Source organism: Python bivittatus, unplaced genomic scaffold (assembly GCF_059951505.1).
Source record: "Python bivittatus isolate LINGU-HERP-01145 unplaced genomic scaffold, Pbiv_v1 ctg000220_np1212, whole genome shotgun sequence".
Lineage (NCBI taxonomy): Eukaryota > Metazoa > Chordata > Lepidosauria > Squamata > Pythonidae > Python > Python bivittatus.
In genome coordinates, this window is record NW_028277048.1 from 11082132 (window position 1) to 11153891 (window position 71760).

The 71760-nt window shown below is 42.0% G+C and overlaps 2 protein-coding genes and 2 pseudogenes across 2 annotated transcripts; 3 read left to right on the top strand and 1 right to left on the bottom strand.

The window, feature by feature from the left end:
- Positions 1 to 1522: 1522 nt before the first annotated feature.
- On the bottom strand, positions 1523 to 6394 carry LOC148216263 (lysozyme C-1-like). The gene is made up of 3 exons (XM_088138510.1): positions 6185 to 6394; positions 5260 to 5421; positions 1523 to 2987 (listed from the first exon to the last, which is right to left on the bottom strand). The coding sequence occupies exons 1-3, from the start codon at positions 6318 to 6320 to the stop codon at positions 2884 to 2886; spliced, it is 402 nt and encodes a 133-aa protein (XP_087994636.1). The 5' UTR covers positions 6321 to 6394; the 3' UTR covers positions 1523 to 2883.
- Positions 6395 to 34934: 28540 nt separating this feature from the next.
- Positions 34935 to 35872, top strand: LOC112543092 (olfactory receptor 13H1-like; annotated as a pseudogene).
- Positions 35873 to 47216: 11344 nt separating this feature from the next.
- LOC148216264 (olfactory receptor 13H1-like) lies at positions 47217 to 48156 on the top strand (annotated as a pseudogene).
- A 6311-nt stretch (positions 48157 to 54467) lies between these two features.
- Positions 54468 to 58008, top strand: LOC103051319 (lysozyme C, milk isozyme-like). The gene is made up of 4 exons (XM_007444660.3): positions 54468 to 54660; positions 55362 to 55523; positions 56807 to 56885; positions 57942 to 58008. The coding sequence occupies exons 1-4, from the start codon at positions 54525 to 54527 to the stop codon at positions 58006 to 58008; spliced, it is 444 nt and encodes a 147-aa protein (XP_007444722.2). The 5' UTR covers positions 54468 to 54524.
- The last annotated feature ends 13752 nt before the right edge of the window (positions 58009 to 71760 follow it).

The window sequence follows — 71760 nt, forward strand, 5'->3', positions numbered from 1 at the left end:
CACATACTGGCTTCATCCCTCATCCTCCCTCCTTACCATATTTTATAGTTATCTCAAGACTGGGAAATAATTACAGGTGTCTGGTTGGCTGGCTGGCTGCATCATTTATTAATTTTGGCATTGGGAAACCTTCTCAAAGGAAACACATCAGAATGATAACAGCTCAGAGGAGAAAAAATAGTGCAAAACCCCATCGCATGCCCTTCACCCTAGGCATCGCCCCAGCTGGCAAGCCAGTCATGCAATACATATGAAAGATTGAACTGCATATTCTTTGTCATAAGGGAAACTGCTTGTGGTTACTAAAAGAGGACGACTACCTGTACTCCGTACTGGACCACTGTGTGTGCTTTTCACATTCAAATAAGCCTGTATTTGGCTTCCTAATCATGTAAGTAAATAAGGGCTAGAGGTGGGTTTACTTTTTTTCTTCTTGACTGACCCAGGGGAGGCAAGTCCCCTTAGGGCCCCTCCTTTTTGGCAGAGGTAGGCTGGATAACAATACATAAATTACATATTAATTTTGGCATTGGGAAACCTTCTCAAAGGAAACACATCAGAATGATAACAGCTCAGAGGAGAAAAAAATAGTGCAAAACCCCATCGCATGCCCTTCACCCTAGGCATCGCCCCAGCTGGCAAGCCAGTCATGCAATACATATGAAAGATTGAACTGCATATTCTTTGTCATAAGGGAAACTGCTTGTGGTTACTAAAAGAGGACGACTACCTGTACTCCGTACTGGACCACTGTGTGTGCTTTTCACATTCAAATAAGCCTGTATTTGGCTTCCTAATCATGTAAGTAAATAAGGGCTAGAGGTGGGTTTACTTTTTTTCTTCTTGACTGACCCAGGGGAGGCAAGTCCCCTTAGGGCCCCTCCTTTTTGGCAGAGGTAGGCTGGATAACAATACATAAATTACATATTAATTTTGGCATTGGGAAACCTTCTCAAAGGAAACACATCAGAATGATAACAGCTCAGAGGAGAAAAAAATAGTGCAAAACCCCATCGCATGCCCTTCACACTAGGCATTGCCCCAGTTGGCAAGCCAGTCACGTAATACATATGAAAGATTGAACTGTTTATTCTTTTACCTTTGTCATAAGAGAAACTGCTTGTGGTCACTAAATGAGGACTACCTGTACTCCCTACTGGACCAGTGTGTGTGCTTTTCACATTTAAATAAGCAGAAGTTGGTTTGGAGTTGCTGGATCTAAAGTCCTGACATTACCTTGCAAGGTCTCAGAAGTGAGCTCATATCTATAGCAATTGTGACTGAGTTGCTCGTATCTGCAAGCTCTCTGTACAAGGACACTTCCTTCATAAATTTATTTTGGCGTTTGATCTTCATTCATTGTCTCTGTATGACCAAATCACCCCCACACACTTTGTACTGGTCATTCTCTCACTCACTAAATCCACATTCCTTCTTTCACCCATGCATTGTTGATGTTATCACGCTGTTGTAGAATTTTTGCCGAAGACAGGATCACAACGCTGAGGAAAAGAACCAGGTTTATTGCAATGATCATTGGGTGCCTGCTTTCAAGAACTCTGAACAATAGAAAAGCATAGAATTTATACACTTTTGAGGTTGAGAGGCAGGAAATCTGAGGGATCTGATTTGAGGATAGGTTTGGATAGGTGTTAAATGGGGGATAAATGGTTTTTTCTATTGTGAGATAAGAACCAGCAGACAGGTGATGGCCCTCCCATTGTTTCAGTGTTAAGCGGGCTATTTTTGGCAGCAGAACATGGTCACTCAACGGACCACATCCTACTGACTATCTTTCTATCAGCTAAAATTTCTCCATCTGATTTCTCATCTTTGGTAAATATTCTTCCAAAGTACATGGATTTGTTCTAGTTTTTCACCGTGTATATATCGCTTGCATTATTTCTGTACACCTCCTGCCCCTGAAGCCATAGGTTGCCTCTCTGATTTCCCAATCCCTGCGAAGAGCTACCAGTGCTCCTGAATTTCTGTGGCGTGGTCTTGGAGGTCTTTGGGAACAAAATGGGGCTGCACGGGGCTATGGGCACACACCTGCCTTTTGGAAATTAAGAGATATCTAGTTCCTGCCCAGATTAAAAATGGAATCATCCTTAACTGGATCCTTGAAATACAGAATAGCTCAGCCCTCAGTTCACACTAGGGATCCAGTGCTGCAAATCCCGCTGAGTGAGATCACAAAGAGGAGTGTGCATTCTTTCTGGTTGACATTATTGCAGACTGGGAGATTTAGCAGGTTGAACCTTGCTTATTATTCCTCAAGTTAGCCAGGAGCTGCCACAACCTATTGCTGCCATCCGCTGCCTGCTGTTTTATGCATAAACTTACTAGAAGAGAATATACTGCAATCCTCTCAAACTTCTACATATCAAGGGATCACAGGATGGACCATGACTTGTTGACTACAACCTAGAACTGAGGGTGTACAGAATAGACTGGATTTAACAGAGCAGCATATCCAGATGTTAAGAGGAGATGAGATGAGGAGTTTGCAATGGCAGAAATCACAATAATTTGGCCTGTATCATTAATCTGCTGATGTTGCCCTCTTGTTTGGACACTCTGTTATTTGCCAGCTAAATGGATGGGAGTAAGACGGCCACCAAATTCTAAATTCAAGCATCAGTTTTTCTTATAGTGTAGAGCAAAAGCCAAGTCTTCATATAATTGGAGGTTAACCTAGAAATTGTCTGGCCAAGCATTTTTTGAAGACGTTTCAAACCAAAAAACGCTTTTGTTCTTTACTATCCAGAACTCTTTATAAAAGCATCATTTGTATGCAGAGAAACTCATTCTTGTACATGGGGTACAAGCATAGAATCAAGTTATTAAATGTTGATAATACAAGGAATAGTATCATTTTCATCACAGGAAGATGAAGAGAAATGCAGGATCATGAACCTCAGAGACTGCAGTCCCAAGTCCATTCTGACAGATTTCTCCCTTTGCAGTTGTTTCTCCAGGCAACCCTAAAAGTAAGAATAAGAATATTGACTGTCTTCAGATGTTTCTTGTAGGTCTACTTCAAGAGATTCAGGAAGTTCTCAGGTGAGCTAGTGCCAACGATCATTCATTTTTTGTTTTCATTGACTGATAAAGTTTCTTTGCTACTTTTTCAATTCCAGATTAAACCCAAAGGAAAAATAATTGTTTTAGCTAAGATAGTCCTGACTTTCTATTTCTCACACGGAAGCCCACATGCAACTGAGGCCCAATAGATGCTTTGGACTCCCATATAACCTTGCCAGAGTCCATGGTGGCCAGAGCTAAAGGGAGTTAAAGTGAGAACTATTTGGTGAGCACCAGAGGGCTCCCAAAATCCTACACAAAATCTTAGAATGCATCAGAAGGGCACACAGCAGAGGAAGTTTTAAATCATTCTGAGTGTTGACCACATAAGATCTGTATTGTTTCCTTTTGGATGCTCATTGCCAGCTTAAGGGTTTCCCATCTAATGATCTGTCGCTGCAGCCCCCTTTCCTTTTCATCCCAGGATTGGAGGCTTGAGAGTTGTCTCTCCCTGCTTCTCTCACCACCGTGTTCTTTCCCTACCAGATCTCTGATCCTGTGGAGCTCATCCACGGGATCAGAGTCCTGCTGTTTAAAAGATCATCTGCCAAATTCTTCTGCTACTTGTCCCAACTCTGTGCTAAACCCCAACGCTGAACCTGTGTCCAAAAAGATCTTAAAACAGCTAACAAGCACAGAAGTGGATAATGGATTTGAAATGAAACTCAAGGAATTATCCAGCTACAATGAGCATCAAACTCTGCCCCCCCCCGCCGCATAAGGTGTGTGTCAGTCTAGTTTTAAACCTGGGCTTAAAAGACTGTTAAACCTTATTCTAAAGCAACCAGAATGCAAGTGGAGCAATTAAAAGACAACTTTCCATATTCAGAAATTGCATTTTACCACCAATGCTCAAAGTTGTACAATAATCAAAAGAAAGTTAATTAACTTAGATGACCACAACAATAATTTCAGTTGCTACTGAATGTTACAAGTGGAAAGATGTTAATGAGAGATTGACTCACCAGGCACCCATCCTAAAGGGACCCTGCACAATTCTCTTAGCACACTCAGCATCATCTGTGATGTTGTCATTGGTGAAAGCCGCCGAAAGAGGCAAATTAGAATTAGATATCTGGCATAGAGCTTAGAAGAAATATGTAGCAGACTTATTGGGCGATAATTGGCAGGTTCCTGCTGGTTGCCCTTTTTAAAGATTGGGTATATTATACTTTCTTTTCAGTGGGTAGGTACAACACATGTTTGATCTATTTCTGAGAAGAGTCAATCAGGATGGGGACCCATTAGGAATCACTCATCTTATATACCTCTGGAGGAATCATATCTTCTCCAGGAGCTTTTCCAAGAGCCAAGGTTGAAATAAGCTGCTTGCATTCAGATTTTGAGACAGCTGGCACTCTACGCTTAGTTCAGTAGAGACTGTTGTTGGCTCAGTATATGGGCAGTTATAAATGGAGGAAAAATATCAGATCCAACTTTGTGCTGAGATACATGCATGGGACATAGCGCTGTATGTGTAGATACCATTCGTTACCAATTCCCAAAATTTGGGAATGCAGGAGTAATCTATGACACTGGCTCCAAATGGGCTTAGAAAACTATAATGCCCATTAGAACTGACAAAATTGGAGCCATGGAGACTATACAGCCTATACTTAAAGGCCAGATTCAGTAAGGAAACTCCTTGCTTGCTTAGTAATTTGTCTTTGGAGGACCAGGGCAAAGAGTTGGGACAAGTTGGGAAATTCTGACAGAGAGTGCTGGTGAATCAAGGTCCATCAAGTCATGCAGAGTTGGATGCAAGTGAACAACCAGGAGAAGAAGGACTAGAACCTCCCTTCAAAAGTATCATCTGACTTATTTGGGACATTTCACTTTTTTCTTTCCTTTTCTAATGAAATAGATGTCAGTCCTTGGAAGTAGGTCAGGTCAGGAATCAGACACTGCAAGGATTACAGGAATGTTACTTAGCTGTCGTAGAACATAATAATAACAAAAGAACTTGGAAAGCTTGTCAAAGCTTCTCTCTCCCACCTCTTATACCAAACAGAATCAAGGTGGCCTTACGGTATTTTCAGTCTCTTTCTGATGCCTCCTTCTTTCCCAGGACTGAGTTCTCATGACTTTCTCATCACTTTTATCTTAAGAGTTCTCCTAAGAACTCTTGATTCCTTTATCAAGGTTATCTCTCCTCTATGCCATGTGACTTACCGCTGCAAGGCGTATTGCAGCCATTAGCTGTAATTCCCTGGTAATTGTTGCACCACCAGCGGCTGTTTATCTGGAAAATCCCGTAGTTGCGACTGCCATCCAAGTTTGGTGGCCCCACAACTTGGGTGCTGTACCCGCTCTCATGATAAGACATACAGAGCCCTGGAAGAAAGCAAAGAGGGAAAGGACTGGAAAAGGCCTCTGCTGTAAATGAAAGTGCTACCCTGAGTTTTTTAATACAAACATTTAGAACAGAACATTTAACCATCTTCTCATTCATCCCCCAACCAAGGAAGGACAAGACGTCCCATACATTTTGGAAACTTCAGGGGAATTTGGAATAAATCTGATTCTTGTCTCAAAAGTATTCTTGGGGTTCTTAGTGGCACATGATGCCACCTCTCCTTTCTTCTCCTTCCATAATCCTGGCATTCCAGGGAAGAGGTACTTTTCCATTGTGGGTCTTTCGCACTGCTGCATATACGGAAAATCTTCTGGGATGCCTCCTTGAGCAAACTGAATCAATTTGGGGGGATTTGAAGGAACTTCCCTCTCAGAGGATGCTTATCCTGGCAGGGATAACCCCCTTTTCTTAAAAAAACCCAAATAAACTATTAGCTAAGCCAGTGACAATAAAAAGACAATAAAGAGGCAAAAGAGGCCTAATTGTACTGCAGTTCTGCTCTTGCCCCAGACAGGCAACAAACTGGATATTGACCACCCTCACTAAAATAAGAGTGTTAATGCAAGGGGAATCGTGAGTTCTCCCCGGTGCTTTGGGATGGGAAGAAAGCAGATCTTCTCATTCTAAGAAAACTGAAAAGAGCTTTTTATTCATTGTCGGGCTGGCTGAACTGCCCCATTTTGCATCCCCCTTGCAAACCTGGACATTGCTCAGGTGGAGAGAAAGAGAGACTGAACTCACAGTTGTCCAAGTCATAGCCGCGATATCCAGCCAGTCCAAGCTGTTTCAGAACTGAAGCCAGTTCCCATCTGTTAAATACTTTGGCCTCGCTGGCTGGAAGGAGGAGGAAGAGTAGGGTGAGCACTAATGCCTTCATCGCTGCAGCTCCCTGGAGGATGATGGCTTCCCTACGATGGCTAGTGGATTTTATAGTCACGGCTTGTGAAACTGGCTCCTGTGGTGAAAAAACGAAGTATGTAGCAATAATTCCCCAACCTGAGGTAATTATGGATTGACCAAGCAGAGACTGCTGAGGGGGGGAAAAAAGGAAAAAACAGAGGAAGAAAAATAAAGTGAATGAATGCGGAACGAGGGGGTGGGGGCTGAACCAGTGAAACACAAACAGAAAAGCAAAGTTTTAACTGTTATTTTGAAATTCGCAGGAAGCAAAACACAACCAAAATGGGGGAGAAGGGCCTTTTTAGGCCCCTAAGAGATCCTGAGGGCAAGAGAATCTGCCTGAGAGGTCAAAAACGTAAAAGTGGGGGCTGCACCTGGGTGACTGGAGACCCAACCCTTTTTCTGTGCGTCTCGCATGCAGTGCATGTGAAAAAGGAACAGGGCTTTCCTTGTGTGCTTGCTGCCACCATCTTGACTTTTCGGACCCCCGTCCCATAGGCGTTACTCTCTGGGGGGGCCCAAACATTTATTTGAGTTTTCTGGTTTCTGAAATTACCTTTACTGGTCCCTGCACAAGAAGCGTTTTATAGAAAAGAAACAGCAGGCAAAGAGGAATGGTGAACCTTTCAAGCTCTAGTAATACAGAAAGGTGGAGAACTTAAGATGAAGTCCAGAGAACAATTGACTGCAGAGGGGTTTAGTGTTCAATGGTTTCATGTGCACAATTAAGAGAGAGATTTAATATGGATAAAAAGAGAGTGGGAATGGAACAACGTAAGACAGGATTGGAACATGCGCTATGTACAAAAGATGAACATGTGATTGCGAAAATATGTATTAACCTTTGTTGAGATTTGAAACGGAAGAGGAACAAGTTAAGGATTGCATGATAAAATGGGCTATGAATTGGTTCAGTGGGAGAAAATGTGGTTAAATGGGAAGAAATTCACGTTATGTTATAATTTATTTAGTTATTTATACATGACATTTATATAGCTGCCCATCTCACAAGGCGACTCTGGGGGGTATTTAGTTTAGAAAATGTATTGTTATCCAGCCTACCTCTGCCAAAAAGGAGGGGCCCTAAGGGGACTTGCCTCCCCTGGGTCAGTCAAGAAGAAAAAAAGTAAACCCACCTCTAGCCCTTATTTACTTACATGATTAGGAAGCCAAATACAGGCTTATTTGAATGTGAAAAGCACACACAGTGGTCCAGTACGGAGTACAGGTAGTCGTCCTCTTTTAGTAACCACAAGCAGTTTCCCTTATGACAAAGAATATGCAGTTCAATCTTTCATATGTATTGCATGACTGGCTTGCCAGCTGGGGCGATGCCTAGGGTGAAGGGCATGCGATGGGGTTTTGCACTATTTTTTTCTCCTCTGAGCTGTTATCATTCTGATGTGTTTCCTTTGAGAAGGTTTCCCAATGCCAAAATTAATAAATGATGCAGCCAGCCAGCCAACCAGACACCTGTAATTATTTCCCAGTCTTGAGATAACTATAAAATATGGTAAGGAGGGAGGATGAGGGATGAAGCCAGTATGTGGTAGATTTAAGGGAACTTCCTAGAAATGAGGAAAGGGAAAGAACACTCTGGTAGTTCGCAAACTTTTCATCTGCCCTCTGTGGAAGCCGTCCGATTCCTCCTCACTATACGCCTGCTAATGGTGTCTTTGTTTCCTTTCTCTTTCCTTTATGAAATTTGCGCTTGAATGTATTGAATCGAAAACAACCCAGGTCCAGCTTTAGAGGCTAATGGAAGTTCACAGAAACATCATGGCATCGCTGCTATTCCAGATCGTGGGCATGTCAAAGTGAGCTCTGGCATTCGCTCAGGGACAATCCCTGATTGGCTTATCTGTGCTTAACTCACGGAGTTCATTACCCTTACAGTAACCTCCATCAGAAGGAGTTATTAATCGATGCCTATATTGAACAAGTAACGTCATGTGACCTTGACAAAATATTTAGAAAAGTCATGAGGAAAACGTTTTGTTTTTACCAAGCGTTGCCTTGTATCGTTATGTCTCATTCTTTTATTCTGTGGTCTCATTTGCTGAGAGAGGCTGAAAAACTTGAGGAAGAGGACATTTTAAGCTCATGTGGAATGGCTTATAGTCAGGTGTTTTATAAACAATTGAAACATCAAAACATCTTTGAAGACTTTTTTGTTCCAATAGAAGAGAATATGTGTAGCTCAGGGTTGAACTGTGGAGTCCTTGGGGTTCTCTGAGCTTGGTTGTTTCCTTGCAAACGTTTCGTTACCCGGCTAGGTAACATCTTCAGTGCTAGAATGGAGTGGAGTTTGCTCTCTGTTCATATACCGTGGCATGCCCTGCCAGTGTTGGTGTGGGTGTGGGTTTGGTTTTGTTTTATTTGTTTTTTCCTGTGGTAGTTCCTTGATGAGGGTATTGTTTACTCCTTGACTGTATGTCTGGTGGCCATCTTGGTGTTAATCTCTGCTTATCTGGGTGATGATTGCCGGTGAGGAGATGTTCTGACCTTTTGTTTTCCTTTCTATTGTCTCTTTTGAATAATCTGTAGATGTTGTTTATCTCTGTCTGCCTGTTGATGGCTGCCTTGTTTGAATAACAAGCTTCTAAGAATTCCCTCGCATTTTTGGATTTAGCTTGGTCTACGATGCTGACAGTTTCCCAGTTGAAACTATGGTTAAGTCTGTCCATGTGTTGTGAGATTAAGGAGTCTTCATCATGTCTTCTGACTGCCAGTTGGTGGTCATGGATGCGCTCTGCTAGTCTTCTGCCTGTCTGTCCTACATCGTGGTTGTTACAGTCCTTACACTGTATGTTGTAGATGACTCAGGGTTTTTGTTCAAGGGCTCCTGGGTCTTTTGGTTTGCTTAAGGTGTTTTGGAGGGCTTTAGTTGGTTTGTGTGCTACAGAGATGCCATGTGGGTGTAATAGTCTGTTGAGAGTTTCTGAGATGTTTCTGATGTACTGTACGGCAGTGTTATCCTTTTCATAGCTTGTGTTGGTTGAGTTGTAGTAGGTTGAGTGTTCAGGCACTTTTTGATAAAGTTGCATGGATATCCATTTTGTTGGAAGATGTTGCATAGGTGGTCTGTTTCCTTTTTCTGCTGTTCTGGGTTGCTGCAATGCGTTTGTGCTACACAAGAGGAGATGTGTAAGAACATTATTCAAACGGGCACAAGTGCATCTCAGCAACTTTAGATCCAGTAACTCCAAACCCACTTCCGCTTACCAGCTGCACATGAAAAACATTCTGAGAGGTGTACTGGCCGAAAGAAAAAAGAGTTTTGTGGTGGTATTTTATTGATTTATTTGGCTTTGAGTCAGCGTTGACTCCTGGCGACTGCCTGGACAATCCCTGCAGTTTTCTTGGCAAGATTCGGGAAGTGGTTTCCTCTTGCCTGCTTCCTGCGGTTGAGATAGAGAGACTGGCCCAAGGTCACCAGCTGGCTTTGTGCCTAAGGCAGGACTTGAACTCATAGTCTTCCACTTCCTAGCCTGATGCCCTAAGCACTGCACTACAGTGGCACTCTTTGGTTCTGCTTACATCATAATAAAATAGAACGATTAGTTGGTTTGGGGGACAACACCGAGAGTCACAGTCTCCTAAAGCACCCCTATCTGCCACCACACTGTTTCTGCAGTGGTCGATTGCACCAGGGAGATGTCACGTGCTTGCTTTCCATGTTCCTGCTATAGCATGTCTCCAGAGCATGCCAAGAAAGGAAGAGGATGACTTCAAAAGGCCCGATGTTGAGCACAGCCTGCCTGTGGTCCTTTTCTCCCAGTGCTGCCTGGTAAGCTGTAGTCCCCAGGGCCACAGACCTGTGGCAGGCAGCCCGAAACAGCATCTCCTATTGCATTCAAAGGCTCTGGAACCGCTCCCAGCCTTTGGAGGGGAGGCAATGCTATCCCCCCAACTCCCTCTCTGACGGCATGAGAATCACACTGTCAGAGGAGGGAGGCAGCTGACTGCCCTGAGCTGTGGGCTGTGAAATTCCCGAGCTCTGGGTGTGTCGCTCTGCAGAGGCAGATGGCGATGAAGGAACTTGCCTTATTCTGCTTCGTCGTCTTTGCAGTTGAGGCAAGGAAGCTTTCTAAATGTCTGACCAATTGAAGCACCTTGAAACGGACAGCTCCAAAAGGCATCAGTGTAAGTTTTGTTTGAGGTTGATGCGGAGTATCCTTTCCACTCCGACATTTAACTTAGGGCCACTCTGAGCATGTGTGTGCAGGGGGTGGGAGAGTGGAGCGACTGAGTTCTTTCAGGTTCTCACTTTTGGATGTAAGGAGTGCTAGTTGACAGTGGGAGGGTTTCCTTTTGCTAAGTCGGGTTCCTGATGTTCGGAAGTAACTTTTTTCAAAGAAAGTGAGAAATTCTGGAAACAGAGACGAATGCCCCAAAGACCAACAACAAGTAGAAAGTTCAAAAGATGAGAGGGGAAGCCTGAGAGATGGAGGAATGGCATTCCTTTCTATGGGAGATTCTGGCTGAGTGGCTTGGAGTGGTGCAAAACTGGGAGGTCTCCTTTAGAGAAAAATTGCATCAACAGCTGTAACGGTGAGTGCGTTTGTCTTCCTGCCATGGCTTTGGTAAGCAGTGCTTCAATTCTAAAATGAAAGGTGTTTTCAGAGAAAGAAGCAGGCAAGCAGGCCTGTGAGTAAATAAATTAATCTGGTCCTATGTTCCGGTCAGCCTAACCTGAATGTTTGGAACAGACACACAAGTTCTCAAAGGGGTTCTGATGTCTTAATAGTTTATAAAGCACATGGCTATCAGCCATTCCCCATGATTACTCCCAAGCGAAAGGACGCAGGATATACAAGTCCGAGTATATTTAGTGGAACACGGCTAACAATTTGAACAATTGCTTATTGTTGTGCGGTTCGGTCTCCTGCAAAAGATAGTGAAATATACTAATAGGAGAAGCTGCTTGACTCTTTCTGTTGTCTTCCTAAACCGGGTATTTTACGTGATGTCTCTGAGGAAGCTCATCACCGTGATTTTGAAGACGCGCTCATTTCCTTCCCCGGTTCTAGAAAACTAGGTAGGGGGGTCATTTTGCGAGAGAGACAACCCAAAGAAGAAGAAGAAGATCTCGCTGAGAAGGGCGGGGACAGCAGTGCTGTGGCAAGAGGCTTCCCTTCGCACATGCGTGTGCCGCACCAAGACCATTGTGGCCAATACACTAGACCTCAGTGGCTTCTGCCAAACCCAGGATCTTCATCAACGTGTTTCTTCAGCTGATGAGGGGGGCCGGGATAACGATGAAGAAGGAAAAGGAGAAATCCTCCTTCATCGAACGGGATGACCGTTACAAATGTCACAGGGACCCCTGAATGATACCACACAGCAATTATAATAGCCCAGGGTAACACACCAAGCCCTGACACATAATGTAGCAAACCCACGGTGGGATATCCCACCGCACAGACACACGAGCGCACACACAGGGTACTTTCTGAAATTGTGAATTGCTTAAGGAATGGGACTAATGCGGACGGCACTGCTGTCTAAGCAGACCATCTGCCATCTATCAGACCAAGATACCATTCTCACTTCAATCGATTGCTGTAACTATAGCAATCTGCTCTATAAGGAGTACAAAAGACGTACGCTCCATGACACAATCCTCCTATATCAGAATAGTAGTAGCTTAGTTCCTGAGAGGAAGGATCTACGTGTATTGCTATAAATCACACGCCAGGCACTAGAGAGCTCTTGGGCTGCATTCCTTGATTCCTAGGTAAGGATGATGGAATGGCCTGTATATCCTTATCACATATAGTTCCTAATAAAGTAAAAAATACCAAGAAACCTCTATGGAATATCTTCACACTCAGGATTTAGGGACTCATCAAACATTTGTTAGCTCTACTTTGTTACCAAGCAACGGCTTATGTCATTCTGTAGGTCTTATCTACTGTATGCATGTAACCTATATATGCATATATTAACCCTACACTGGGACTCTTTGCGCCCAAAACCTAGAGTCCGATGACTCACTGTGTTCGATAAAATAACCTCAGACTCCTCTCAAATGGTTGTCCCCCCAAAATTAGTTGGTTGATGGCCTCAACAAAAGCCACAGAGTGGTGGAGGAAAATCAAAGTGGTCTACCTGGTCTAGGATATTCTTCAGCTTGACCAAAGTAAGACCAGTTTCAAAATTAAGATACTGTAGAAAAATGAAAATCAAAATGGATTCAAAGAATTGGTTTGATCCAAGAATCTCTCACAGGTCTTCCAAACAGCAATCTCATTTATGGGAAGTGGTTAGTAAAATTTTCTAATCAGTTATAAATGGAAGAGTCCCTACCAGAAAGCAACTTGAGTTGAGAGATGCCTTCTTCAGATCTGTATACGGCATCCAGTTTCATAAACAAAGAGAAGTTCTTACACAATACATCCAGAAGTCAAATATTTACTTCATTTCTCTACTTCAGCAAGAGCCCTATCATAGGACTTTTGCTTGGTCAGTTCATGCTATCGCTCTCCTTCACATATTTACCCAAAGAATCACAACATTGCAAAACAACCATTTCTTTCAGCTCATTTGATCTCCTAATATATGTGAGTACCCTATACTTCATTCTGCATCCAGTAAGAAATAACAAATCACTTCCTTCCTGTATGCCTTCTAAGAGCTTTATTTTGTTTATTTTTCCGTAGCAGTATGTCAAGGGTGCCTGTTCTCCTCTCCCACGTAAGTGCATACACAGATTTAATTCCTGAGCAAGGTGTGTGGGAAACAAGCTCCAAGTTAAAAACATTTCGAACCTTTTCCTCCACGAAGGGCCATTGACTAACGGAAGCATTCAGCTGGGGTAAAATTTGGGCCATGTTTGCAGTAGCACGGGATTGCTGAATGTTTTGTCTCTTTATGAGCCACTCTGTTCTAACTCTCTTCGGTCACATCCAGATGACTAGTCTCTCCGTCCCTCAATTCTTTTGATTCCCATGTAAACCACATTCAAGGTCGATGCAGGCTGCTTTGGTTGCTCGCTGACTATTCCCTGTCTTCCCTTCCTGACAGATCATCCCATTCGGTCTCTAGCCTGGCAAAGCAAACGGAAATGAAATTAACCAGAGTGGATCAACGATACTTCAGCTACAGCTTCTCTATTGCTTCTTTAATCTGCCTCCCCTTCTCTATGGCTTGTCAATTTCAGAGAGAGCAATTCCCGTGAAATAGCCATTCCCCACCCACAGCAGCAGTGCAGCTACACTGAGATTCTGCACAATTGCAAGGCCCTTGTTGCAATGTCGTGCAATCCACTGGAGGATTATCTTGTACCAAAACGGTGGCTGCGCCTTCATCTAGCAATTGGCCTCGGGAACCTGAAGTAAACAATAGCGGGCTGAGCCAACTGATCAACTGGAACTCAGGTAGCCTTCAACAATGGCACTTCTCCCAGTTCTGCAATGCGTTTCAGAAGATTACCTTCAAAAAGAAGGTGCACAAATGCATTGGAGAAAATCATTTACACATTTGGCAAAGCAGAAAACAAAAATATATTTATGCTTGGAGAAATATTTTTTTTTTTAAAAAAAAGAAATTCCTCAAACTAATATGGAAATGAGCTGAACTGATCTTATGCATAGAAAAATGAGAAACTAAGACAAAATTATGCATTTGCAAGTATGAGAAACTGAGGAACTGTCTTGATTTTAAAAGTGCTTTGGAACTGACTTTAGGACACAAACCTGATTTTCATGCCATGCTTTCCTACCAGCTGTCTGTGCAGCGATGTCTGCAAGTCACCTGAAAACAAAGCTCTACGAGAGCATTCTTGGGGATCCAAACTACAGACTGTTCCCGCTGAATGGCTGGAAATGGGGCATCAATGGCAGGAATGGCTCTCTGAACAAATGCGAAATGAAATGTGACCGTGAGTGACATCTCCGAGTCCGTAAGAGAAGAAAAGACATTTGTTTGTAAAAGGAGAAATCCCGGGGCTTAAGCTTATCTGGGAACCTTACTCTGGGAAAAGATCGGTGAAAGCTGCCAAAAGAGGCAAATTAGAATATGTCCAACCCCAGATGTTTCAAATGTATTTCCAAAGAATTGAATAATATTATTTTTTTCAGACAGATTCCTACCTAATAGGAGTTTTAGTCATAGGACTTCATTAGTTTTATATGGAACACATTCACGTCACTTCTTGTACAGCTGGTGCACACCATAAAATGCCTTTACTATTCTGATATATGAGGATCGTATCATGGAGTATACGTCTTATGTCCTCCTTATAGAACTGATTACTATAGCTACATCAACTGATTGAACTGAGAATGGTATCTTGGTTTGATAGATGGCAGATGGTCTGCTTAAACAGCAGTGCCGTCCGCATTAGTCCCATTCCTTAAGCAATTCACAATTATAGAAACTACTCTGTGTGTGCGCTCATGTATCTGTGCGGTGGGATATCCCACCGTGGGTTTACTACATTATGTGTCAGGGCTTGGGTTGTTACCCTGGGCTATTATAATTGCTGTGTGGTATCATTCAGGGATCCCTGTGACATTTGTAATGGTCATCCCGTTCGATGAAGGAGGATTTCTCCTTTTCCTTCTTCATCGTTATCCCGGCTCCCCTCATCAGCTGAAGAAACATGTTGATGAAGATTCTGGGTTTGGCAGAAGCCACTGAGGTCTAGTGTATTGCCACAATGGTCTTGGTGCGGCACATGCATATGCGAAGGGAAGCCTCTTGCCACAGCACTGCTGTCCCCGCCCTTCTCAGTGAGATCTTCTTCTTCTTTGTGTTGTCTCTCTCACAAAATGACCCCCCTACCTAGTTTTCTAGAACCGGGGAAGGAAATGAGCGCGTCTTCAAAATCATGGTGATGAGCTTCCTCAGAAACATCATGTGAAGCTTTAGGGAGCGAGTGAAAGGCATTACTTTCCAAAGTGAAATTCTGCTACTGGAAACTATAAACAAGGTAGGGAAAGCATGGTTTATGGAGTCCTTCACAAGTCTTTAAAAGCAGTAGCGACATAGAAAGTGAAGAAAAAGGAAACAGGTCAGCTGCCTTGTCACGAGGGCTGATGAGCTGAGCTGGCTGTTAGCCAGGGCTGTTGTGCTGAGATGTTGAGACAGCAGTCCCTTTATTTATTTATTCATGCTATTTATTTTATGGATTATTAAATTTATATGCCACCCATCTCCCCCTTAGTCCAGCTTGGTCTATAGGGGTTGGGGACTAGAGCCCTGGGTAGACACCCACCTCCTCAGTTGCTGGGGGACATTGCTGCCAGTCTAGCCTAAAAACTGGAGAGAGAGAGAGAAGGAGAGGAGAAAAAGTCCGTGCTCAGAATGAACAAAATGCCTGGAGAGAAAAGTCGATGGGAGATTACATTGAAATCTCAGTATAAGATTTTTGACTGGTGGAGGGGCAGCCTTTGAATCTTCATGTTTTTTTTATGTCCTTGCACAAGGGGATGGTAATAATGGTAAATGTCTCTACCATTATTCCAGGAAGGAATCTCTGAACAATTGTATATCAGCTGTGATGTACCAAATAATATTTGTCACCCCCCACTCATTTTAGCATAGCTATAGTAAACCGTATTTGCAAACCTTTATTGCATTATTCCAAAATAATGTTACTGATTCACTAAGTTTAGGAAAATAGTCTGAAACAGTCCTGGATCAGGTGACAAGCACCGTCTCTGATATTTTTCTTTTTCCTTTGTGGAACAGATATAGAGATCACAATAAGTAAGTATGTCCGGGTCCAGGGTGTGATTCCCCAGTACGTTACCTGTCTTTTCTGGGAGGAGAAGGGCAGAGGGACAGACTGAGACTCTTTGACAGGGAGAGTTGCTGATCCTCCTTTATTTTTTTTTCTCTCTCTCTCTCTCTTGTGTTTCTCTTTTCCGGCCTGAATTAATCAAAGGGGGTCCTCCAGAGCATCCCCTTACCTACAGTCACTTCATCCACGGTCAGCTCCCGCCTTCCCCTCTTCCCTCACATGTTCCACGACTGTAGGAGGGTCCCCTTGAATGTCTCTAATCCAGAGAGGGGACTCTAAATTGAAGGATTAGACTTGGGATATTTTGCAGGATAAAAGGCTGCTGCCCTAAAATTGTAATGAAAATGCAACACAACTTTCTTTTCAATAGCAGTATTGACTTGCCTTGAATCAGCTGATTGCTTGAAGTGGTCCTGGATGTAAGTGACAGCCAGGCCCTCTGACATTTCTCTTTTCCTTCCTTGGACCAGCCGATGTTCCACAAGCCATTCCCAACAGCAAGTGACTTAATCTATGAGGCATTTTTACCAGAACAGTGTCTAATTTCTCCTGAAGCAGAAGGACAAAGGGAGGGACTTAATTCAAGGGCTAACTTTACATATGTAGCACAAGTTCCTTGGAAGGTTTTCCTATTGAAAACAAAACAAAACAAAACAAAACCAAAACCCTCTCTCTGTGCTCTTTACTTTGGCAGACTTTCAGTCCTATCTAGTATTCTAAAAAAGCCAGAGGGGCAACCTGAACTCCCAATGGTGCCTTTGACCCAGGATACTTTTCTCCATCACTCGCAAGCTTTTTAAAACTTCAACAGGTTGATTGTGGAAAATTACTATATGTTTCCCACTCTTTTGAACTGGTAGATATTGTGAGAGGAAAATTATTAGTAGCCTTCTATATGTTTTAATGTTAGTTTTGATTGCATTTAATAAAGCCAAGTTAGCTAAAATGTGACCTGTAGGGCAATAACAGGAAATAAGTAAACTTGCAAGACTAAGCAAACTTGCTGATGGGAAAAGACGTGGCAAGGGAAGTATGGTAAAGTCTGGTAAAATTAGCACCAAGGTAGTTATGATTCAGTTGCAAATCCTGGGAGTCATGTCTGTGGTTTGTGGTTTTTGAGGATAAAAGGGATTGCAACTAAGGGGACGGTACCATTTTGGTCAAGCTGTCTACCTGACAGCTTGGTCAAGATGGTCGGCATTGCAATGTGTATCTAAGTAAGTACCTTGTATGTTATTGATTGCACTTTACTTTCTTGCTGAACTAACTTTTAATAACGCTCTTGAAGAACTTAGAACTTTGAGGTGACTTGTTTTATGGTGTGTCTGTCTCCTGTGTTTAATGAGGTTTTTTCCCTGACAATATAAACATACGATACCAAACCAACAAAACACTCTTTGTCTCATTTAAAAACATAAATGCAATGGTAAACTCTGAAAACCTTGGAAGATGGAAGGAAACTCAAGAATCTTCCACCGGGCAGGATGCGGCTGTACCCATTGGCCTGATTATCCTACCTATGGGATCCTTTCCTCCAGCAAATCTTGGATGACTAAAAACGTTATCAAACCCAAATAAAGTAATAACAGACCTAAACATAATCCTTTATGGCTCAGGCTTCACACTGGCTCTGCCTGTTCTTTTGATTGATGTTTCATCCTTTATATAAGAAAAGGGAATCTGGAGAAGTTCTCTGTGACGCTTTGTGACTTCCCTCCAAGTGTCCTGAGCATTTCATGGTCTGCAGATATGCCACATCTTCACAGATCGTGAAGGCCTGGGTCCTCTTTACAGGGACAGCCTGAAGTTCCAATGGTGCCTTCAACGAAGGAGAATGAGCCCTCATTTGAGCCACCGGAAGCTCCGTTTCCTCTGCATGGTGAAATCTGTCCCAGATGCACTTGCCCATGACCTGGCTAGAGGAAGAGGAGGGGTGGTGGTGGTGGTCTGGGTGAGGCAACAGGAGACTCAGGAGCAGCCAGGGACTGGGCTGGAAAGCAGCAGCAGAGGTGGAGACTTCTCCATCACTGGCTCCCTCTGTCCCTTCACGATCCTCTTCTGTTACAGCTCTTCTGGGGGATTGTTTTGTAAACACCGAAGCAGTGAGTAAAAGGCAGCAGAGACACCTTGTGTGAAGTAAATTTGTTTACTCAGATTGATTCCTGCAACTTCCAGCAGCCCCCGAAACTCCAGGGAAGAGTGAGGAATGCTGGGAGTTCAGCAGCCAAAGACCCCCTCCCATTAAAAAGAAACATATTCCTGCTTCACCATGAGCTATGCTGGCTGGGGCTGCTGCAGTTCTGGAATGCACATCTGGAATATTGTCAGCTAAGAAAATGACCCCTCCCTCCCTCCCTCCCTTCTCATTCCTGGTCCAACGCTAAGAAGACTGCCAAGACTGGTCAAGACTGAGCAGAAATCCAGCAATGGCAGTGAGAACTTGGGACAGCTACTCAGTTGCAGATAACTCTTAGCCGCCGGGATATTTGGAGAAGAGTTCATCCAACTTCATGGTGCGATATGATGTGAGAGCAGGTCAGCAATAATCCTCAGTGCCAATACCAAGAAAGGAAAGATTAGCTGCAATAAAAGTGCTGGCAGGAGTGCGAATTTTCATCGTCTTTGTATGGTGGAAGCGGGGAATCACCCCCAGATCATGACCTTTCTTTGGAAGAGTGATGCTTTTAGCACTCCAGGAAGTCTTGCTCTGCTGCCTTCGCAATTTGATACTCTGCGACAGACATAATCAAAGAGTATAATTGCAGAAAGAATGCTCGAATCTCAAGAATTTCAAAGTATGCAAACATATGTCCTTAAGGAAATTTGTGGACAGGGCAAAGGCAAAGGCATTTTATTTTGCATTCCAGAATGGGGGAAGCATAGGCATTTCTCATTACCTTGCTATGCCTTCCTCCCGATAGCATATGGATAGAGGTTTTTATTCATTTCTTTATGTAGGTACATTTCAATTCGAGTTCAATTTATATAATTTTGATACTGCGCAACTCCAGCCCTAAACCTGGGGGATCACAGAATAAAGAACAGCATAAGAACAATGTGATACAATAAATTAAACCAGAACAAATTACACATAACTACACAATAATGGCAGAATAATGATAAGATGGCAATCCAGACAACACATCGAAAGAGATAAAAACTTCACAAATAGGGGAGTTCCGTTCACCCCATCCCAGGGCCCAGGAGATCGCCCCAGAGTGGGAGCCATACAGATCTCGGGGGGGCTTCATTCCAGAGGGCCGGTGCTGCTACTTAGAAGGTGTGCTTCCTGGGCCCCAAAATGTTCATTTATTGGATTGTTGTCTGGAGTAGAATCTGCCACTTGGGCAACAGAGGTATTGAATGCTTCCAGGAGGAGAGGATGCATGGGAGAAGGGAAGCTGTGACACTTCCTTTAAAAAAAGTTATATGACTGCAAATCATTGGAGTCCAAAGGAGAACGAACTGCCTTAACTGAATCAGGAAAGCAGCCATGTCCTAGAGAATGCTTATGCAGCAGCTTTGAAGACTGTCCTTGGTTGTAAGTCTGCATGATAGACAACATTTGTGCTGGACTGATAAAAAAGCAAAAGCAAAATGCTGGGCAGGCACACTCATTACATATCCCTGTGTCCAAACTTGCACTAGTTAGGAGTGGTAATTTTGTTTAGATTTTAGTTGGGTTATTGTGATGGAATGGAATTATGAAGGCCAGGCTCAGGGAGAAAAACATTTTCTTTCATCTCCTGAGGCACGAGGGAGAGATAAGAGGATGAGGCTGGCACCTCCCTGAGGAATTCCCAGTGTTGTGGCTGGCATTACTTGGAAGCTGGGGTTTCAGTCTGGGAAGATTCTTGCTAGAGGTTGTAGCTAATAAACATTGCTGGACTGAATTTACATGGTGTCTTGGAGTTCCTTGGGCTAGGCCTGACAGTTATGCTCCAACCCTCATGCCAATACTTCCCATAAAAGATTGTATTTACCCAACTGAATTGTATCCCTTGCTTCATCTGTCATCTCTCTATATGCTTCTTCCCTGATCTGTTCCAGGAAAATTTCCTTTGCAATTTCTTTTTAAAATCCTCTGACATGCACAGAAGTAGGCTGGTTACTGTTAAAAAGGTAACAATGCAACAGATAGAGTTCTCTGACTTCTCATCCCTTCAATTCATCTACTGTCTGTGCATTAAACTAGTTTCAGAACCAGTTAGTGATATCGTTTTCTGCTTTTTCAGCTTTTAAAAAATTATTTCAGCCCTGGTTAAGGGCATATTTGTATCTTAACTATCATTAGATATCTTCCCACAACAAAGATGCAAAGGAGTTTTCCATAAGTCCTGCATCCTATAACCCTCTTTCATTTCTCCATTCTACAGAGAACCTGGCCATGAGTATTTGGAAGGAAACTCTTCTTACATAAAGATATATGTTGGAATGATAGCTTTTTCATCAGCTAGATCCACTTTTATTAGGGGCATATCACTGCGGTACTAGCCATACCAATTAACATTTTTTCTGACTAACTTTCACCATTAATGTTAAGAAATCATTAATTTATTCAACTCTGGTGATGAGAAACCACAGCTTTGAACATCACTCTCCTTCGGTTGAGTTGATATATTTTTTGACATTTCTGGTTTGTTTGCATAGGAGTTGTCCCGTAAATAATAGTCAGATCTGACATAACCTTTTCTCCATAATACAAGGATTTTATACCTTCTACTTTAACCCCTTCTTTAGCCTTTCCTCCTTTCCAGCAGGGTTACATGTTTTCTCAGGGTTTACTGATTTCTCTGAGCAATCCACATAATTAGATATTTTCCTCACTTCTGATTTGTTCACTCAGTATGGGGATTCTTTTGTATTTCAGATTAATTGATCTACTATTTCTACCACTTTTAAAATAGTGTTCTGAACCAGATTTTTAACTTTCACCCTCAGCTCATGAGGTAACCATTAATAAAACTGGTGTAACCTTACCAATTTTATCATCGTCTTTAGGAAATTCACCCTAACCCTTTCTACCCATTTCCTTATGAGTTGTGACTCAAATTCACTGAGAGATTTTCCTACCTTAGGCTATAAGGTTTTACATTGTCTTCTGAAAAAAATCAGGACCCATTATATGATACCTCATCAGGGTCTGCCCATTTGAATAGAAATTTCTGCACACTCGCTTTGAATATATTTCATAAGCTCCTCTTCTTGAACTTTTCATCTCTTACTGGCTCTTTCCAAATTATTTGAGAAAGATAATGGTTACCATTAGAAATATATGAGGTAAAGGCTTTAGGAGTGACTTTCATAAGATGTTATTCTTTTAAACTTTTATACTATTTTATACTTTTCCACTGTTTAAATGGTGCCTCGATTGTCAAAACAGGTATTATCTGGAAAAAAAAATCATTCTAGGTAAGACATTCATTCTTATCACAGAAATTCTCCCCACGAATGACAGTTCTGTTTAGTCTTGTATATTCATATTTTTTGCTAACAGCTTCATCTTCTGTTTATTAATCTCAGAACCTGCTCATGCACCAAATTCTTTTAACTTGCCCATTAATATTTCAATTTCCTTTAAAGGATCTTCCAGAACCAACACCAAGTCATCTGCAAAAGCCCTTAATTTGTAAGTTTCTTTTAAAATTGTTACTCCCACAATCCTTTCATCTTGTCTTATATCACCATTCAATATTTCCAGAACTGAAATAAAGAAGAGAGGGGACAGCAGGCGTCCCTGTCTGGTTCCTTTTTGTATCTCACAGGGTTTTGTTAAATATTCATTAACAATTATTTGTGCTTTCTGTGAAGTGTAGATCAATCTTATCCAGTTTCTGAAGTTCTCTACAAAATTCACATCCTCCAGAACCTTAAACAAAAAAGCCCAGTTCAAACTGTCAAAGGCCTTTTTTGCATCTAAGATCAATGCAGCCTGTTTTTCATTATGTTGCTCCAAGTATTCCAAAATGTCCAACACATTACTGACATTGTCCTTTAGCCGTCTTTTAGGTAAAAACCCGCATTGATCCTCATGAATAAATTCTTGCAAAATTACTTTCAGTCTATCATCTAGGATCACTTGAACAACTTGTAGTCATTATTCAATAATGATATTGGCCTATAGTTTTTTTGTTAAATCTTGTCCCTCTTTCTTCAAATTCTTTGAAATCATGTCTATTCTTGAAAAAGATCTATGTTTTTCAGAAAAGTATACTCTCTTGAATTGCCATTTTCCTGTGTCCATATACTGTATCAACTAGCCTAAATTGTCCATCAGATTAAAAAAAAAACTTTTGGTAATTTGCCTTGTGTAATTCTAATATATTATTTAGAAGTTCTGTCCAGTTGTGGGGAGTTTGCTCCATTCCAATCCCTCATCAGCTACCTATTTTCATAAGAAAAATCTCTTATTCTCTCCATAAGATTTATAAAACACTGCTTTGTTCTCATTTGGGGCATAGGTTCTACCGTACCATAAAATCTAAAATCTACCATACTCATCAGTCAGTACACGTTCTGGTTTTAGTTTGGAGATTAATATATAAAACAACTCCATTTCTTTTCTTTTCTTTTTTTGTTGCTGCAGAAACAAATTCTTCACCCAAATTTTAATGAATCGAATATTTTATGTCTTTTTTTCTAATATCTGTCTCTTGAAAGTAAATTATATCTTGTTTTAATTTTTTGAAATAATGAAATATTTTTTTCTTTTGAGGAGCATTTGCTTCATTTATACTCCACATTAAGCATCTGTAATCCACCATCAAGCCAAAGGTTTAGAAAATGTATGCCTGCAACGCTAGTTGTATCATCTCCTTCAATTTCTTGTTGCACCTGTTGGAGTTGACATCTCCACTTGGGTCTCCTGCAATTCCTCTTTGAGTTTTTCTAAAAATTCCCTCACCTTCTGAACAGAATTCAGTTGAAACCTCAGTTGTTTAAAAGAAAGAAATATAAAAGATGACTTCCTCCTCCCTCCAAACAAATATATGTATTAACAGTAATTTAACACCTTCTCTAATATTACTAAAAAAACCCCTCTTCATCCTCTTTCTCATCTCTAAACATTAACTGAATTGTGGAGTCCTTGGGGTTCTCTGAGCTTGGTTCTTTTCTTTCAAATGTTTCATTACCCGGGTAGGTAACATCTTCAGTGCTTTAAGAGTGCCAGTAATAATAAACTATATATTTAAGCTTAAACAAATAGGTCTATTTTGCATTTTAGCTTCTAAGTTTTTTCTGAGAAGTGAAACCTAAAAGATCTCTCCCCTTAAGGATACAAAAGACCAATAATAATCACATATATGTTTTAAACTAAACTAAATAAATCACTTTTACAGGTATAGATCATCGTCTTAGAGTCCTGGTCAGAGAAAGAAAATTCAATATTAACAATCCAAGATCAAATCATAGACAATTTAAACTTGATCTGATAAATCCATTTTGAATTCCTTTCTCTTCTTTTTGAAAAGTTCAGTCTTCAATCTCTTCTCCAAATAAAACCCCAAATAACAATCTCTTATCTTTCTGTTCCTATCTATTTTCAGAAAAGGTTTCAGAGATTGGTATTTGCATTCTGTATGTCCAAAATAGGATACTTCTCAAAGTCACTCTTCTGGTCCATTACAGCTTCTTTCGCCATATCATTCTCATAATCAAGCAACTTTGAGTCCATCTTCAGACCCACAGCATCTTTCTCCATATCTTCCATATCTCTCTTATAATCTGGCATTTTTTTAAAGTCCATTTTAGAATCCTTATTCAAGTCGCCTTCCATTGCTATTTTATCCAATAGAATCTTTTTTTCTTCTACAACAAGATTTTCTTGCACTTAAATCCAAATTCACTTACTGTAGTTTCTTAAACATTTAAAACAATCCTTAAAAAAGCTCTTTCAAATCCTCCTAGCCTCTAAACTGTCCCCAATCAACATTCTTAATTCCCTTTTGCTGTTTCCAAATGTTACAATATTTCTTTTTGATCTTTAAACTTACTTTGATCTTCTTTCTCCCAGGATAGTAGGAAATTTTCCTGGTGTACAGCAACTTGTCTTTCAGGAGGTTTTTAATTGTGAAATAAATCACAAATGGGCAGTTTACAACGTTAGTTAAAAGAGGAAGTAAAGCAAATCTAGTGTCCTTTTGAAGGTTACGCACCACAGCTTGGGCTCAGTGTTTCCTTCGACTCCCAGAGTGCTCCACCTATTACAGACTGCTAGATTGCAATCTATTCACAGAGAATCTCTGTAAGGAATATCTGTGAGTGATCCTCTCAATCTTTTTTAACTGGAAATGATTCCAAAGAGCTGGACTGAGGCCAGGTCCTCTAACTGGCATGGGCATCGGCTCCACAAAGAATGGAGCCATGTTCAATTGGCCATTTCTTCCTCAGAAGCAACTATTATCTTTATCATATGTATGTGTGTGTGTGTGTGTGTGTGTATGTGTGTGTATGTGTGTGTATGTATGTGTATATATATATGAACCTCAGTTGTTTAAAAGTAAAAATCAAACCTTCCAATTTGTCTCATTGGAATGGGATCTATTTTTGCTTTAATCTTTCAGTTAAAAAAACCCAAAACACTTTGCCCTTATATAAAATTCTAATAGCAATTTCTTTAACAATTATATCTGTATTATCAATCTTCAGTCTTGAATTGAAATGCTGCTGCAAAACTTGATCTCTTGTCTTCTTCCTGACAAAGTGCACCAAAAGATCTCTTGGCACATTTCTTGTTCTTGCAAATCTGAAATTTATTCTATATACTTTATCAATTTCTGCCTCAGTGTCCTCTTCTTCCCAATCCAAAAAGTTTGCCAGGGATTTCATAATCTTTTCTTTAATATCTTCATCAGAGTCCTATGGGATTGCTCTAAATCCAAAACAAAATTCCTTCACTCTCAATTCCAATAGAGCTAGATTATCTATTCGCTTTCCAACTTTCTATCTGTAACTTTTGTCTTATTCTTTAAAATTTCCACTTTGTCATTAATGTGATTTTCATCCAGACGCTTGTTTTACAGAGCTTTCCATCTCCTTAACTTCTTCTTTCATCTCCTATTTCAGCTTTACAAGTCTTGCATCCATTCCTTTTTCAAAAGCTGTCAGTCTGACATCAAGTGACTTGGTTTAGAATCAAGTGATTCTGCCAATTTATTACCCGATTCCTGAAACATTTTCTGAAGCAAATCCAGTGTAATTCCTTTCTCTGCAGGTTGGTCTAACGATCTTCTCCTCCCCTCTATTTTTGCCACTTTTCTTGTCGTCATTGTAATTTTGTAATCCAAAAAGGAAAGTGTCTCAAACAAGAAAAGACAAACTTCCCCCCACCTTTTATGTGTGTTTGTGTGTGTGTGTGTGTTGGTTTGTCTTCCTTGACTTTAATGCTTTTGTCTCTAATGACACTTCATACTTCCAATCAACATCACAATCCACATCTCCATAGCTACATCTCCATAGCTATAGTCAGCATCACAGTCTGGGTCATATTACCTTTACCTTTTCTTTTGCAAAATCTGCCAATTTTCTGCACTCTTTAATGGTAAACAGAAAACATTCCCATGAAGGTCTGGTTCATTTCTCGAACTTAATTCCAATTTATTCAAAAGCACTTTCACCAAAAAATAATCTTTCAAAATAACTGTCTCCATTATCCATTTTAAACTTTCTTAGATCAGCTCCTTGTTAAGCTTTTTGCCAAGACTATTTAAGTCCCTAAAACCCTTTTCTTTCTTTATTCCTTTGTAATCCCCCCCACTCAAAAGATTTATAACTCACCAAGTGGAATCTTATCCTGCCCCTTAGAAAATCTCTCTGTAACTACAAGTTACTTACATCTAAAAGTAATTAAGAAATGAGGCAGCTGAACTTTGTGTCCATACAATGGGCTATGAGCTTAGAAGGAAATCCCTTGACCCCCCACCACTCAACTAATGAGCTGATGGCAAAACCCTCAGTTCCTACAGTCTACTCATGAAGAGCAACTGTCCACATTGCAAATGGGGGATCTCACAATTTCTCCTTTGTCCAGAAAGACTTGCACTGGCCGATCTCTGCTGATCTGGCCACCAATCTCCACTGCATTGTCATCCCTGTTCCTTTGGGGATATCCAGTTCACCGTAATCCTCACCAGAAGCTCGCTTTAAGTGCTCTGTTCTGAAAATGATGTTTTCTTTCTTGTCCCACCTCCAGACTCTGCATACAGGAAACATAGAGTACACTGATGGGCACTGGGGACAGGGTCTGAAATGAAGGGTTCTATGTCAGCAAATTGGTGCCTCCCATTGGTCCTGCCAGTTTCCTGTGTGACCACCCCCTTCTATCTGGTCCCTAAACTATTCTCCTGCCCTTGGATTCTCTTTTAGTTGTGAAGGACACCAGAACATTGGCTTCCACAGCCACTTTATGCTATCAATGTTGTTGGTGTCAGATTCAGCCGTCACGGCACAGCGAACATTGCTGCTCAGTTTCATCTAGTCAATTTCACTGCCCCAGGTGCAAGCAGCGGAAAAGGAGAAGTCAGCCAAACTGTGAGTTAATTACTGACAGGTGGCGGCAGTTAACTCCGACTGAGAGAGGATACATTGGATCATCGCTGGCTTCACTCAAGCAGCTCAGACAAAATGAACCATAGCAGCTCAGAAGCGCAGCGATCAGCGCGCAATTAAGAACTCCCGGCTTTACCTACAGAAGGGAAGCCTAACGAACACAACAACCCCACAAACAATAGACAGCAATGAAGAGGACAAAAGAACTGGACTGAATCTGCCATTTAGACGAGGGGGGATTACTGCGGGTAATCGGTAGCTAGGCAACGGGGGAAAGCGCGGGAACTGGGAACCTACAAAACACTATGTAATCTGTGCCAAGCCAACCCTGGCTTTGTTTGTATCTGCCTATGTTACACTCTAGTAAACTTCTTTTGCTGAACCTGTGTTTCACAAGAGTTTCATTAGAGCTGAATGTGGTAAACCTTACATAAAGCCAGGGTTCACCTTTGAGCATTACCCAGTACTTACTGAGGAACGCTCGCAATTTCGTTTGCAGGGCAGCTGAGGGGTCCAATCTGGTTGACCTCAACCAGGATGGCTAGCGGCGGAGAAGGCATGAGCCCGCGGTGTGATGAAGAGCCCAAGCCTCAAGGCGCAACGGCAGGACCGGCCCAGAGCGAGGGGCGTGGGGAAGCAGCTGAGAGTGCACCGGAGGATGCCAGGTGGTCATTTGGCATCGGGATGGGCCCTGATTGATCGTCAGGATGGGGAGTCACGACGAGCTGTGGCTTGGGATCCAAAAGCTGAGAGCTGGAGGAGAGGATGATCTGAATGGAAGACAACTTCCAGCAGCAACTGATGGCCATCTAGACAATGCTGCAAACCGTCCTTTGTGGACCTGAGGCCTCGACAGGAGAGCCCCAGGCATTGGAGGAGTTGGGTGAGGCCAGCACTGGCCCCATGCCCCAGCCGGCCCCAAGGACGCACCATGTAGGAGGGGCATCGGGAGACTGACAAGCAGTAGATGCACTCCGATTCCAGGGCATGAGCAGCAAGTTCTCAGGGGACCACGAAGAACTACCCTGTTTCCTCACGCAGGTGAGGAACTTCATGAGGCGGAGCGGTCACCTTTTCTCCCATGACTGGGAGTGGGTTGCCTACATGGCCAACCTGCTGGAAGGACGAGCAGCCGGGTGGGTCATCCGCCTGTACGACGCCAACGCAGCAGAGCTCGAGAATTTCCCGGAGTTTATGCAGGTACTCCAGGACCGGTTTGAGGACACGCTGAGTGCCAGGCAGGCCAGGGACAAAATCCGACAGCTAAGGCAAGGGGAGAAGTTGGTGGCAGAGTATGCCCTAGAGTTTCGGTGCCTTGCCGAAAAACTGACTGGCCAGAGTCCCTGAAAATAGACTGCTTCCAAAACGGACTCAACCCAGAGATCCTGGAATGGGCACTCGGGCGGGATGACCCAACGACCCTGAAGGAGTGGATCTGGTTACCTGGGACAGCGGAGACTGTGTGACAGTGAATCAAGAGGCGGATGCAGCATCAGAAGCCGAACAAGGTCGAGGCGGGCGAGGCGACCACAGAGGAGGGACGAGGCAGCCAATGACGGAGTGCAGACCAGGATGCCTGTAGGAAGTCGGGTCTCTGTTACCGATGTGGGGGACGGGGCCACCGGGCAGCAATGTGGGGGACGGGGCCCCGAAGACTCCTGGGCAGCATGCCCCAGATCGACCATGGAAGGGAGTGGTGGCGGCTGCAGCAAAGTGCAGCAGGACCGGCTGGTCCACCTCCAAGATGTGATCATCAGAGGAAGATGCTGCACTGGTGGGAAACGAGCGGCACCCATACTGAACGATCTCCCAGTGCGGGTAGAGGGGCTGAGATGTGAAGACACGATGATAAGCGAGGACTGCCCTCCCATGCGGGTGAGGGTCCATATCCTTGGAGTAAGGTCGAGGGCTGAGGCAAATCTGAAGGCACTACTGGACTCCGGGTGCACCCAATGCTTAATACACCTGGCGCTGGTATCGGGGCTGGGTCTCCAGATATGGAGGCTCAGGGAGCCCATAGCCCTCAGCCAATTGGACGGCTCACTTGGGGGAGGACCAGCTCAATATTACACTGAGCTGGTCAAAATGACAATCGGGAACCATACCGAGGAGCTGCTGTTCATGGTGGTCCCGGTTGCTGACTACGCGCTGGTGCTCGGACTGGCTTGGCTGAGGGGATGGAACCCTCACATCAACCGGGCATTGGAGGCACTGCTGTTTGGAGACAAGGAGGAGAGGATGAAGGAGAGCTGGAGGTGACAGCGGGTGGTGACCAGGAAGGAGGCAACCCCAGAGCGGCAGTCGGCGGCAGAGTCGGCGGTTGCGCAGGGAGGCAAATGAGCCGCAGCAGGAACCAAGGCAATAGCGGCAGCGAGCCCAGTGATCACTGAAGTGGTAGCGGTACCGGTGGCGCGGAGCCCCAAAGCGGCGGTGACCCAGACGGCAGTGGTGGCAGCCGGGTCCACACATGTAGACGTGGGGGAGCAAGGAAGCGTCGGGAGCATCCCACACCACTACCGCGACCTGGCGGCAGCATTCGGTGAGATGGAGTCAGATTAGCTCCCGCCTCACCGACCCAGTGACTGCGCAATAGAGCTGGAGCAGAAGCCCGGGGCCAAGTTACCCAAACCCAAGATGTACTTCCTGTCAGGGAAGGAGATGGCCACCCTAAGGGAGTTCGTGGACAAAAACCTGGAATGGGGATTCATCCAGCTGGCGAAGTCCCCTGTGGCGGCCCCGGTGCTGTTCGGTGAAAAGAAGGACGGCTCACTAAGACTGTGCGTGGACTACAGGGGGCTGAATGCCATAAGCACAGAGTACAACTACCCACGTCTCCTGATGAAGACCTATTATTCCATCTGTCCAAGGAGAAGGTGTTCACGAAGCTGGACTTGTGGGAAGTGTACTCCAGGGTCCGGATACGCGAGGGCGATGAGTGGAAAACTGCCTTCAATAGTCTGCTTGACAGTTTCCAGTTTCGCGTGATGCCGTTCTGGTTAAGAGGGGGCCCGGGGGTGTTCATGTAGCTAATTAATGAAGTGCTTCATGATCTTCTCTACTGGGGCATCCTGGTCTACCTGGACAACATCCTAATCTATTCCGAGACCCTGACCGATCATGTGAACCTAGTGCGAACCGTGCTCCAAGACTGTTAAAGGTGCAATTGTACGCCAAGCTTTCTAAGTGCAAATTCCACCGAAAACCCCTGGACTATCTAGGGTACCGGATATCCAGCCGGGGCGTGGAGATGGACCCGGCGAACGTAAAGGAAGTACTGGGGTGGGAAGCACCGCGGACCCGGAGGCAGCTCCAAATCTTTTTGGGGTTCGCTAACTTCTACCGGCAGTTCATCCCGAACTTTGGACAAATCGCCCTTCCACTGACGGACTTGCTCAAGACACAGGGCAGCGGAAAGACCGCCAAACCCAGCATGCCCCTCACGTGGACCCCGGAGTTCCAGGAGGTATTTGGGTACCTAAAGTGGAGGTTCACCGCGGAGCCCATCATGCATCACCCCGACCCGGACTGGCGGTTTGTGATCCAGGTGGATGCCTCAGACATGGCAATGAGAGCGGTCCTCCTACAGCCTGGACTGGAGGAAGCCCTCCACCCGTGCACGTATGTGTCAAGGAAATTCATCAAGACACAGAGGTGGTGGATAGTGTGGGAGAAGGAGGCGTTTGCTATAAAGTGGGCCCTATCCACCTGGAGACATCTGCTGGAGGGGACAAGCCAGCCGTTTGAGATATGGACAGACCACAAGAACCTGGAGGCCCTTAGGACCCCGCGGAAGCTTTCGCCCAAGCAAGTGCGCTGGTCCCAATACTCTGACCGGTTTAATTTCGAACTCAAACATATACCGGGTAAAAAGAACTTCCTAGCGGACGGACTTTCCCACGTGCCACAGCACGCCAGCCAATGGGAGGAGATTGTGGACTTCGTCATCCCCACGACCCGGCTGGCCACGAAACCTGTGACTCGCAGCCAAATGGGGGGGGGGCAGGGAAGAGATGCAGAGCCAGAGCTCAAGCAGACTTTCATAGAAGCCAGTGAGAAAGACTCTTAGTGGTGGCAAATAAAGACTCTTTGACGGGGCATGGGGGCTTGTGGTGGCACGAGGGCAAGCTATATGTACCTGAGGGGTGCCGGAGGGAGGTAATGGAGAGGGCCTATGACAATAAAACCGCGGGGCATTATGGCTTTGTAAAAACCCTCCATCTAATATGGAGACAATTCTGGTGGCCGACCCTTCGGAAGGATGTGGAAGCATACACGACAGGCTACCCAACTTGTGCCATGGCCAAAGGGAGCAAGGGGAAGCCCCGGGGATTCCTCCAGCCCATAGCGAACCCAGATGGCCCCTGGCAGGAAATCGCAATGGACTTCATTGTGGAGTTACCTGAGAGCAAGGGAAAGACGGCCATTTGGGTGGTGACGGACTTGTTTTCTAAGCAAACGCACTTCGTGGCATGCCGGCGGGTCTCCATGGCAGAGAGACTGGCGCGGATGTTCGTGCAACATGTGTACCGATTGCATGGCGCCCCCCGACGAATCGTGAGCGTTCAGGGCAGAAACTTCATCGCAAACTTTTGGCGGGAGTTCCTGAAATGTGTGGGGACCCAGCAAGCCCTCTCATCAGGGGCGCATCCGCAGACAGGGCCATGGAACGCCTTAACGGGGGCTTGGAACAGTACTTACGGTGCTATGTAGGCTACCAACAGGACAATTGGGCAGAGCTGCTGCCATTCGCGAAGGTAGCCTATAATAATGCCATCTACAACAGCACCAGATTCACCCCGTTTAAGGTGGCTACTGGTCAGGAGTTCATGGCTATGCCAGAGCTGCCCCAACCGGTGTCCCAGATAGACTCTTTAGATGATTGGTTCGGCCAGATAGATGCTACATGGTGGGCAGCCCAAATGGCATTGGAGGAAGCCAGAGCGGACTATAAAAAATATGCAGACCGCAAGTGGCTCCCCAAGTGGCAGTGGAAGGTAGGAGACCAAGTATACCTATCCACCAAGAACTTCAAGACGCATCAAGCATCTAAGAAACTCAGCCCGAAGTTCGTGGGGCCATTCCCCATTGAAGAAATAATAAACCCCGTGACCGTCAGGCTGAAGCTCCCCAAAGCGCTCAGAAGCTCCACCTGGTCTTCCATTGCAGCCTGTTGAAGCCGCACCGACTGTCCAGTGACTGGCATAGGGACGAGCCAACCCCAGTACCAATCATGGTTGACGGGGAACAACACTTTGAGGTGAAACAGATTTTGGATGCCAGGAAGCACAGAGGCCAGATCCCACTGTTGGTGCAGTGGAAAAACTTCCCGAAAGCATACAGCGAGTGAGTAAGCAAATACCACGTCAGGGCACCTGAACGGGTCAGAGACTTTTACAAAAGGCACCCTGGAAAACCAATGTGGGAGGGGATCTCTCTTCAGGGGGGCGGTATGTTAGATTCAGCCGTCCGCTGCTCAGTTTCACCTAGTCAATTTCACCACCCCAGGCGCAAGCAGCAGAAAAGGAGAAGTCAGCCAAACTGTGAGTTAATTACTGACAGGTGGCGGCAGTTAACTCGGACTGAGAGAGGATACATTGTATCATCACCGGCTTCCCTCAAGCACCTCAGACAAAGGGAAGCGCAGCGGCTCAGAAGTACAGCAATCAGCGCGCAATTAAGAACTCCTGGCTTCACCTGCAGAAGGAAAGCCTAACAAACACAACAACCCCACAAACAATAGACACCAATCAAGAGGACAAAAGAACCGGACTGAATCTGCCATTTAGGCGAGGGCGGATTACTGCGGGTAATCAGTAACTAGGCAACGGGGGAAAGCGCGGGAATGGGGAACCTATAAACCACTATGTAATCTGTGCCAAGCCAACCCTGGCTTTGTTTGTATCTGCCTATGTTATACTCCAGTAAATGTCTTTTGCTGAACCTGCGTTTCACGAGAGTTTCATTAGAGCTGAATGTGGTAAACGTTACAGTTAGTCTCTGAGAAGCAAAAACACTTAGCTGCTTCTGCTATAAGGCTGCCTTTCTGGAAAAGGATGGCACTCTTCAACTTAAATAATGAGACAATTTATCTTTTTGAGTTTCAACTGTTAATGGGTAGGAAATTCCCTTGACATTCAATTAAAGACCTCTCCCTGGAATTTCATCTTGGCCTTATTCCAGTAGTAATGCCATTTATCAACCATTGGGGAAAAGAAGAGAATGAAAAAACCTCTTTTACCGCAAGGAACCTGCAGTGCTATTTTCTGTGCCGGAGCAAAGAACAGATCAAACATACTATCCTTCTCCTGCTTTTTTCCCTTCGAGTGGTGGTTTTTCTTCTCAAGCTGTTACTCAGAGGTGACAATACCCACAGTGACAAACACCGACCCTAGCAAAAGTACATGATACGAAGATTCCCGAAAGAGTGGATGAAGTTTTTAGGACGCTAGAACTGAATTTCATCAAATTTTCAGTTTCTTTGAGGGCAAATATGTCCTAGCACCATCTTTCCCAACTTTGCTTTTGCTCTTCACAATTACTTTGGAATACATTAAAAAAAAAAAAAATCTGCTGACAATTCATCACTGGAAGAGTACTGGGTAAGCAAAACGTTAGAGATAAAAAGAGATACATAGAGGGTAATTCAAGTGGGTAGGCAATTCTCTGTAATAAAAAAACGTTCGTTGACTGAGAGCTGGATCCAGAGAGGAGATCTGAAGCCATGTTTTTAGATGCAGCTGTGCCTGGTGACAATCATATGCAGTTGCTGTGAAGTGAGCTCAACTTGCAGGTGACAGACTCTATCATATATGCTCTGTGTGTGTGTGTGTGCACATCTACAGACACAGGAGGACTGTGTCATTTGAAATTATGGGAATTTACTTCTTTTCTGCCACTAAATGAGAATAAAGAACCTGAGACAGAAATAGGGGGAATGACTTTTCAATTATCCATCTGAACAAAGGAGACTACTTGGAGGCTAATTCAAAAAAGAAAGAAAAGAAAGAAAAGAAAAGAAAAGAAAAGAAAAGAAAAGAAAAGAAAAGAAAAGAAAAGGGATAGAAAAAGGAAGTTGAGATGTAAAATTTAATTAAAGGGAAGGCAAAAAGTGGAATGAGAATGGAACTGCAGCTGTAATGAACTGTATTGTCTTCTGGGTCTTCCGATGCCTGTCTTTCTGACAAGGCTGGAGTCTTTGCTAGAATCACTTCTCTCTTTATCTTCCGTTCCAAGGATGGCTTTCTTTTCATGAGATTTAGTCTTGCATAAACCTCCACTCTCATTCTCCATCTTTTGTGGGAAATGAAAGCCCAGGAAGGAAACCAAGAATTTGCATTATAATCTCCTTTTAGAAATCCAGTATTGCACAAACAAATGTTCTGGACAGTTCGAGAACGGACTGCCTAGTATGTGTGGCTTTTCCAATAAAAGCATTGCCCTGTTTTCTATTCTGAATACTGTGGAAACATAATTTCCTGCAATCTGTTCTACCCTCCCAAAGAATTAACCATGAAGTGAAATGACAATCATTGTTTAACTAACAATTTTCCTTAAGTATTATTATAAGAAAAAAAATCAATGCATTGTTTGTAACATAACAAAGCCCAGTGAGTGAAAGCTAAGGCTGATGCCTTAAGAGAGAGGCCTCAGGTTCAGTTACAACACTGTGCCCTGCAACAAACTGGACTTGCTTACAATTTACCCTGCGTGCCATCCCTTTTCTTTGCTCTTTCAGACCTAAACATGAAAGGATGGTGTCCTCGAGACCAGGATCGGTCCCACTTTGCATTGCGCATTAACTGAGTGTTACTGCATTTCTTCTCATGAGTTAACTCAGGACGTTTTGGTTCCATTTCAGTAACTGGCAGACGAAGATTTCTCCTGACCAAGTACAGGCGGGAACGGACCTACAGCCTCCAGCTTCCTGCTTTCATTATTTTTGGAAAGGGATGTTTCCATCTTCAATCCGGGATTCAATTTGGACACCTAGCTAAGACAGAAGGTAACTTATTCAGTTTTGGCTTAGCATTTATGCAATCACTGCAGTTTGCAAACACATTTATTCCTCAATGTAGCGTGCAGATCCACCCATGTGGGAATCCAGCCAATATATTCAACAAGTCATGGGTAAAACAAATTCTGTCCTAGCATGATGTGCAAAGCAGTCTTCATACAGATGTGATTTTCCTTTTTTGATGTAACTTTAGCAATATAAACATTTACATTGAAAGCATTGCATCTCTCCCTAATGTAGTCGGTATTCATACTATTCATTCTTTCCTGCAGGAGGGAATGGGAGAGAAAATGATAGGAACTTCCAATGAATCGAGTTCATCTTAATTGGATTCTCAGAATATCCCAGAGCTCGGATTATTCTCTTTTGCTTCCTCTTGGTGGTGTATCTCATTAGCTTTCTTGGGAATGGACTCATCATCCTGATGAGCATTGCGGACCCACAGCTTCATACCCCCATGTATTTCTTCATTTGTGTCCTTTCCACCATAGACTTTATTCTTACCAACAATGCACTTCCTGAGATCTTGGTCAACTGCTTCATCTACAGGCCCACAATTTCTTTCTCCAGATGTTTGACCCAAATGTACCTTGGTATATTTCTGATTATAGCAGAGTGCCTTGTCTTGGCTATCATGGCATATGATCGCTTGGCAGCTATATGCCAGCCTTTATACTACACGCAGATCATGAGTTGGAGATTATGCATTTATCTGGTAGCCACATTAGTGGCCTTTGCCTTGATGACGACCCTGATCAACGTGCTCTTGCAACCCACTGACTTCTGTGGCCATCGCGTCATCAACCATTTTGCATGTGAGCTGAAATCTGTACTCAAACTGGCTTGCTCCAACACAGTTATCAGTGAGCTCTTTATGCATGTTGTCAGCCTCCTTCTGCTAATCCCTCCCTTTGGCTTCATAGTTGTGACATATGGTCGCATAGGCCTGGCTATACTGCATATTAGCTCTACTCATGGGCGCAGAAAAGCCTTCTCCACCTGTAGTTCTCACCTTGCTGTGGTCAGTGTCTTTTATGGAACAATCATGATCATGTACTTGAGACCGGAAGGGAAATCCGTTTCTGAAAAGGACAAGGTCATCTCCTTAACATATGGAGCTCTGACCCCTATGCTCAATCCTCTGATCTACAGCCTGAGAAACAAGGATGTCAAGGGGGCTTTTTGGAAGTTGTTCCAAAGAAAAATGTTAATGTAATACACAGATGTGCTCACCATATATCATGTAGGTCCATTGTAGCTACTGTAAATGTTAACATTATTGTTGTTATTATTATTATTTGTATTATATATTAACATGTTGATTCTTACGGTAGATGCAGATTATGAGCTCAATCAGGGAATAAACAATCTTGACCTCCAAATTCTTATAGACGTCAAGGAAGAGCTCAGACTAATTTTGTCAAGAGGTTATTTTGATGCTTCCATTACACAGATGCACTCATTAAAGTTGTTTTACACGTTTTAGGTGGCATTAACTAGTGGTATTATTTTGATATAGTGTTACACACGCTGCTCCCAGGTTCGGCTTATGGTCACTCACTCACACACACACTCACAGCCTGTTGAGGCACGCGGATCTTGTCAGCCCCCCTTGCTTTCTACCTGGGTTTTCCAGAGAGGTGCGGCTGGAGCAGACAGACACACAGCCCTGGTCAACAGCGGGGAAATAAGTGGGGATACACACAAATCACTTCCAACCGAACACTGAGGCACAAGAGGTTCTTTGTAATACATGGAGACCCAGTGAATTCAAAGTAACAGCAAAACTTTACTGGTTGCAAGGTACATTTGCTCTTTCTCATCACACACATGCGCGCTCATCCACACTTACCCACATCCTTCCCAACTAGGCTGCCAGGCACTAGCTAGAGGGATGGAAGCCGCCAAGTCTGGATGACTCAGATGACCAAGATGACTCAGACAACCCAGACGACTCAGAGTGGGTGGGCTTTGGGATCCCTTTTATCCCCAAAAGGACAAGTTGATGGGATTGGGGTGAGGGCTTCCATGTGCTCAGGCCCAACTTCCTCTTTCTGGTTCAGGTCCTTTGTTTTTTCCTTAACGACTTGCTTCCTTCTTATCTACCTCCCTGAAGGGATCTCATAGATAAGATTCCTGGCTTTTGTCCTCTCTGCTTATGTGTCTGCTTCATCTTTAGGTTATGGCAGCTTCAGCCTAGTCTCACAATAGTCTCCCTATATCAAACTACCTCCAAGATACTTCCTGGATTTTTATAACTACAATACTAGCCCTTAAGTGCACCAGATGCTGAGCTGTAACTTCCATATATTGTTCTTGCAAATCTGAAGTATATTCTATACTTTATCAGTTTCTGCCTCAGTCCTCTTCTTTCCAATCCAAAAAGTTTGCCAGGGATTTAATAATCTTTTCTCTAATATCTTCATCAGAGTCCTATGGGATTGCTCTAAATCCAAAACAAAATTCCATCACTCTCAATTCCAACAGAGCTAGATTATCTATTCGCTTTCCAACATTCTATCTATAACTTTTGTCTTATTCTTTAAAATTTCCACTTTGTCATTAATGTGATTTTCATCCAGACGCTTGTTTTACAGAGCTTTCCATCTCCTTAACTTCTTCTTTCATCTCCTATTTCAGCTTTACAAGTCTTGCATCCATTCCTTTTTCAAAAGCTGTCAGTCTGACATCAAGTGACTTGGTTTAGAATCAAGTGATTCTGCCAATTTATTACCCGATTCCTGAAACATTTTCTGAAGCAAATCCAGTGTAATTCCTTTCTCTGCAGGTTGGTCTAACGATCTTCTCCTCCCCTCTATTTTTGCCACTTTTCTTGTCGTCATTGTAATTTTGTAATCCAAAAAGGAAAGTGTCTCAAACAAGAAAAGACAAACTTCCCCACCTTTTATGTGTGTTTGTGTGTGTGTGTGTGTTGGTTTGTCTTCCTTGACTTTAATGCTTTTGTCTCTAATGACACTTCATACTTCCAATCAACATCACAATCCACATCTCCATAGCTACATCTCCATAGCTATAGTCAGCATCACAGTCTGGGTCATATTACCTTTACCTTTTCTTTTGCAAAATCTGCCAATTTTCTGCACTCTTTAATGGTAAACAGAAAACATTCCCATGAAGGTCTGGTTCATTTCTCGAACTTAATTCCAATTTATTCAAAAGCACTTTCACCAAAAAATAATCTTTCAAAATAACTGTCTCCATTATCCATTTTAAACTTTCTTAGATCAGCTCCTTGTTAAGCTTTTTGCCAAGACTATTTAAGTCCCTAAAACCCTTTTCTTTCTTTATTCCTTTGTAATCCCCCCCCCCTCCCAAAAGATTTATAGCTCACCAAGTGGAATCTTATCCTGCCCCTTAGAAAATCTCTCTGTAACTATAAATTACTTACATCCAAAAGTGAATAAGGAATGAGGTGGCTGAACTTTGTGTTCATATAATAGAGTGTGAGCTTAGATGGAGATCGTTTGACTCCCAGCTGCTCAACTAATGAGCTGACGGCAAAACCCTCAGTTCCTATAGTCTACTCATGAGGAGTGGTTGTCCAGAGTGCAAATGGGGGATCTCACAATTTCTCCTTTGTCCAGAAAGACTTGCACTGGCCGATCTCTGCTGATCTGGCCACCAATCTCCACTGCATTGTCATCCCTGTTCCTTTGGGGATATCCAGTTCACCGTAATCCTCACCAGAAGCTCGCTTTAAGTGCTCTGTTCTGAAAATGATGTTTTCTTTCTTGTCCCACCTCCAGACTCTGCATACAGGCAACGTAGGGTACATTGATGTGCATAGGGGAGAGGGTCTGAAATGAAGGGTTCTATGTCAGCAAATTTGTGACTCCCAGTTTCCCTAAACTATTCCCCTACCCTTGGATTCTCTTTTAGTTGTGAAGGACATCAGAATATTGGCTTCCACAGCCATTTTATGCTATCAATGTTGTTAGTCTCTGAGCAGCTGAAACACTTAGCTGGTTCTTCTGTACAGCTGCCTTTCTGGAAAAAGATGGCACCCTTCAAGTTAAATAATGATATAATTTATCTTTTGGAGTTTCAACTGTTAATGGGTAGGAAATTCTCTTGAAATTCACTTACAGGCCTCTCCCCAGAATTTTACCGTGGCCTTCCTTCAGTGGTAATGCAATTGATCAACCACTGGGGAACAGAAAAGAATGAAAAATCCTCAAGGAACCTGCAGTGCTATTTTCTATGCCAGTGCAAAGAACAGATCTAACATACTATCCTTCTCCTGCTTTTTTCCCTTTGACTGATGGTTTTTCTTCTCAAGCTGTAACTGAGAGGTGACAATACCCGCAGTGAGAAACACCGGCCCTAGCAAAAGTACATGATACGGAGATTCCCGAAAGAGTGGATGAGGTTTTTAGGATGCTAGGACTGAATTTCATCAAATTTCCAGTTTCTTTGAGGGCAAATATGTCCTAGCACCATCTTTCCCCACTTTGCTTTTGCTCTTCACAATTAATTTGGAAAACATTTTTTTTTTAAAAATCTGCCGACAATTCATCACTTGAAGAGTACTGGGTACGAGGAGGCGGAGCTGGCGTCGCGGCGGTATGGTGTGCGATCTGGAGCTCCCAAGATCGCAGCTGATATCTCCGATGCTGGACGGTCCCGAAGGACCTAAGCCGTCCCGTAGAGACGGCGACTAGATAGGACACGTCCTGTTGATCCCAGGGATATCGCAAAATCTCTGGTTGATCCGGGAGAAGTCCCTGAAACCAGCGACGGAGCGGCAGCCATTGAGACTGCAAAAGCCGGGACAGCTCCAAACGGAAGAAGAAAGTGTGTCAACCAGGTGAGATGGACCTTTATTATTCAATTTTGCTTAGAGAACACCCTAAGTAATCCAAAGTGAATTTTTAAAAGTGAAGAAAAGTGGGACTAAGCGGCGAGATTAAGCCTTTGGGAAACTTCTTTTTAGTTATTTAACTTTCCCTTTTTATGGACTTGAATCTGGCAGAGCGTGGTTTATTTCATTTTTAAACTCAACTGGACTGGCTTTTCTGTTTGATACTCAATAATTTCTGATTTCAAGCATTAGGACTAAGATTTTTTTTTAGTGTTTTAAGAAGCATATTTTTTTTTCTCTTCTTTTCTCATTCTTTTTCTCTCTTCTCTCCCCCGCTGGGAAAGAGGAAAAGCGAAGCGAAAGCTAATGAAAGAAAGTAGCACTGCCACCTAGAGGCTTGGATATATATATATATTTTGTTTTTTCTACTGTGACTTGTTTTACTCATACTCAAGGACTCTTAAAAAGATAGTGAAGTGCATCACAAACTGTTTATATAGGTGCCACCTGAATAACTATAAACAAGACAGCGGAGAGTGGATTCTGAAAATGTTTAAGGTGGAAAGCCTGATTTAGTCACAAGAGCCTTGGACATTTAGTGGCAGTAGCGTACTTTTTGCTAGAGCCTTGGTTTTTTTTCTTTTTCTTTTTCTTTTTCTTTTTCTTTTTTCCTTTTCCTTTTTTTTTTTTTTTTGCTCCTTTCTTCCTCTCTACCTTCTCTTCAGCTGGTTTTCTTTCTTTTTTTTTAAAGAAAAGAAATTTAGCTTTCTTTTCCTCTTCCTTTAATTTTTTTTAACTGCATACTATTGGATTAAGGCGGACAAGTGCCTGAAGGTTTTTCCTTTTCCATTCCCTTTTATTTCCAGGTTTTTTTTGTATCTTCTTTCTATTGTTTTTCATTCTCATTTTGTGGAATAGTATCTGTGGTTCTTGCCTTGTTCTCTCCCTCTTTTCTTTTCTTTGCAGCTTTAAGCATCAAGATGAGCAAGAAAATAACAGCCCCAATCCCATCAACATCAGTAGCTTCCTCTTCACCTCCTGGGAGACAACGTTCAATTCAGACAATGATACAATATGAAAAAGAGAAGGAAGTGACATTACAGGCAATTATGCAAGAAATTCAGAAGATTGGAAAGAGGACGGAGAATATTGAGCATAGAATTGAAAAGACAGATGAAAGTATACAACAGATGATGACAAAATATGAGGAGAGATTTAAGAAAATTGAAGATGAAGACATACAAAGAGATAAGAAAATTGGAGATATCGATACTCGACTGAGTGAAGTCGAAAAAGCCAGGAGTGACTTGCTAGGATGGGAAATTGATAAATCAGAATACTATTTGAGATTTCAAAACATAGAGGAAGGAAAAGGTGAAAACCTTGCGGAAATAATGACAGAAATACTGGCAGAAGCATTGGAGATAACCACAGAGAAAATGTCAGATGGGATGGATGAAATCTTTCGTGTCTATACGAGATATGCAATGAGAAATAAACTACCAAGAGAAGTACACATAAGATTTACTAAAAAAACTATTAAGGCACAGATACTCCAGGTGGCAAGAGAGAAAACACTAAAGTACAAAGATAAAGAAATCGTAGTCCTGAAGCAGGTGCCAAGAAAAGTAAGAGATATAAGAAGGCAATATTCATTTCTGACTAAAGAGCTACTTAGAAGAGGAGTAAACTACAGATGGTTGATTCCAGAAGGTCTTCAGTTCACTTGGCAGGAACAAAGACAAAGAGTTGATACAGTCCAAAAAGCAGAGCTATTCTATTCAGAATTCTTTAAAGGAAAAGAAGAAGACACACAAAAGGAAGAATCGTTAATTGAGTTTCAAGAAGAAGGTGCAGCAGCAACTGGAAAAGAAAAAGAAGAAAGTGGGGGAGATGGTGTTCCCAGAGAACAACGAGAAGTAAGATCTACTAGAGCAATTAAACCCTCGTATAAAGCCTAACATGGAGGAAAGAAAATTGATTACGATCAATATAAATGGACTTAATCTGGCTATTAAAAGAAGGAAAGTATTTCATAAATTAGAGAAGTTAAAGTTTGATATAATTTGTCTGCAAGAAGTACATATCAAAAAACAACACGAATATTTGTTGCAGCAAAAAAAACTGGGTAAATTATTTACTTCCTTGACACAATGTAAAAAAAGAGGAGTGGTCCTATATATTAGAGATACAATGCCAGCAGAACAAATCTATGCGGATGATGATGGAAGGATCTTGATGGTTGAAATAATAGATAATAATGTTAAAATTCTTTTAATTGCAATTTATGCTCCCAATGACAATCAAGAAGAATTTTATAGGAAATTACATATGAAAATAGCTGAATTGGACTATGTTAACATCTGTATGATGGGAGATTTTAATGGAATAATGAATGATCAATTGGACTATAAAACACAGAAATTGACAAAGAGAACTAGGAAGACATTGCCAAAATCCTTCCTTCGAATGATAGAAGAAATAGACTTGAAAGATGCATGGAGAGAAAGAAATCCGGCAAATAAACAATATACTTTTTATTCAGACAGACATACATCTTGGTCTAGAATTGACATGATATGGATGTCAGCGGACTTATTTGCTAACATTCGAGAAATTGAAATACAAACAAGTACTTGGGCCGACCACAACCCAATGGTAGTTATCTGGAAAGGACAACGGAAGAGATTTAGATGGACTTTAAATAATAGGATACTAAAAGAAAAAGATTTCAAACAAAAAATAGAGAAAGAACTTACCTTCTTTTTTAATGAAAATAAAAAAGAGGGTACATCATTACAGAATCTTTGGGATACAATGAAGGCTTATACAAGAGGTTTAATAATAGATTATACAAGGAAAAGAAACATAATGCAGAAAAAGACTTTTAAACTACTGGAGGATGATCATAAAAAATTGGAAGAAGAGTTACAGAAATTCCCGCAAAAAAAAGATATTAAAGCTAAAATGGATCTAATTAAACATAAAATGGGATTAATGGAAAAGGAGGAACTGGCACAAAAAATTAGAAGTGCTAAACAGAATTACTTTGAAGATGCAAATAAACCAGGTAGATGGCTAGCCTATAAACTGAGAAAAGAGAGAGAATCAAAAAGGATTAATCAATTGATAAATGAAGAAGGACAGATCTGCTTTGGTAATGAGGACAAGAAAAAAATTATACAAGACTACTATGGAAAATTGTATTATCAAGAGAATGTACAAGAAGAAGAAGTAAGACAATATTTACAGAAAGCGAACTTTCCTCAGATACCTAAAGACATTGAAATAATGTTAGAGGGGAATATAACTATGATGGAATTAACAGAAGCTCTAAAAAAGCAGAATGTCGGGAAAGCCCCGGGTCCAGATGGACTGCCAGTGGAATTTTACAAAACCTTCCAGGACATATTGAGCCTTCAACTATTGGAAGTTATGAATGAGGTTATGACAAAGAAGAGGATACCCCAAACATGGACTGAAGCATATATTACACTTATACCAAAGGAGGACACTGACCCACAACAGGTTAAAAATTATAGACCTATATCCTTATTAAATTCAGATTATAAAATTTTTGCTTCAATATTGGCAGAAAGACTAAAAAGATATTTGAATAACTTTATCCATGCTGATCAAAACGGATTTTTGCCAAAGAGACAAATTAAAGACAACATGAGAGTAATTCTCGACACATTGGAATACTATGAGGCACACCCTGAAAAGCAAATGGCCTTGATATTCTTAGATGCACAAAAAGCCTTTGACAACGTGAATTGGCGATTTATGCTACTGCAATTGGAACAAATGGGCTTTGGTAGAAAATTTACCCAAGCCATTGAAACAATATATCATAAGCAGACTGCAAAAATCATGATAAATGGAGATTTAACAGAACAGATAGACATAACAAAAGGGACGAGACAAGGTTGTCCACTATCGCCCTTGTTGTTTGTCTTAACATTAGAAGTGTTGAACAGGAATATAAGAGAAGAGAAAGAAATAAAAGGAATGAAGATCAAAAAGGAAGAGTACAAATTGCAAGCCTTCGCAGATGACCTAGTATTTATACTAGAGGACCCACTGGAAACAGCACCTAAATTAATTGAAAAGATAGAAGAATATGGAAAAGTAGCAGGATTAAAAATAAACAAAGATAAAACAAAGATATTAACAAAGAATATGCTAGCAAGGCAAAAGAAAGAATTGGAAGAAGTCTTGGAAATACAGGTCACAAACAGGGTTAAATACCTAGGGATATATATTACACCAAGATGTAGTACATTGAAGGAGGATAATTATGTTAAATTTAAACGACAGATTGCAATAGATCTGACAAAATGGGAGAATTTACAATTATCAATGATTGGGAGAATATCCACTATTAAGATGAATATATTGCCTAGGATGTTATATTTATTCCAGACAATTCCAATTCGTTTAGGGAAAGAGTTTTTTGATGATTTAAATAAAATTGTATTGAAATACATCTGGCAGGGTAAAAAGGCAAGAATAAAGCTTAAATTACTACAAGATGCAAGAGTAAGAGGTGGGTTTGCCTTGCCTAACTGGGAATTATACTACCAGGTGACAAATCTGATGTGGGTAAAGGACTGGATAACTTTAAGAAATAATAGACTATTGACCTTAGAGGGACATGACCTGTTGTTGGGCTGGCATGCTTTCTTATGGTATAAGGGAACGAAACACAGGGCTACTTTAGAAGGCACTATATTCGAGAGGCATTGTTTTTAAACTGGGAGAAGACAAGAAGACAATATTATTTAAAAGTTCCACGATGGATATCCACTATTGAAGCCTTTTCTTATTCAATAACATATAAAAAGGAACAAACAGTTAGATATACTGAGATATTGAATGAAAAGGGTGAACTTAAAACTATGCAAGCGTTGGAAGAACAAGGTATAAAAATGAACTGGTTCTCATATTTGCAAATACAATCTAGATTCGATAAAGATTTTAAAGCAGAAGGTATTTATGATGAGCTGACTGTTTTAGACAAAATTTTGATGGGTACTGATGAAAAGGTGATTAAAAAACTTTATGGACATTTACTAGAATTTAAGATGGAGGAAGAACAGGTTAAAGATACAATGATCGCATGGGGGAAAAATTTTGGATACGGAATTGATTTAGAGAAGTGGCAAAAATTATGGTCTCAAAACTATAAAATGACAATGTCAACTGCATATAAAGAAAACTTGTATAAGAAGTTTTACAGGTGGCATTTACCTCCAGCAAGGATTGCGAGAATGTACAAGAACAAGTCTGATAAATGTTGGAAGTGTCATCAGAAGCCCGGTACATACTACCATATGTGGTGGACATGCCCAGAAGCTAAAAGATATTGGATTAAAATCCACACATGGTTGGAAAAAATGATAAAACAACATATAGACTTTAAACCAGAGACATTCCTATTAGGAATTATACCTGAAACATATAGTAAAGAACTGAAATATTTGATTGTAAATGTTCTGACAGCGGCTAGAATTGTATTTGCTAAAAATTGGAAAAATGAAAAAGTACCTATGCAGGAGGAAGTCATTAAGAAAATTATGGAATGTGCAGAGATGAGTAAATTAACATTTGAAATTAGAGAGCAAGAAGATAAACAATTCTATATGATATGGGATTTGTTTTATCAATGGTTGGATGAAAAGATATAGTAATGTAATAGATCAGCAAATTATATAATAGAAACTTGACAAACTGATATAAATTATTATATATATATATATATATATATATATATATATATATATATAATCAATGGATAAAAATGATATAAATCCTATTATGAAAGCTGGTGTTATAGACTAGTAACAAATGAATAATAATTGATAATTGATAAATATATAAATATGTGTTGGATAGATGACATGAGATTCTATATAAATGATGAGTGAAGATTATGAAAGGATGGCACAAATGATTGGTAACTGGCTGACACACGGTTTAAAATGGAAGATGGTTTTTTTAATGCTTTTTATGTTATTGTTTGTTTGTGTTTGTTGTAAAAAATAAAAAATTTATTAAAAAAAAAAGAGTACTGGGTACGCAAAACGTTACAGATAAAAAGAGATATATAGAGGGTAATTCAAGTGGGTAAGCAATTCTCTGTTTGTATCTATAAAAAACGATAGTTGACTGAGACCTGGATCTAGAGACAAGATTTTGAAGCCATGTTTTTAGATGCAGCTGTGCCTGGTGACAATCATATGCAGTTGCTGTGAAGTGAGCTCAACTTGTAGATGGCAAACTCTATCATATATGCTCTCTGTGTGTGTGTGCATATCTACCAGCACAGGAGGACTGTATCATTTGAAATTATGGGAATTTGCTTCTTTTCTGCCACTAAATGAGAATAAAGAACCTGAGACAGAAATAGGGGGAATGAGTTTTAAATTATCCATCTGAACTAAGGAGACTACTTGGAGGCTAATTAAAAAAAGGAAAGAAAAGAAAAGGGATAGAAAAAGGATGTTGAGATGCAAATTTTAATTAAAGGGAAGGCAAAAAATGGAATGAGAATGGAACTGCAGCTGTAATGAACTGTATTGTCTCCTGCGTCTTCCAATGCCTGTCTTTCTGAAAAAGCTGGACTCCTTGCTAGAATCACTTCTCTCTTTATCTTCTGTTCCAAGGATGGTTTTCTTTTCATGACATTTAGTCCTGAATAAACCTCCACTCTCCATCTCCATCTTGGAGATGAGGGAAAGGACAACCCAGGAAGGAGACCAAGAATGTGCTTTATAACCTCCCTTTTGGAAATCTAGTATTGCACAAATGTTCTGGACAGTTCAAGAACGGACTGCCTAGTATGTGTGGCTTTTCCAGTAAAAGCATTGCCCTGTTTTCTATTCTGAATACTGTGGAAACATAATTTCCTGCAATCTGTTCTACCCTCCCAAAGAATTAACCGGTAGCATGAAGTGAAATGATGATAATCGTTTAATTAACAATTTTCTCAAAGTAGTATTATAAGAAAATAAAAAAATCAATGCACTGTTTGTAACATGACAAAGCACAGTAAATGAAGGCTAAGGCTGATGCCTTAAGAGAGGGGCCTCAAGTTCAGTAATAACACTGTGCCCTGCAACAAATTGGACTTGCTTATGATTTATTCTGCGTGCCACCCCTTTTCTTTGCTCTTTCAGACCCAAAGAGGAAAGGATGGTGTCCTGGAGACCAGCATCGGTCCCACTTTGCGTTGTGCATTAACTGAATGTTACTGCATTGTTTCTTATGAATTAACTCAGGACGTTTTGGTTCCATTTTAGTAACTGGCAGATGAGGGGTTCTCCTGACCTAGTGGGGGTGGGAATGGACCTACGGCCTCCAGCTTGCTGCTTTCATTATTTTTGGAAAGAGACTTCTCCAGCTTCAATCGGGGATTGAATTTGGACACCTAGCGAAGACAGAATGTAGCTTAGTTAGTTTTGGCTTAGCATTTATGCAATCACTGCAGTTTGCAAACATATTTATTATTTAATGCAGTGTGTGAATCCACCCATGTGGGAATCCAGCCAATATATTCAACAAGTCATGGGTAAAACAAATTCTCTCTTAGCATAATGTGCAAAGCAGTCTTCGTACAGATGTGATTTTCCTTTTTCTGTGTAACTTTGGCAATATAAACATTTAAGGTGAAAACGTTGCATCTCTCACTAAAGTAATCAGTAATCATACTATTCTTTCTTTCCTGCAGGAGGGAATGGGAGAGAACATGATACGAACTTCCAATGAATCACTGGTGATCGAGTTCATCTTAATTGGATTATCAGAATATCCCAGAGCTCGGATTATTCTCTTTTGCTTCCTCTTGGTGGTGTATCTCGTTAGCTTTCTTGGGAATGGACTCATCGTGTTGAGCATTGCGGACCCACAGCTTCATACCCCCATGTATTTCTTCATTTGTCTTTTCCACCTTAGACTTTATTCTTACCAATAATCTACTTCCTGAGTTTTTGGTCAACTGCTTCATCTACAGGCCCACAATTTCTTTCTCCAGATGTTTGACCCAAATGTACCTTGGTGTATTTCTCGTAACAGAGTGCGTTGTCTTGGCTATCATGGCATATGATCGCTTGGCAGCTATATGCCAGCCTTTATACTACATGTAGATCATGAGTTGGAGATTATGCATTTATCTGGTAGCCACATCAGCGGCCCTTGCCTTGATGATGACCCTGATCAATGTGCTCTTGCAACCCACTGACTTCTGTGGCCATTGCATCATCAACCATTTTACATGTGAGCTGCAATCTTTACTCAAACTGGCTTGCTCCAACACAGTCATCAGTGAGCTCTTTATGCATGTTTCCAGCCTCTTTCTGCTAATCCCTCCCTTTGGCTTCATAGTTGTGACATATGGTCATATGGGCCTGGCTATACTGTGTATAAGCTCTACTCTTCGGCGCAGAAAAGCCTTCTCTACCTGTAGTTCTCACCTTGCTGTGGTCAGTGTCTTTTATGGAACAATCATGATCATGTACTTGAGACCAGAAGGGAAATCCGTTTCTGAACAGGACAAGGTCATCTCCTTAACATATGGAGTTCTGACCCCCATGCTCAATCCTCTGATCTACAGCCTGAGGAACAAGGATGTCAAGGGGGCTTTTTGGAAGCTGTTTTAAAGAAAAATGTCAATGTAATGTACAGATGTACTTACCATGTGCCATGTAGGTCCATTGTAGCTTCTGCAAAAGGTATGTTAACATTTTTATTGTTGTTGTTATTATTATTAGTTATATTAACATTATGTTAATTCTTACAATAGATGCAGAGTATGAGCTCAGTCAGGGAATAAACAATCTTGACCTGGAAATTCTCATAGATGTCAAGGAATAGCTCAGACTCATTTTGTCAAGAGGTTTTGTTGATGCTTCTTTACACACATGTACCCATTAAAGTTGTTTTACAGGTTTTAGGTGGCATTAACTTGTGGTATTATTTTGATATAGTCTCCCTATATCAAATTACCTCCAAGATACTTCCTGGATTTTTATAACCACAATACTAGCCCTGAAGTGCACCAGATGCTGACCTGTAACTTTCAGGGAGGCAACAATGTTAAAGCTAGGAGGAGAAATAAAGGTATAATTAGATGATACATTTATTTGATTAGATCAGGTCATTCCTTCGCAATGTTACTTGTTGTGGTCTCTAAACCAAGACAGAATCTTCCTAACTTGAATCCAAAATTATTTCCCAAAGGGAGTTAATCCATCAGGACTCATTTACCTCCCTGCAGGAGGATCCTGTGGGGTGCCTCTTCCTAATATGTATTATATGCATTATTTGATAGCATCTTCTAACAATATTTGCACATCGCATTGCATTTGCAGACATTATTAGAAAGTCAAAGGAAATCTCACATGCAACTTCCATGGAAAAAGAGGGCAGTTATTACTTCTCCTGTAGGGGTGTGAGGGTCCTTTTGCACTCCTCTGGGTTACAGCCCTCTTGTGGAAAGGGGGAGAAAATAGGTTCCTGGTAACTACTGGACCATTGGTCAAAAGAGAAAGTATGAGTTGGAAAGCACATGGAAATAGTCAGAGCACCCTTAAAACAAGAGGGCCCCCTACGAAGCTGGAGGGGGTCACCGCACTCTAACCCACCCATCTGCATACTTCTCACCGTCTCCTCACACATACTCAATTTGCCTCCCAAACACTCAAAAGGTGGTTTACTTTGATCGTGACCAAGATCGCTGGGATTTGGATTATGATTTTTTTTTCCCCCTGAGTCTCTTGTGGATGACCTATTATAAAAAAATTATGTGAACAACCTTTAAGGAAAGCAGAATACTTCTCAGGAAAGGAAAGAAAAGAGAGAGAGAAAGACCCCATTGCATCAGTGTGCATGGCAGATGTTAACAAGATGTGAAATAACAAAAGCTGTACGGGATGGGCAAAGATTTAAACATTAAAAACTGCACAGGATGCAACATGAAAACAATTTTTTTCTTGTAAGGAGGTGAGTGTAACTACTATGATTCCCGGTAAGGTGACTCATAGTTTTAATATTACTAATAATATTAGCCAAGAAAACAAACAAGAGATCCTCAAACAAATCAACTCAGAGTTTTCACTCGAGACACAAATGACCAGGCTCAGATTGTCCTACTCTGAACACATTATCTGAAGACCTAGCCCTCTGGAGAAGGCTCTAATACGGGGAAAGGTGGAAGGGAAAAGACAAAGAGGACAAGGTGGATGGACTCGGTTGCCGTGGCGATGAGTGCACCATTGGAAGACCTGAAAGGCCAGGTTAAGGATAGAGCGTCATGGAGAAAATCTACCTATGTGGTCCTTAGGAGTCGAAAGGAGCTTGATAGCACATAATCAATCAATCAATCAATCAATCAATCAATCAATCAATCAATCAGTAAAATTAGCAATTTCTTGGAAGCATGCTTTTTAGGAAGCAACTGAATGTTTGAAAGGCAGTGAGGAGTCCATATGGGCAACGAGCAGCCCTCAGCCCCCATGCAGCTGGTAGAGACCTGTCCCAAAGCCTGCTGCTGCTTTCAGCATCCTTGTCGTGTTCTCATGCTGCTGCTGATGTCATTGTGTTGGCAAGAGGGATAGAGAAAAACAAAACTTCTGACATGCAGTCTTTCTCCTGTAAATTGTTTACATTCTTTTTCACTTAATGAGAAATCAATTTAATAAGAATGAGTTCATGTCTCCCATTTATACACACCCATGGGGACACAGTTAAATATAGGAGCAAAGAGCTGTGCACGTCTGAGGCACAACAACCGTAACAAACCTATATGCCTTAGACCCTGGCTAAGACTCTAAGTTTCATTGTCTTGGGCTGTCCCTTCTTTCTTTGATTTCTGGGAATATGCACCCAGGCAAAACAACCAAATGTTCTTAAATGCGATAACACATTTAAGGTGGTTTGTTATACATCAGATTGTAGGGTGTGGTACCTATTACTGTACTCCACAGCCTGTTCAGGAGATAATTTGCAGTTTGCTTCACCCCAGTAACAATTTGGCATCCCAGAATCCTGCAACAAGGAATCTTTCATAGTTTGCAGAACTCCATTTCTCCTTTCAGCTACACCGTTCTCATGTGGTGAATATGGGGATGATTTACAGTGTTTAATACCCCTTTTCTTTAACCAGCTTTGGAAGTAACCTGCAACAAATTCACCCCCCCATCTGACTGTAATTGCCCTACGTTACAGTCAAATCTTCTTTCTACATAAGCTACCCAGTTAGCAAACGTTTTAAACGTTTCGCTCTTGGCTTTCAGTAAATGACAGAAGCCGAATCTAGTGTAGTCATCAACTATTACAAGCACAGACTTCGCCCCTCTTAGGGTTTGTTGCAGAGGCCCTATAAGATCAGCATGCACAAGTTCAAATCTCCTGTTTGTAATTCTTATGCTGTATTTTTGTACTGGGTATGTCTTAGACTTAGACATCCAACACACAGCGCGGTCTAAATACTTATAGCACTGCTGTAATTTTATCCCTTTGCTTATTTCAGGCAGTTTTGCTATGACTTTAAAACTTGCATGCCCTGATCTTCTATGCAACAAATGTATGCAATTATCATGTGTTGGCTTGTTGCATACAGTGGTCTGTACGTTAACCTGATATTTATCATAGGGTAACAGAATATGTGCTATCCTTCAATATTCCTTGTGCACATACGGCCCCATTCTTTCTAATAGTACATCTATTTTCTGAAAACAACACAGAGTTGTTTTCCCTCTTGTGCTAAACAAGCTACACTTGACAAATTATATTCAAGAGATGGTACAAACAACGCCCCTTCAATTGTCCTGTTTAAACTGGGCACAAATACTTGCCCTTCCCCTTGTACTGGTGATTTCTTTCCATCAGCAAGACTGACATGCTTCCGAGCTGCTGGGCGAAGGGAACAAAACATTCCTCTCTGTTTGCAAGATGCCTGCATGCTCCACTGTCAAGAAGCCACGTTTCCCAATTCCTCCTAGTCCAGGAACTGTTTTCACCACAGAAACGTCTGGTCTTCCAGGTCTTGATATCTGTGCTTTATGCTTCTCTGACCTTCCTTGCTGCTGTGCTGTGCAATTCCTACACAGGCGCTTTGTGGAACCACCTTTTAAAAAAACCGTCTTACAGCATACTCTTTCTCTGTTCTTTCGCTGCAAGTTGGTTCATGTGAGCCTTTCCTCATTGCCTCATTATGGATACAGTCTTGGGCTTCCTCACCTCTCCGTCGTTCCTCCTCCAGTAATGCACAGTGAGATCTTGTTCTGGCATGGATTCCAGAGTGATTATCAGGACATTCCAAGTCTCATTAAGAGAACTTAAGACAATATAGACTTTGTTTGCCTCATCAAAGTCCATCCCTCTTTCCTGTAACTCAACAAACAACGTGCTCATGCTTTGCAAGTGCTTTGCTAGGCTCTCCCCCAGCTGCAAACGTGTTCTGTATGGTTGCCGTGTCAGAGCTATTTTGCTGCCTACAGTCTCATGCACATAAATTCACCACAGTGCATTCCAACATTCAGTGGCAGTAGGCAAACCACAAATGTGCAACAACTGGCTGTCTTCCAGACCCAGAATTAAACATGCACGGGCCTTCTTGGTTCTCAGCTGCCTTTCATCAGGCTGTGCAGGGGGATTTCATCTTTTCCCAATCTGGTACGTCATAATCAAGACACGAAACTTCAAATACCCTAAAATACATGTTAATATCTTGTCATCCTGATACAGGGGGAACTTGGGCTTCTGAATGGCCCTCATCTCCGGATTTAACATCCTGCCTCTCCCCATTATCAGCCTTCTTTCCACTCCCCTCTCTTCCTCCTGGTCTTCATCTCTGTCTTCCCTGGAGTCCATACTCCCCATGGACTCCTTTCCTCCTTCCACCATAAGGGGTTTACTCTGCCTTACCAGCCTCTCGCTGACCGCGATATTTTCCATTTGTTTCTCCAACTCCATCTCAGTATCCATTTTATCTCTTTGCGACAACTGCGTTAGTAACAGCTCCTGCTTCCTTTCCTTTTTACGTGCCATCTTTCTTGCGATGCACAAACCAGGTTTATCCCACACAGCTAGCCACCATGTGACAGATACCCATGGGGTGAAGTATCCTTAGTCCTTTCTCTCTCTCTGGGTTCTTTCGTTTCTGGTTGTGCGCGATCGTGATGATAGAATAACTCAGGAAGCAAGTAGAAAGTTTTCGACCAAGGCTTTACTTAATGCTCAAAAGGATTATGATAAAGCAAGCTGCAAATTAAAAATCACTCCGTAGGAGCAGACAATCAACACATAAAAGTGAAAGCAGGGTTATGAACCCTCATCGCCTAAGTAGCCTTACGTAGATGTGCTTTGGTGGCGAGAGGAGTGGACGAGGAAACTTCCCTTCGCACGGCTGAAGAAAGGCTTGAAACCGCAGCTTTCTCAGGTGACCTGTTTAAGGCAGACCAGCAACGATTCGAGGTAGACATTCACTTCACCAACGCTCCCCCCATCCTTCTTCCTTTCACTCCTCCAGGACTAATCTTAAATACTTTTCCCGGAATGGCCTCCACCCCTCTCCACAGGTGTTAACAATTTAGAGCCCCACTTGGAATTACTTAACACGGTTTGTAAAGGTTACAGTACAGGATACAAGCTGGGGCTCTTTCCCTCGATCTTATCTAGTTACAAAGGTTTATTACTCTCTAACACCTAAAGTTTATTTTTCCAGCCGGTCATAAATGCCTTGTCCACATCACATTGAAGTGGGAGTCAGAATCTTCTTTCACCTACTACAGAGAACAGGGAAATATGCAAAAGGATGATTACTTCTCCCAATCCTGGATCTCTGTCACACACGTGGAAGTGGAAATTTGGTACCGAGAAACTGAAATTCTTCCCCACATTTCTGAAAAGAAAAACGGAGTAGATGAAGGGCCTTTCTTTTTTTTTAAAATGTAATCTATTAAGAGTTCTTACTTCAGTAAAGGACAAATATAAAAATATATAAAGAAAAGAAAGAGAAAAAGAAAGAAAAAGTGCAGAAAGCATAACAGTGAAAGAAAGAGCGATAATTAAAGAAACAAGGACCAGAAAAAAATAAGCGACTTCAGACCTTCTTTTCAACAGTTCTAAACAAACTCATCACACTTCCTCCCTCTTACAAAAATCCTTTCAGCCCCTTGTTCAATCCTTTTTCAATTGTCAAACCCAGAAATCATATTTTTCTTTTTTCCATTTTCAGCAAAAAGTCCATAAAAGGTTTCCAGTCTTTTATGGAAGTACCTTGAGGCTGCTGTTATTAGAATAAGGGGGGAAATCACCAGGGGAAGATGAGTAGAAAGACTTGCAAAATGTTTCCATTAGAGGAAGCATGCATGAACTTGTATGTCAACATGCATCCATGTTTTTTTGTCTGCCAACATGTTACAGTGAGAAATGGGAGCAGTTTAAAGATATTACAATTTCCCTGGCCTTCTGTTTTATCTTGTAGGATTCCTACAAGACTACTTAAAACAGTGTTAGACTTTTCATTCATTCAGGCTAGTATTGTCTCCTTTGGCAATAGCTCTCCAGCGTCTCAGGATGAATTCTTGCTTTTCCTTTGCTATTAGAAGGCCCTTGCTCACGTCCCCCATCTTCAGCTCATTTCAGGTTAGGCTTAGCTGTTCCAGTTTGAAACCAGAAAGCCAAGGAAACAGGCACATGGATCCTCAAACAAACCAACCCAGTGGTCTCCCTCGAAGTACAAAGGAACAGACTCAGATTATCCTACTTCAGGTACAAGATGGGAAGGTCTCTGGAGAAGGCTCTAATGCTGGGAAAGGTGGAAGGAAAGAGAGGAAAACTATGACTGTTCTAACATGGTACTTTTGCTCTCCCAACTCTCATCAGTACTTCCTGCTTGGTCAATCCATAATTACCTCAAGTTGGGGAATTATTGTTACATACTTTGTTTACCATCTCGCCAGAGGAGCCAGTTTCACAAGCCATGACTATAAAATCCACTAGCCATTGTAGAGAAGCCATCATCCTCCAGGGAGCTGCAGCAATGAAGGCATTAGTGCTCACCCTCCTCTTCCTCCTCCTTGCAGCCAGCGAGGCCATAGAATTTACCAGATGTGCACTGGCTTCAACTCTGAAACAGCTTGGACTGGATGGATATCACGGCTACAACTTGGAGAACTGTGAGTTCAGTCTCTCTTTCTCTCCACCTGCGCAATGTCCAGGTTTGCAAGGGGAATTCAAATGGGGCAGTTCAGCCAGCCTGACAATGAATAAAAAGCTCTTCTCAATTTTCTTAGACCTGGGGGACCTCACGATTCTTATTTTAATGAGGGTGATCAATATTCAGTTTGTTGCCTGTTTGGGGCAAGAGCAGAACTGCAGTACAGTTAGGCCTCTTTTGCCTCTTTACTGTCTTTTTACAAATCACTGGCATAGCTAATAGTTTATTTGGTTTTTTTAAAAAAAGGGGGTTATACCTGCCAGGATAAGCATCCTCTGAGAGGGAAGTTCCTTCAAATCCTCCAAAATCGATTCAGTTTGGAACAGGGTTCAAGGGGCCATCCCAGAAGATTTTGGCAGTGCGAAAGACGCACAGTGGAAAAGTACCTCCTCCCTGGAACGCCAGGATTATGGAAGGAGAAGAAAGGAGAGGTGGCGTCATGTGCCACTAAGAACCCCAAGAATACTTTTGAGACAAGAATCAGACTTATTCCAAATTCCCCTGAAATTTCCAGAATGTATGGGACTTCTTGGTCCTTCCTTGGTTGGGTGATGAATGAGAAGATGGTTAAATGTTCTGTTGCTATTAAAAAATTCAGAGTAGCACTTTCATTTACAGCAGAGGCCTTTTCCAGTCCTTTCCCTCTTTGCTTTCTTCCAGGGATCTGTATGGCTTATCATGAGAGCAGGTACAACACCCAAGCTGTGGGGCCACCAAACTCGGATGGCAGTCGCGACTATGGGATTTTCCAGATAAACAGCCGCTGGTGGTGCAACAATTACCAGGGAATTACAGCTAATGGCTGCAATACACCTTGCAGCGGTAAGCCACATAGCATAGAGGAGAGATAACCTTGATAAAGGAATCAAGAGTTCTTAAGAGAACTGTTAAGATAAAGGTGATGAGAAAGTCATGAGAACTCAGTCCTGGGAAAGGAGGAGGCATCAGAAAGAGACTGAAAATACCGTAAGGCCACCTTGATTCTGTTTGGTATAAGAGGTGGGAGAGAGAAGCTTTGACAAGCTTTCCAAGTTCTTTTGTTATTATTATTTTCTAAGATACCGAAGTAGCATTCCAGTAATCCTTGCAGTGTCTGTTTCCTGATCTGACCTACTTCCAGGGGCTGACATCTATTTCATTAGAAAAGAAAAGAAAAAAGTGAAATGCCCCAAATAAGTCAGATGATACTTCTGAAGGGAGGTTCAATTGCATCCAACTCTTCATGACTTGATGGACATCGATTCACCAGCACTGTCTGTCAGAATTGTTTCTTTGAGTTCTTCTGAGTTCCTGCTTGTCTCATCAGTGAAAGTATCTAGCCACCATGTTTTCTGTTGGCCTCTTATCCTTCCTCAATCTGTTCCCCCATTTAGTGCCCCATTTCCCAACTTGTCACAACTTCTCTAACTTCCTTCACATAGACATATCTCACCTTGTGCCCCCACACCACCCACCACAGTACTTTCTCTGTTCTAATGAGCACCAGGCAGGGCCACATTTGGAGAAGTCTCCCTCTCCCACCCACATCAACAGCCTCACAATCTCCCATACCTATCTGTAGCACCTGCAGTCTAAGGGGTAGCTTGCTTGGCAGACCCACCTGATCCTATCGTCTCTGAAATTAGTCAATATCTTGCCAGAGGCACAAGTTATGGGGACCAATTCCAATACCGGAAATCCACCTAGCTAAGGAACCTGATCCAGTAGTTTCTGCCTTGTGTCAGAGAAATCTGGTTCTTGGACTCAAGTGAGACAGTTCTGCCTCTCTCTCCTTCCCAAGATTGCGATAAGACTGCGGGGATGTCATGCATATCCAGCACACTCAGCTCCAAATGGGAAACAAACTCCTAGTGTTCTGCATTTATCAGGCCTGTCACTACATGGTTAGAGCAAGAGAAAAGGCATTTCATGGTGTGCATCAGCTGTACAAGAAGTCGGTTATGCTGTTAAAGATGTGAATGTAGTTTATACAAAACTGATGAAGTCCTATGACTCTAATTCCTATTGGGTAGGAATCTGTTTGAAATAATAATATTATGCAAATCTTTGGAAATACATTTGAAGCATCTGGGGTAGGACATATTCTAATTTGCCTCTTTTGGCAGCTTTCACCGATGATGACATCACCAATGATGTTGATTGTGCTAAGAGAATTGTGCAGGATCCCAATAAGATGGATGCCTGGTGAGTCAGTCTCTCATTAATATCTTTCAACTTGCAACATTCAGTAGCAACTGAAACTATTGTTGTGGTCATCTAAGTTAATTAACTTTCTTTTGATTATTGTACAACTTTTAGCATTGGTGGTAAAATGCAATTTCTGAATATGGAAAGTTGTCTTTTTATTGCTACACTTACATTCTGGTTGCTAGAATAGGGTTTAACAGTCTTTTAAACCCAGGGTTAAAAGTAGACTGACACACACCTTATGGAGGGTGGGGGGTGATGCTCATTGTACCTGGATAATTCCCTTTCATTTCACATCCATTATCCACTTCGGTGCTTGTCAGCTGTTTTAAGATCTTTTTGGACACAGGTTCAGCACTGGGGCTTAGCACAGAGTTGGGACAGATAGCAGAAGAATTTGGCAGATGGCTTTTTAAACAGCAGGACTCTGATCCCGTGGATGAGCTCCACAGGATCAGAGATCTGGTAGGGAAAGAACATGGTGGTGAGAGTAGCCCGGAGAGACGACTCATCAAGCCTCCAATCCTGGGATGAAAAGGAAAGGGGTCTGCAGCAGCAGATCATTAGATGGGAAACCCTTAAGCTGGCAATGAGTATCTAAAAGCAAACAATAGAGATGTTATGTGGTCCACAATCAGAATGATTTAAAACTTCCTCTGCTGTGTGCCCTTCTGATGCATTCTAAGATTTTGTACATGATTTTGGGAGCCCTCTGGTGCTCACCAAATACTTTGCACTTTAACTCCCTTTAGTCCTGACTAGCATGGACTCTGGAAAGGTTATTTGGGAGTCCAAAGTATCTATTGGGCCTCAGTTGCATGTGGGCTTCATTGTGAGAAATAGAATGTCAGGGCTATTTTAGCTAAAACAATTATTTTTCCTTTGATTTTAACCTGGAATTTGTTGGAAAACTAGCACAGGAACTTTATCAGTCAATGAAAACGAAAGATGAATGATCGTTGTCACTAGCTCACCTGCGAACTTCCTGAATCTCTTGAAGTAGACCTACAAGAAGCATCTGAAGACATGCAATATTCTTATTCTTACTTTCAGGGTTGCCTGGAGAAACCACTGCAAAGGAAGAGATCTGTCAGAATGGACTCGTGGCTGCAAGCTGTAAGATTCATGATCCTGCATTTCTCTTCATCTTCCTGTGATGAAAATGATACTATTCCTTGTATAATCAACGTTTAATAACTCGATTCTATGCTGGTATGCCATGTGTTGGGAAGAATGGGTTTTTTTTGCATACAAGTGATGCTTTTATAAAATTTCTGGATAGAAAAGAAAGTGTTTTGGTTATAAACATCCTCAAAAAGTGCTTGACATTTTTCAATAAAATGAGTCTTGTGCATTTTGCCCTTCTCTGTCTCATGCCTTATTTATTTCATTTCATCCTTCATTATTCCCACATAACTGAACTGGCCACTGATCATTCCTATGGCGGAGGAGACCTGTGCAACCAAGTACGTAGCTGGTTCAAAGCCCGCCTTCACTTAACGAAGATCCTGATGCATCTCTTAATACAATTAAGAGTAAATTGGTTAATTAGTAAACTACCTTGAAATTGTTAGATGAAAACTCTAGGTTGGCCTCCAAGGCCAGACCATTTCTAGGTTAACCTCCAATTATATGAAGACTTGGATTTTGCTCTACACTATAAGAAAAACTGATGCTTGAATTTAGAATTTGGTGGCGATCTTACTCTCATCCATTTAGCTGGCAAATAACAGAGTGTCCAAAGAAGAGGGCAACATCTACAGATTAATGATACAGGCCAAATTATTGTGATTTCTGCCATTCCAAACTCCTCATTTCATCTCCTCTTAACATCTGGATATGCTGCTCTGTTAAATCCAGTCTATTCTGTACACCCTCAGTTCTAGGTTGTAGTCAACAAGTCATGGTCCATCCTGTGATCCCTTGATATGTAGAAGTTTGAGAGGATTGCAGTATATTCTCTTCTAGTAAATTTATGCATAAAACAGCAGGCAGCGGATGGCAGCAATAGGTTGTGGCAGCTCCTGGCTAATTTGAGGAATATTAAGCAAGGTTCAACCTGCTAAATCTCCCAGTCTGCAATAATGTCAATCAGAAAGATAACTGATATTTAGAAAATTTCCTCTTCATCCCAGGATTGGAGGCTTGATGAGTCGTCTCTCCCTGCTTCTCTCACCACCGTGTTCTTTCCCTACCAGGTCTCCGATCCTGTGGAGCTCATCCACGGGATCAGAGTCCTGCTGTTTAAAAAGCCATCTGCCAAATTCTTCTGCTACCTGTCCCAACTCTGTGCTAAGCCCCAATGCTGAACCTGTGTCCAAAAAGATCTTAAAACAGCTGACAAGCATAGAAGTGGATAATGGATGTGAAATGAAACTCAAGGAATTATCCAGCTACAATGAGCATCAAACTCAATGAGCATCAAAAGTTGTGTGTCAGTCTACTTTTAAACCTGGGTTTAAAAGACCATTAAACCCATATTCTAAAGCAAGCAGAATGCAAGTGTAGCAATAAAAAGAAAACTTTCCATATTCAGAAAGTATATTTTATCACCAATGCTAAAAGTTGTATAACAGTCTGAAGAAACTTAATTAACTTAGATTACCACAACAATAATTTCAGTTGCTTCTGAATGTTACAAGTAGAAAGATGTTAATGGGAGATTGACTCACCAAGCACCCCTCTTATTGGGATCCTGCACAATTCTCTTAGTACAATCAATATCATCTGTGATGTTATCATTGGTGAAGGCTGCCAAAAGAGGCAACTTAGAATATGTCCAACCCCAGATGTTTCAAATGTATTCCCAAAGATTTGCATGATATTATTATTTCAAACAGATTCCTACCCAATAGGAATTAATTAATTAATTAATTAAATTTGTATGCTGTGCATCTCCCCAAACGGGTGACTCTGGGTGGCTCATCAGAGTTCATTAGTTTTACATGCAATACATTCACATCTTTGACAGTATAAAGTACTTTTTGTACAGCTGGTGCACACCATAAAATGCCTTTACTATTCTGATATATGAGGATTGTATCATGGAGTATATGTCTTACGTACTTCTTATAGAGCTGATTACTATAGTTACATCAACTGATTGAACTGAGAATGGTATCTTGGTTTGATAGATGGCAGATGGTCCGCTTAAACAGCTGTGCCTTCCACTTTAGTCCCATTCCTTAAGCAATTCACAATTTCAGAAAGTACTCTGTGTGTGCGCTTGTGTGTCTGCGCGGCGCAATATCCCACTATGGGTTTACTACATTATGTGTCAGGGCTTCGTTTCTTACTCTGGGTTATTATAATTGCTATGGAGTTCAACTAGAAGCCAGTCCTTAAATCACTTCTGAGCCGACCTGTCTCACTCCAGGTGGACCATCAGCAGTAACAGAGGTTGTAAGTCACTAGGGAGTAGCTGGGATCAAAATCATCATCTTTTTTTTCTAGAAATGCAGAGAGCTTTTGTTCTTCAGGAATGAAGAATGGATCATGTAAGTACTGTATATTTTTTCCATGAACCTATTTTCAAAACATCTGCTATAGTGAACATATACCTCTCTCTCCTTTTTTCCCATAGGTAGTGTTTTTCCTTTACAACTGATATTTCTGCTCACCAAACATATTTGTGTATCAGTCCCAATCTTCTTGTCCTTCAACACTATTTTGGACTAAATTGCACATATTACAAAGAAATTGAATCTCATCTCAGGTCACCTTTGGGGAAACTAATCTTAGATAAACAATGCCACATCTGCAAGAGAAGTATGAATGCCTATCACAACAAACCTATACCTGAGCGTAAGTCCCACATTGTTCAGTGTGAGGCTCTTTCTAAATGAATGAGTGTTTATGATGGCAGCATCAGTGCAGGTTTGGATTGCATTTTAACAGAGATTATTTTCCAACAAAGGAAAGGTGACATCCTGTACCATGCCTGAAGACAGCAGGTAAGCTTAGGGAGACAAGGCAAACCACATACTGCAAAGAAATATGAACCTGTCCATAGTACATCAATTCATGGATTTCTCACCATACTTTTTGGACCACTTAAAGTTCAGATTGAGTGGATCAAGCATACTGTAGATCTTCTCTGCTGAACTCTTCACATTTGGGAAGAGATTTTTTGATCTGTGAAATCTGTGTAGTGATTCTTTAAATTTAAGATAGCTTGGGAACAAATGGTGAGATCAGAGGGGGCCCTTTGCAGAGTAAACAGTTGGCCCCCTTCCATGTGGGTGTAAGGATTCCTTGCAGGCCACAATGGAGCCAAGCTGTGGAGGAGAATCTCAGCCAGTCCTGCAGGAGAGCTTCCTCTCGGCTTTGCCCTGCAATGCTCCCCAGAGAAGCTCCTCTTACTTGCCTCTTACCATATGAGTTCTGCAGGAGAAGACTGAGTGCAACTGTAAAGCAGGCCAATGAAGGACTGCAGTGGCTGCACTTTACCCTTGGAAGGGAAGGGGTCTGGTTCACTTGGCAAAGCATCTTTGAAAACACCTTTTCTTTGAAGTTGTATCAAATGAAAGCACTCCTGTGAAGCTTCATAAACCGCTTGTAAGCAGTGAGCCTAGCAATAAAGGTGCTGCTGGAGAACAGGTGCAGCCTAGGGTTTAGGTGCCTTGGCTCCTTCAGCCAAACAATGCCTAAGTGTCAGAGATCTGTGGTATACATTTTTCTTGCTAAGATTGTTTCCCAGCTTCTTTATGGTGTGCAGCTTTGTATTTTTACACAGATTAATATCCTAGAAGCTGTCCAGTCCAAATTTGTAAAAGCTAGACTTGCAGTTCCAAGATGCATCAAGAATGCCACCTTACGGTTACAGACAGCTCTGGTTTCTCTGGTGACAGAGTCTGCTTCCGCTCCTTAATTTCTGGCTAAAATTGATTCCCCCCCCCCCCGGTGGGTCTGGCTCCCCTGGTGCTCAGGCTCCATTTTAAATCAACCTGGCTAACAAGAGCTCATGGCAAACTCCAGTCCTTAGGTCTCTCTTTGGGAAGCCTCAGCCCGTTAGGATTTGAGAATGCCAGGCCCCTCAGATTTTGAGGGAGATGAAAGTCCCTCTGTGCTCTGTCTCCTTGATTTAGGGAGAGATTCAGATGCAGAGAATGCAATGACAAAATGCACATAAATAAACAATGAAGGAAAATTGGGGTATAAAGTGGCCGGTTTTAACCATCGTGCTGGTAAGCCTATTCTTTAATAGAATGACCTTCGGTGGCTCTCTGCAACAATATCCATTTCAACTTCACAGGAGCTGCTTCTCCTCATAAAGTACTCTTGATATGCCTTTCCTTATTCTCTAGGGTTTTTCCCCCCACTCTTTCTACTTTTTTTTTTTTTTAATGCAACAGTCAAAACAAAAGTGTGAAAGGAGCCAGAGCTGAATAATTCAAGGGCATCTCTGAGTCATGCCCATGGAAGGATTACCGTGGTAAATGAATCTCCTTGAGATTAATAAAATAAAAGAAGATAAAAAGAAGATTTTGTGATAAGATGGCGGGGAGAATGAGAGCTGCGGAGCCGCCGTCCTTTGAAGTTTAGGCTTTTTGTATGTGTCTGCTGTGTACGTGTTTGCTGTGCGGAGGGATGCTCTGGACTGGCACTCACCCGTACAGAAGCTGGACTGCTCGGGTCTGTGTGGGCTTCTTCGGCCGGAGGAGCGTGAACGACGGCAGCGCTTCGCGTTTTGCAGCGCTTGGCGCACCTGCCGCACCGACTGCGTTTGCTGCGTTTGTCAATTTGGCAGCTCCTTTGCGTTTGGTGGCGGCGTTTTTGGGGACTAGCTCAGCTGCTGCTGCTGCTGTGGTTGCTGCTGGAGCTGCTGCGTTTGCAGCGTTTCCCGCGTTTGCGGCTTGGCGGCTGTTTTGAATTTGGGAGCAGCGTTCTTGGACTGGCTTAGCTGGCTTGGCTGGAGGAGTCTGCTGCTCCTGGACAGACTTCTTCGTGCTGGTTTGGAGAACTGCCCAAGTTCTTTCTTTGGGAGTGGACGGAGGAGCTGCTCCAACTGCGTCTTGGAGCTCTGGGGTGTTGTAGCCTTTCACCGTCTGTCTATCGTCGGCTCGTCATCTGGACGCTGGGGCTCTGGAGATGTGGGCGGGGGCTAGGCGAGGTGGGGGGCTTGCCGTGGAATGGCAAGCCCCCCAATCCACAGACTCAGACCCACACCTTACTGCTCAACAGCTTGTCTTAATGTGGAAGGAAATGCAGCTTTGCCCATTCCGAGTAAGAGAAAAGTGTAGGGAGGAAGAGGAAATACGTTTGATTTCTGTAGTAAAAATAGTTTGAGGCATTAAGCATAGTATAATCACTGATGTTTGCTTCGTTTTCCTGTCTAGCACAAGAGGGATTTAAGGTAGACATTGGTGAGTATTTTGTCCCATGGATTCTTATAGATCATTCCTATAAAAGGCCAGAAGGGATTTAGGAGGAGGGTCTTCAAAGCAAACACATCACATCATCCATTCCCTCTACACACTCATTCCATTTTAGGTGGGCTCGTCCTATATTTCAGGTGCCCATCCTTAATGGCTGCTTGGTCCCCGAGTGTCCCAATATTTACAGTGAAGACAGCCATTCTAGAAGCTTCTCAAGTGCAACCCCAGCGGTCCCTGCCAGTCTGGTCAATGGCAACTGAGAGATGATGGGGGTTGGAGTTCAACAGCATCTTGGTTTTGCACTTTCCTACCTGACACTTATATGGGAGATTACTATGAAGTCTCAGCATAAGATTTTTGACTGGTGGAGGGGCAGCCTTTGAATCTCCATAATTTTTTTATGTCCTTGCACAAGGGGATGGTAATAATGGTAAATGTCTCTACCATTATTCCAGGAAGGAATCTCTGAACAATTGTATATCAGCTGTGATGTACCAAATAATATTTGTCACCCCCCACTCATTTTAGCATAGCTATAGTAAACCGTATTTGCAAACCTTTATTGCATTATTCCAAAATAATGTTATTGATTCACTAAGTTTAGGAAAATAGTCTGAAACAGTCCTGGATCAGGTGACAAGCACCGTCTCTGATATTTGTCTTTTTCCTTTGTGGAACAGACATAGAGATCACAATAAGTAAGTATGTCCGGGTCCAGGGTGTGATTCCCCAGTATGTTACCTGTCTTTTCTGGGAGGAGAAGGGCAGAGGGACAGACTGAGACTCTTTGACAGGGTGAGTTGCTGATCCTCCTTTATTTTTTTTCTCTCTCTCTTGTGTTTCTCTTTTCCGGCCTGAATTAAACAAAGGGGGTCCTCCAGAGCATCCCCTTATCTACAGTCACTTCATCCACGGTCAGCTCCCGCCTTCCCCTCTTCCCTCACATGTTCCACGACTGTAGGAGGGTCCCCTTGAATGTCTCTAATCCAGAGAGGGGAGTCTTAGACTTGGGATATTTTGCAGGATAAAAGGCTGCTGCCCTAAAATTGTAATGAAAATGCAACACAACTTTCTTTTCAATAGCAGTATTGACTTGCCTTGAATCAGCTGATTGCTTGAAGTGGTCCTGGATGTAAGTGACAGCCAGGCCCTCTGACATTTCTCTTTTCCTTCCTTGGACCAGCCGATGTTCCACAAGCCATTCCCAACAGCAAGTGACTTAATCTATGAGGCATTTTTACTAGAACAGTGTCTAATTTCTCCTGGAGCAGAAGGACAAAGGGAGGGACTTAATTCAAGGGCTACCTCTAGATATGTAGCACGTTCCTCAGAAAGTTTTTGTGTTAAAACAAAACCAAAACCCTCTCTCTGAGCTCTTTACTTAGGCAGACTTTCAGTCCTATCTAGTATTCTAAAAAAGCCAGAGGGGCAACCTGAACTCCCAATGGTGCCTTTGACCCAGGATACTTTTCTCCATCACTCACAAACTTTTTAAAACTTGAACAGGTTGATTGTGGAAAATTACTATATCTTTCCCACTATTTTGAACTGGTAGTATAAACATATGATACCAAACCAACAAAACACTCTTTGTCTCATTTAAAAACATAACTGCAATGGTAAACTCTGAAAACCTTGGAAGATGGAAGGAAACTCAAGAATCTTCCACCAGGCAGGATGCGGCTGTACCCATTGGCCTGATTATCCTACCTACTGGGATCCTTTCCTCCAGCAAATCTTGGATGACTAAAAACGTATCAAATCCAAATAAAGTAATAACAGACCTAAACATAATCCTTTATGGCTCAGGCTTCACACTGGCTCTGCCCGTTCTTTTGATTGATGTTTCATCCTTTATATAAGAAAAGGGAATCTGGAGAAGTTCTCTGTGACGCTTTGTGACTTCCCTCCAAGTGTCCTGAGCATTTCATGGTCTGCAGATATGCCACATCTTCACAGATCGTGAAGGCCTGGGTCCTCTTTACAGGGACAGCCTGAAGTTCCAATGGTGCCTTCAACGAAGGAGAATGAGCCCTCATTTGAGCCACCGGAAGCTCCGTTTCCTCTGCATGGTGAAATTTGTCTCAGATGCACTTGCCCATGAGCTGACTAGACGAAGAGGAGGGGTGGTGGTGGTGGTGGTCTGGGTGAGGCAACAGTAGACTCAGGAGCAGCCGGGGACTGGGCTGGAAAGCAGCAGCAGAGGTGGAGACTTCTCCATCACTGGCTCCCTCCATCCCTTCACAATCCTCTTCTGTTACAGCTCTTCTGGGGGATTGTTTTGTAAACACCGAAGCAGTGAGTAAAAGGCAGCAGAGACACCTTGTGTGAACTAAATTTGTTTACTCAGATTGATTCCTGCAACTTCCAGCAGCCCCCGAAACTCCAGGGAAGAGTGAGGAATGCTGGGAGTTCAGCAGCCAAAGACCCCCTCCCATTAAAAAGAAACATATTCCTCCTTCATCATGAGCTATGCTGGCTGGGGCTGTTGCAGTTCTGGAATGCACATCTGGAATATTGTCAGCTAAGAAAATGACCCCTTCCTTCCTTCCTTCCTTCCTTCCTTCCTTCCTTCCTTCCTTCCTTCCTTCCTTCCTTCCTTCCTTCCTTCCTTCCTTCCTTCCTTCCTTCCTTGTCCAACCCTAAGAAGACTGCCAAGACTGGTCAAGACTGAGCAGAAATCCAGCAATGGCAGTGAGAACTTGAGACAGCTACTCAGTCGCAGATAACTCTCAGCCGCCGGGATATTTGGAGAAGAGTTCATCCAACTTCATGGTGCGATATGATGTGAGAGCAGGTCAGCAATAATTCTCAGTGCCAATGCCAAGAAAGGAAAGATTAGCTGCAGTAAAAGTGCTGGCAGGAGTGCGAATTTTCATCGTCTTTGTATGGTGGAAGCGGGGAATCACCCCCAGATCATGACCTTTCTTTGGAAGAGTGATGCTTTTAGCACTCCAGGAAGTCTTGCTCTGCTGCCTTCGCAATTTGATACTCTGCGACAGACATAATCAAAGTGTATAATTGCAGAAAGAATGCTCGAATCTCAAGAATTTCAAAGTATGCAAACATATGTCCTTAAGGAAATTTGTGGACAGGGCAAAGGCAAAGGCATTTTATTTTGCATTCCAGAATGGGGGAAGCATAGGCATTTCTCATTACCTTGCTATGCCTTCCTCCCGATAGCATATGGATAGAGGTTTTTATACACTTTTTATGTAGGTACATTTCAATTCGACTTCAATTTATATAATTTTGATACTGCGCAACTCCAATCCTAACCCTGGGGGATCACAGAATAAAGAACAGCATAAAAACAATGTGATACAATAAATTAAATCATAACAAATTACACATAACTACACAATAATGGAAAAATAATGATAAGATGGCAATCCAGACAGCACATCGAAAGAGATAAAGACATCACAAATAGGGGGGTTCCGTCCACCCCATCCCAGAGCCTAGGAGATCGCCCCAGAGTGGGAGCCATACAGATCTCGGGGGGCTTCATTCCAGAGGGCCGGTGCTGCTACTTAGAAGGTATGCTTCCTGGGCCCCAAAAACGACACGGTTTCCTTAAAGGGACCAGAGCATGCCCACTCAGCTAGATCCTACCAGCCAGGCAGAAACCAGGGGAGATAGTCAGTCTCTGGAATAACCAGGCCCTGTGCCATGTAGGGTGTTATAGCTAATAGGCAGCACCTTGAATTGCACCCAGAAGCTCATTCGCAACCAGCAGTGCAGCTGGCGAAGCTGAGATGTCATGCGAGCATGCCAATGGAAGGGCATCACTGCTGCTGCTGCTGCATTCTGGACCAGTTGGGGCTCCCCAGTGGTCTGAAGGGCAGCCCATGTCGAGTGCCCTGGAGTAATCAAGCCCTGAGGTGACAAGGGTGTGTGTGAGTGACTGCCCGGGGGAGTCTGATCCAGGAAAGAGCGCAACTGGTGGACCAGATGGGGCAGTGTAAAGGCCCTCTTAGCCTTGGCTGCCACCTCCTCTTTAGGCAGGAATTGTGAGTTTAAGAGAACCCCCAAGGTGCACACCATGCCTGACTGGGGAAGTGCATCCAGGATTAAAGATGGCAAATCCCCAGACCCAGGGAGTGCTAACAGCCACAGCCACTCGATCTTGGGAGGACCGAGCTGAGTCAGTGTCTCCCCATCCAGGCTCTGGAGCAAACATCTGCAGCCTCACTTGGCCTACACCTGCTTGTAGGGTCATGAGACTGAAATGGTAACCAGAGTACTGTATACTGTTGCTTTGTGTAAGTTTAAAGGAAGGCTTAATTCTTTCATAACAGAGACAAGAAAAAAGTGAAGAAAGAAAGAAAAGGCAAAGCCAAAAGTGCAGGAAAAAAAGAAAGAAAATATTGAAAATATAGGAAAGAAAACCTCCATTTTTTTTATAGCAGTTATAAGTATAAATGTAAATTAACCTCTTACTCTGGTTATAGCATAACTTTCATTTTTTCTACAATCTCTTTTTGCCCTAATCATCAAAACCATATATCATATGTTCATTTTTTTCTGTTTCACGCAAAAAAGTCTGTCGGGTTTCCAGTCAGCATTAGACTTGGTTTGTGTCTTTTCTCTAAGCAAAGATGTCCATTTGGCCATCTCAGCAAGTTCCATCATCTTCACCAGCCATTCCTCCATTCTGAGTAATGTCACATCTTTCCACCTTTAGGCATATAATAATCTCACTGCAGTTATCATGTATAAGAACAATGTTCCATGCCTTTTTTCCAACTGTTCATCGATCAGTTCGAAAAGAAACATCTCTGAATCAGCATATGTACTTGAATCCAGAGTTTTCTAGCTTTTTTACATGTCCACCAAAATGATAAACATCCCTTCTTGTTGTTCACATTTCCAGCATAAATGTGAAGCGCCTTTATAGATTCTAGACAATTTCTCTGGTGACAAGTGTCAATGATACATCATCTTATAAAAATTCTCTTTAAGACTGTAACATAATGTAAATTTCAACCCTTCCAGCCACATATTTTCCCATTGTTCCATCTGTATATGTATTATCACCAAAATGTTTAACCCACTTTATCATACATTCATTCACTTCTTCTTCTTCTGTTTCAAATTTCAACAAAAGTTTGTATATTTTAGCAATTACATGTTCATCATTTGTACACAGTTCACAGTACACAGTTATATAAATTTGATAAATAAATAAATATTTCAAACTCAGTCTTAGAATGCTCAAAACCATTAATTCTTTTATCTACTTTAAATCTTTCTAATAATTATATGAGGAAAATGAGGAAAATGCATCTTTGGGTGAATCTTCCAGTACGTACTGCCTAATAAACACTACAGTGAAGCCTTGATTATTTTGCCTTTGTGTCCTGCGTTTTGATTCCACAATTATAAATAAGAAAACCATTGACACCAGTTCTTCTCTTGATTTTTATATTCCCCCTGACAAAATTTTAGTATCTCACAATAAGTTAGCCTAACCCTAGCCCTAGCCCTATTCCATGTTCTCAATATGGCACATCTAACGTAATGGTCTTTTAAATCCACATCGACCTTGACTTTATCATACCGCAAATATCCATGCCACCCAAATTTCAGTCATGTCCTTTAACTCCACAAGCCTTCTGTTTCTCAGCAGCACCCACTCTTTCATCCAAAGCAGACAGCAAGCTGCCAAATGCAATTTTAAATCAGGTAAACCCCATCATCCTCTTCCTTTGCATCTTACAGCACCTTGTGTTTAACTCATGGTTTTCCCCCCTACTGCACAGATTTAGATATATTCTTCTGCCACTGTTTAAATGGTGCATCAGTTGTCAAAACAGGCATTATCTGAAAAAAAACCCATCATTCTAAGACAGACATTCATTCTTATCACAGAAATTCTCCCCAAGAATGACAGTTCTGTTTAGTCCTGTATTTTCATATTTTTTGTTAACATCTTCATCTTCTGTTTATTCATCTCAAAAGCTACTAATGCCCCAAATTCTTTTAACTTACCCATTAATATTTCAATTTCCTTTAAAGGATCTTCCAGAACCAACACCAAGTCACCTGCAAAAGCCTTTAACTTGTATGTTTCTTTTTTAAGCTTTACCCCCACAATCCTTTCATCTTGTCTTATATCTCTGTTCAATATTTCCAGAACTGAAATAAAGAAGAGAGGGGACAGCGGGTGTCCCTGTCTGGTTCCTTTTTGTATCTCACAGGGTTTTGTTAAATATCCATTAACAATTATTTGTGCTTTCTGTGAAGTGTAGATCAATCTTATCCATTTTATGAAGTTCTCTACAAAATTCACATCTTCCAGAACCTTAAACAAAAAAGCCCAGTTCAAACTATCAAAGGCCTTTTCTGCATCTAAGAAGATCAATGCAGCTTGTTTTTCATTATGTTGCTCCAAGTATTCCAAAATGTCCAACACATTACTGACATTGTCCTTTAACCCTCTTTTAGGTAAAAACCCACATTGATCCTCATGAATAAATTCTTGCAAAATTACTTTCAGTCTATCATCTAGGATCACTATGAACAACTTGTAGTCATTATTCAATAATGATATTGGCCTATAGTTTTTTTGTTAAAGTCAAATCTGGTCCCTCTTTGGGTATTAATGCTATATTGGCCTCTTTCCAATTCTCTGGCTCCTTTCCTCCCTGTAGGATAGAGTTCATTGTGTTTTATAAAGGTTGTAAACGTTCATCCTCTAAATATTTATAATAACAACCTGATAATCCAACTGGTCCAGGCAGCTTTCCAGGTTTAGTCTTTTTTATAGCTTCAGAAACTTCCCATATTTTAATAGGTCTGTTCATAATCTGTCTCTGTTCCTCTGTAAACCTCTGTAAATTTTGTTTCTTTAAATATTCATCTATTTTCTCTAGAGAGATGTTATGTCCTTTATACAAATTAGAATAATAACAATGAAACACTTTTTGTATGGCTACGTTGTCCATTAATACAGTATCTCCCTCTTCCAATTCAGTATCATTTTCTTTTCTTTTTCTTTTTGTAATTTATATCTAGCCACTTCCCTGGTTTATTTGGAAACTCAAAATTTTTTTGCTTTACATAATTCATTTTTATTTCCATTTCTCTTACTGTTAACATGGATAATTGCCATTATAGAGTTTAATTTGTTGAGAGGTACTTGTCTTCTCTGAAGAATTCTTTAGTTCTTCTTTTATCTTTATTTCATCCAAAATACCTTGTGTTTTTTCTAGACTCTTCTTTTTAAGTTCACACCCTTTTCTTTCTTTATTTCTTTGTAATCCCAAAAGATTTATAACTCACCAAGGGGAATCTTATACTGCCCCTTAGAAAATCTCTCTGTAACTATAAATTAATTACATCCAAAAGTGATTAAGAAATGAGGCAGCTGAACTTTGTGTCCATACAATAGGCTGTGAGCTTAGATGGAGATTGTTTGACTCCCAGCTGCTGAACTCATAAGCCAATGGCAAAACCCTCAGTTCCTGCAGTCTACTCATGAGGAGTGGCTGTCCAGAGTGCAAATGGGAGAATCTCACAGTTTCTCCTTTGTATAGAAAGACCTGCACTGGCTGATCTCCACTGATCTGGCCACAATCTCCACTGTATTGTTGTCCCTACTCCTTCGGGGATGTCTAGTTAGCCATAATACTCACTGGAAGCTCGCTTTAAGTGCTCTCTTCTGGAAGTGATGTTCCTTCTCTTGTCCCACTTCCAGACTCTGCCTATAGGCAATGTAGGGTACATTGATGGGCATCGGAGAGAGGGTTTGAAATGAAGGGTTCTATGTCAACAAATCTGTAGCTCCCATTGATCCTGCCAGTTTCTTATGGGACCGCCCCCTTCTCTCTGGTCCCTAAACTATTCTCCTGCCCTTGGATTCTCTGCTAGTTGTGAAGGGCACCAGAATGCTGGCTTCCAATAGACATTTTATGCTATTAGTGTTGTTAGTCTCTGAGAAGCTAAAACACTTAGCTGGTTCTGCTGTAAAGCTGCCTTTCTGGAAAAGGATGTGACTGTTCAACTTAAAAAATGAGATAATTTATCTTTTTGAATTTCAGCTGTTAATGGGTAGGAAATTCCCTCGAAATTCAATTAAAGACCTCTCCCTGGTATTTTATCTTGGCCTTCCTCCAGTGGTAATGCCATTTATCAACCACTGGGGAAAAGAAGAGAATGAAAAAACCTCTTTTACTGCAAGGAACCTGCAGTGCTATTTTCTGTGCCAGAGAAAAGAACAGGCCTAACATACCATCCTTCTCCTTCTTTTTTCCCTTCGAGTGGTGGTTTTTCTTCTCAAGCTGTTACTCAGAAGTGACAATACCCACAGTGAGAGACACCGACCTTAGCAAAAGTACATGATACGGAGATGCCCGAATGAGTGGATGAGGTTTTTAGGATGCTAGAACTGAATTTCATCAAATTTCCAGTTTCCTGGAGAGCAAATATGCCCTAGCACCATCTTTTCCCACTTTGCTTTTGCTGTTCACAATTACTTTGGAAAACGTATT

Excerpts from the sequence above, each read along its gene's own strand:
- LOC148216263 (XM_088138510.1), bottom strand. The coding sequence starts at position 6,320 with ATGAAGGCATTAGTGCTCACCCTACTCTTCCTCCTCCTTCCAGCCAGC. Across the intron at positions 5,422-6,184 it reads CGGCTATGACTTGGACAACT|GGCTCTGTATGTCTTATCAT; the intron begins GTGAGTTCAGTC and ends GCTTTCTTCCAG. Across the intron at positions 2,988-5,259 it reads CTGCAATACGCCTTGCAGCG|GGTTGCCTGGAGAAACAACT; the intron begins GTAAGTCACATG and ends TCTTACTTTTAG.
- LOC103051319 (XM_007444660.3), top strand. The coding sequence starts at position 54,525 with ATGAAGGCATTAGTGCTCACCCTCCTCTTCCTCCTCCTTGCAGCCAGC. Across the intron at positions 54,661-55,361 it reads CGGCTACAACTTGGAGAACT|GGATCTGTATGGCTTATCAT; the intron begins GTGAGTTCAGTC and ends GCTTTCTTCCAG. Across the intron at positions 56,886-57,941 it reads CCCAATAAGATGGATGCCTG|GGTTGCCTGGAGAAACCACT; the intron begins GTGAGTCAGTCT and ends TCTTACTTTCAG.